At 40.8% G+C, this 72,089-nt stretch overlaps 3 protein-coding genes across 7 annotated transcripts in view; 2 read left to right on the plus strand and 1 right to left on the minus strand.

Annotated features, from left to right (window-relative positions):
* The first annotated feature begins 14,566 nt into the window (after window positions 1-14,566).
* kdm6bb (lysine (K)-specific demethylase 6B, b) lies at window positions 14,567-54,711 on the plus strand. Of its 4 annotated transcripts, none has more exons than XM_060909155.1 (21): window positions 14,567-14,694; window positions 27,765-27,841; window positions 27,926-28,049; window positions 28,130-28,204; window positions 28,318-28,498; window positions 28,763-28,933; window positions 29,175-29,315; window positions 29,439-29,765; window positions 30,010-32,507; window positions 35,021-35,147; window positions 35,255-35,360; window positions 38,172-38,377; window positions 39,731-39,822; window positions 39,962-40,030; window positions 40,118-40,266; window positions 42,897-43,011; window positions 43,124-43,311; window positions 45,071-45,212; window positions 47,289-47,415; window positions 51,094-51,264; window positions 52,631-54,711. In XM_060909155.1, exons 3-21 carry the CDS (start codon window positions 27,931-27,933, stop codon window positions 52,652-52,654), a joined length of 5,028 nt encoding a protein of 1,675 aa, XP_060765138.1. In that variant the 5' UTR covers window positions 14,567-14,694; window positions 27,765-27,841; window positions 27,926-27,930; the 3' UTR covers window positions 52,655-54,711. The 4 variants fall into 4 exon arrangements, with proteins under 4 accessions (XP_060765138.1, XP_060765139.1, XP_060765137.1 ...); XM_060909154.1 differs by lacking the exon at window positions 14,567-14,694 and adding an exon at window positions 20,844-21,033; XM_060909156.1 differs by lacking the exons at window positions 14,567-14,694; window positions 42,897-43,011; window positions 43,124-43,311; ... (2 more) ...; window positions 51,094-51,264; window positions 52,631-54,711 and adding an exon at window positions 20,841-21,033 and having other exon boundaries at window positions 39,930-40,030; window positions 40,118-40,238.
* Window positions 54,712-61,389: 6,678 nt separating this feature from the next.
* tmem88a (transmembrane protein 88 a) lies at window positions 61,390-66,936 on the plus strand. Of its 2 annotated transcripts, none has more exons than XM_060909548.1 (3): window positions 61,390-61,763; window positions 63,865-64,262; window positions 66,329-66,936. In XM_060909548.1, exons 2-3 carry the CDS (start codon window positions 63,912-63,914, stop codon window positions 66,608-66,610), a joined length of 633 nt encoding a protein of 210 aa, XP_060765531.1. In that variant the 5' UTR covers window positions 61,390-61,763; window positions 63,865-63,911; the 3' UTR covers window positions 66,611-66,936. The 2 variants fall into 2 exon arrangements, with proteins under 2 accessions (XP_060765531.1, XP_060765532.1); XM_060909549.1 differs by having other exon boundaries at window positions 63,911-64,262.
* Window positions 66,937-67,292: 356 nt separating this feature from the next.
* pcolcea (procollagen C-endopeptidase enhancer a) overlaps window positions 67,293-72,089 on the minus strand; it is a 12,203-nt gene continuing 7,406 nt past the window's right edge. The window contains exons 4-9 of the mRNA XM_060908331.1: window positions 71,992-72,089; window positions 71,634-71,770; window positions 70,897-71,177; window positions 70,537-70,611; window positions 70,273-70,443; window positions 67,293-68,071 (exon numbers count right to left, since the gene is read on the minus strand). The exon at window positions 71,992-72,089 is cut by the window's right edge and continues 27 nt beyond it. Coding sequence (XP_060764314.1) covers window positions 67,920-68,071; window positions 70,273-70,443; window positions 70,537-70,611; window positions 70,897-71,177; window positions 71,634-71,770; window positions 71,992-72,089 — 914 coding nt within the window. The 3' untranslated portion in view covers window positions 67,293-67,919. The remainder of the gene's footprint in view (window positions 68,072-70,272; window positions 70,444-70,536; window positions 70,612-70,896; window positions 71,178-71,633; window positions 71,771-71,991) is intronic.

Below are 72,089 nucleotides of genomic sequence, written 5' to 3' on the forward strand. Positions count from 1 at the left end.
ACCAAGGTTGAAAAAGATCTGTATGTAAAAAACAAACACAAAAAAATGATCAGTTAAAATATGGCTAAAATTTTCTAATACATTAAGTTACTTTTTATAGAATATTTATAGCTTTATATATATAAATTAGTGCTTCCTCCATTTTTGATCTTTAGTGATCTTCTGCAATGTGAAACTCCTCCCCTTCAGAAGTCAACCCCAAGCAAATAAAAACGTTATCACAACGTTGTTTGATTAACCGACAGCTTCCAAAAAGGTTCAGCTGTAACATTACAAAAATATAAAAGAACACAAACTCTTTTGCTTTCATATTGTCATCATATTTTGTACAGTTGTTCAGTGTATTTCAAAGCCTTTAATCAATACTTTTGATGCAAAATTGTTTGTGTGTCCAGCTTTATTTTATTATTTTATTATTATTTGTCACACTATATGAGCTCCCAATCAAAATTCTTAAATTCTAGAACAGACTGTGTGATAGCATGTGTTCTCCATGTCAGATTATCTGATGAAAGACCTGTGATTAAAGAAAATGACTTTCTTTTGTTCTGCTTATGTCATCAATCTGTGTGATATGGAAATCAGCTATCTACCTATAAGCTGATGTCAAACCTCCCGTTTGTATCCAAGATCCTAGAAAAGGTTGTAGCTCAGCAGTTAGGTTTATAATTACACAGGAATAATATTCAGGAGTAATATTCTAGTGTTCAGGATTTAGGCCTCATCATAGCACAGAGACAGCGCTGGTTAAAGTAATAAATGACCGACGTTTAGGGTTGTGTCTCCTCGCTTGTGTTGCTTGATCTCAGTGCAACTTTTGATACGATAGATCATATTCTTCTAGATCTCTAGATTGACTAGAAATGTTGTTGGAGTGAAAGGAATGGCTCCATCCTTGCTCAGGTCTTATTTGTTTGATTGCTTCCACTACTATGCCGATGATACACAGCTGCATGTTTCAACAAAACTAGATGACAGACATGGTGTAGTGGTTAGCGCTGTCGCCTCACAGCAAGAAGGTCCGGGTTTGAGCCCCGTGGCCGGCGAGGGCCTTTCTGTGTGGAGTTTGCATGTTCTCCCCGTGTCCGCGTGGGTTTCCTCCGGGTGCTCCGGTTTCCCCTACAGTCTAAAGACATGCAGGTTAGGTTAACTGGTGACTCTAAATTGACCGTAGGTGTGAGTGTGAATGGTTGTCTGTGTCTATGTGTCAGCCCTGTGATGACTTGGCGACTCTGTAGAAGGATAAAGCGGCTAGAGATAATGAGATGAGATGAGATGACAGACACCAGCTTAACAAAGTGGAGGGATATGCAACAGACATTAGACACTGGGTGCTGAGAAACTTCATCCTACTTAATTCTGACAAGGCAGAAGAACTTCTACTCGAACCAGAGGCAGCTAGACGTGAGCTTTCTGATTACATCGTAACTCTGGATGGCCTTTAAGTTTCATCATGTGCAGCTGTGCAGCATGGTTCCTCACTGCCAGTGAGCTGTCGTGTAGCCAGTTGGGGCATCGAAGAAATGAAGAAACACAAACTGTGGTCATACTTTATCTTTATTTTATTATTTTTTTTAAAACATCGTCTTAAATGAATTATTTCCTAAAGTTTTCAGAGATACTTCTCTGATGTGTCACACTCGATGCCAGAAGAGAATAGGGAATCTCTCAACTCCATGGCCAAAGCAATCTTACCTATGTGCATAAATATTCATGAGTTCGTTTGCACGTGCACGGTGCTCCAGCTAATAGGGTGAAGCTGAAATGCATAAGTGGTAGAGTTTAATAATAGCTGAGTTAATGTGTGAAGAGAAAATGTTGGTTTTATTCACACTGTTTGGGGAAAATGTTCACATTAACCTTGTATTTTCCAGCACCATATATAGGAAAAGTGGCCTCACAGCAGAGGGTATAAAATGGCATCGTTCTCCATCCAGGGCTCTAAAATGCTCAATTTATGGTTCCTATTTTCCCCATTTTTTTTATTGCTTCTAGGATTTACTCTCTACCTTTGTGTTGTGAATGTGTTCATGAATATGGATTTTCCCCCTTTTTTTTGCATTCTACTTATTTACAATACAGTTTGTTAGAGAACCTTACCTTCTTTTCCATCTTATTACTATTTTAGACTTTTTTAATATCGTGCTTGGCCAATGAAACAGAATGAGATTTACAGCATCCTAAAATGATCCTAAATATCCAAAAGTCCATTTTCCCCAAAAATAATAAAATCTGTGCATGCATGAGTTTTTTGCTGTGCTAGGGATTTTTTTGTGCAGTTTTGCAGCTACAGCATGATTTTTGATGATTTAGGTACAGATAGTATTACAAGTGTGTATGTGTGTGTGTGTATGTGCATGTGTGTGTGTGTGTGTGTCCATGCGTGCATGTGCATGTGCCTGTGTGCATCTGCTTCTCATTTGCTCTGAAGGTCAAGAGCGTGCCTGGATGCTGAAGAGGGTTTTTTTTCCCTTTCATTTCCTTGGGGCTTTCTCTCCATCTCTCTCTCTCTCTCTCTCTCTCTCTCTCTCTCCTTCACTGCCATGACAACAACATCTCTCTGTCATTCATCTCAAAACACACCTAATGAAAAATATCATTTGTCATCACCTAATTACCTTATCATGTAAATAAAATTCACATAAGCACACATCTGCATGTGGCTCCAGTGGAGAACATTTTTGTTCTAGGTTCATTTTTGGCATTTTAGAGAAACATCTCGATCCATGTTTGATTTATGAGATTTTGATAAGATTCATTTCAAACTACAGTTAATTACAATATGACTGCACTGAAAATAAACCATCACCCAGATAATCCTGTGCACCACTTTCCATCAGGAGATGAGGTAGAGGGGTGCCAATACTTTGTTTAGGGCAACAAAGTGACCTGTATGGATAAACTGGCAGCTTGATGTATATTAATATATAAAGTAAAATCTGACAAATTAGTCTAAAGTCTGATATAACCCCCCAAAAAATGTAGAACCCTTCAGATTTCTTTGGTTGTTCCTCTGGAGAAAAGATTGACAGTTCTATCCAGAACCTGACAAGAAAGTGGCTTCCTATCAAATTAGATTCCAAGTAGAAGCTATTTAGAAGCTAAGAACCATTAATTTGACAATTATTGGTGTTTATTTTCTTCTAGAATCTGTCAAGAACTTAAAATTTAGCTGTTGGTACTTGGTACACTTTTTAAAAAAGGTTCTTTCGGGTTCTTTGATTAACTTACAAACTTCAAATTACTGTTGATTGTTTTCTTCTGAATACCTGGAACATGTCAGAAGTTCAACATCTAGCTAAACTGTCGTTTTAGAAGACTTAATTATCCAATGAATCCTGAATGAACCATGAAAGAACTCTTTTTTTCTTAAAGTGGACCAAGTACCAAAAGCTCCTGGTACTTTAAACTCGTGACAAAGTATTAAGAAGAAACTCATAAGCAACAATTAGGAGGAATAACTTTCCAGGTAATGCATACACTCTGAGGGAAACAAAGGGTTCTTCAAGGATTCTTTCATGGTTCATTGGATAATTAAAGGTTCTTCGTCAGTTCTACTTGGACCAAGACAGTTTGTGTTATCTGAGATTCCAGCGCCCTCTAGTGGAGCGGCATGACTCTAATTTCATGAAGAAAATTGAACATATGGGCCTCCATCCTGAATCACATACACCCTAATACTCTGTTTACTTTACAGATGACTTTGTCAATAAATAAATAAATAAATAAATAAAAACAGATTTTAAAAAGGAGACTGTTTCTACACCTTGAGCAGGATATATAAATCTGCATGATTATGCAAATTAGACAGATCCTCCTGTCATCCCTAATATCGCTAATGCTAGCTAACTTTAGCTGGTTTTATTCTGTCTGATTTCCACTGTGGTGTAAGATTATTGTTAGCTACACTCTGTGACCCTGATAAAACCTGAGCTGAATTCCATAACAGACTCTCACGTGTGCTCTCCATGTATGATTATCCGATGAAGATCCTCTAACAATAGACCTGTGATTAAAGAAAATGACTTTCTTATGGGGCGGCACGGTGGTGTAGTGATTAGCGCTGTCGCCTCACAGCAAGAAGGTCCTGGGTTCGAGCCCCGGGGCCGGCGAGGGCCTTTCTGTGTGGAGTTTGCATGTTCTCCCCGTGTCCGCGTGGGTTTCCTCCGGGTGCTCCGGTTTCCCCCACAGTCCAAAGACATGCAGGTTAGGTTAACTGGTGACTCTAAATTGACCGTAGGTGTGAGTGTGAATGGTTGTCTGTGTCTATGTGTCAGCCCTGTGATGACCTGGCGACTTGTCCAGGGTGTACCCCGCCTTTCGCCCGTAGTCAGCTGGGATAGGCTCCAGATTGCCTGCGACCCTGTAGAAGGATAAAGCAGCTAGAGATAATGAGATGAGATGAGATGACTTTCTTATGTTATGCCTATGTCATCAATCAGCATGGTCTTGAAATGACCATGTGTAGAAAAAAGCCTCACATGAACACACACGTTCAGTTGAGCCTGAGGTAATAAGGAGATTTTTTCTGTCCATTAGCCTGTTTCATTTACACTTCTCTGTTCCTGCTGTAGCGTATTAGCAATTTTTGATGAGTGTCAGAGCAACGCTAACACTCTGAGATTCTGAGCAGACAAATCTGCTCAAAATCTCAAGCTCACATCAGGACCGAAGAACTCATCTGTGACAACAACATCAGGCTGAAAATTGTATATTGTGAAGTTAGCTACCTGGCTAAGCTCTGAGTTCAATTGTACTCTAAGCTCAAGCTGATATCAAGTCTCAGTTTGCATCAACATTTTCTCATTAAAACTTGTCAAAATATTACACTACCATAACAACCAATAATTTGCTAGAATTAGCAAAGTTAGCTAGCTTAGCATGCAAGTTATTTGGCTGAATGTTGGTAGCACGTTATCATCCTCTAATCATCAAAATTACAATTACAGCAACGTGAGACAATCATGGGTGTCTGTGAGCTCATGTATGTAGATGTGGGCGGATAGCGCTTTCGTCCAAGTGTGTTATATTTAAATAATATTGGCTGGCGTTGAGTGGTACATCAGATACATTCCATTCAGCTAGCATGATATTGAACGAGTCGAAGATGAGTAGCTGAATGGAATATATCTGATATACCACAAAAAAGGCCAGCCAATATTATTATTATTATTATTATTATTATTATTATTATTATTATACAGACACATTCCTTTCAGGTGTTCAACGCGTCTTTCTCTTTCAAAATTCTCTCAAAATCTTCCGTATTTAATGAAGCAAGCCTGGTAGCCATGTTTGTTTACAAATTGTCAGTCGCTCGTGAGTGCAGAAGCTTTACATCTCCAATGTGTGACGTCATGTCTTGACAACCATGCAATATCGTAAACGCTCATTCTCCATTGGGTAGAGTGATGTAATACACGTAGGATAAGCAATATGCTAACAATATTGCATGCTAGCAAAGAAAATGAATTAAACCTGAAGGGAATAGAACACGTTTTTGTTCCATCGAAAAAGTGTCCTGTATGTATAGCAGTACTGTGAGTTGGCCTAGTGGTTAACGTGTCTGCCTCTCGAACAGGAGATTGTGAGTTCTACTCATGGTCGGGTCATACCAAAGACCGTCATAAAAATGGTACCTTCTGGCAAGGCACGCTGCAATACAGATGCAGGAGTCAAACTGTTGCGGTTACCTGAGGAATAGCCCCCACTATAACCCTAGCTATGTAATAGGTGAGAGGCCGAGGGCTATGGAAACAGCCACATGGCGTGGTAAGACCTGTGATTTTTTTTTTTTTGTATAATAATACAGAATATACACAGCAAAATCCCTAGTGTTGAATTAACACCCAGAGTGTTGATTTAACACCCTACTGTGTTTATATGTGTCCAATTGGACACAAATGAACTCTGAAAGTGTTAATTCAACACTGGGGAATTTGCTGTGTACCCCCTGATGTTGCACAAGCAGCAGTTCGAAAAGATCCGATCGGCTGGTGTGACATGCCTCGGAGAAATCACGTGATTACATTTGCCCTCTCTGATTGGTAGCTGTCGTGTGATAGATCAAAATGAGATCGTTGTGCTACCAGATTACAGAATAGCTGAAAATATCTGCTTTTTTAAATTTTTTATTAACACATTTGACCAGGGGCGCCGCTAGAAATCTTGGGCCCTATGAGAGATTACAATTTAGGGCCCCCCGGTAACATTTTCAAGCTCAAGCAACTGAATTTGAAGTCTGTTTTTGGCTGGCACTTCTACTTTACTATGCATGTGATCAGCTACCTAGCAAGTTTAGGTGATACAATTATTTGGTATATGAACATTTTAAATGCAGAACTGTCAGAATTAGGCTGAATAGACTGTTGCCTTAAAATGAAAATTCCATGATATATATTATGGAAAATATATATATATATTTTTTCTTTTATTAGCAACTATTATTCGGCCACTCAGTAGCTTATGGAGTTCATTCAATCCAAATGTTTGTGTTGAGAGAAATTGCATGCATCACTGTATCAGTATGGACTTATAACATTCTGTATGCACATTATGGAGACTCCAGAGCCCTCCAGCAAACATCATCAATAATCAGGATTACAAAATGTATTCCTTTGTTTCCTCCATTTATTGACTTATTGTATGTGATCAAATGTATGCCTTGATGAATAACTACACTAGTTTTTTGATACAATTACATAGTGGATTTCTTGCAGTGCACTAAGTGTTTTTGGTTTCTTTTAGGCATCACACATTTATTAGAAAACACAGCAAATGTTCAAATATTCAAGTTAAATACTTAGCAACAGTAGCAATAAATCCACACATGAACAATAGCAATGATATCTATAACCACAGCTAATGTGCAAAATATTAAAGTTAAATACTTAACAATATCAACAAATCCACACATGAACAATGGCAAAACATCTAGACTTAATTATACAATAAATATACCTATGAAAAAAGGTGATTTTTTTTTCACACACAGTGTGATATCCGGACTTCATAATTTATCACACCTGCTCAGCAACTTCTAGAATGCACACCTCTGCTGCGCACATAGAAAAACTGCCAGCTGCTCTAAGCTGCGCTAATAGCGGCGCTGTGCATGCACGGAGCGACACATTTCACGTGTCCCGCTCCCAGAATCAGACTGTACCATTAGTAAAAAGGGTGGAGGGGTGAAATGACAATATCATAAATAATTCAAGAAAAATGTTATAGCAAATCATAACCATGTATAATTTGCATATTTTAACAGATGAAATGAAATATTTTATTTCAAAAACTTACACAAGGCAATACTATTAAAATAATATTAATATCCCTCACAGGGCCCCCTGCCAGTGCCAGGCCCTTAGAATCGTCCTAACTTCCCCCCCCCCAGCGGCGCCCCTGCATTTGACCGAAACATGCAAATCCATCAAATCAGAATTTGAACATTTAAACACCACACTTTTAATTCAACAACAATCTCAGCTCTTTTTCAACAACTTTTTAAAGGTCCCATGGCATGAAATTTTCACTTTCTGAGGTTTTTTAACGTTAAAATGAGTTCCTCTGACCTTCTTAAGTCACCCCAGTGGCTAGAAATGTCATAATGTGTAAACCAAACTATGCCCAACATTTGTCAACATTTGAGAATGGCGTGTCAAAATGGCGCGTTGATAGGCTCTTCCCTTTACTAAGTCAGCAAGGGAGATGATCCCCCCCCCCCCCCCCCCCCCCCGGATTCCCACCCACTGTATGGATTGCCCGCCCAGCTCAAAAGTTGCCACCATAGATACGTCACTTCAATTTTGTAGTGAGGAGACCACAGAGGACACAACAACATGGCACCACCTAAGCGAGCGAAACATGGAAATTGCGCTGTACATGGATGTGACAACACAGAAAGGAGTCTGTTTTTACTGCCGACGGGAGAGCCCCTGAAGACGCAGTGGCTTAATTTTATTTACTCCAATAATACGCCGTCGAGTCTACCTAAGACGGCGTATGTTTGTCGGAAGCATTTTCTTGATGAATGTTTCCACAACTTGGGACAGTACAGGGCAGGTTTTGCACATCAACTGTCACTGAAGCCTGGGTCCGTACCAAGCATCCCTGCCGCATCAGCCACAAACACCGAATAAGTAAGTGTATAACTGTTAAGTCATTTTGCCGTGCTTTAAAATCGGTGCATTAGCCTTGCAATGGCTACATTAGCTGTGCAGCTAACCGCTTCCTGCAGTTAGCCAGGTACTCTGCGCTACAAAACCAAAAAGCATGCAGCATGCTCTGTTAAACTGAGTTTAGTCTGGAAATTGACTGTAACTTATGAGCTTATGTTTGACTATTGCTCCGCAATGCATGTCTTCTGTTGGATAAGCGATATGTTGCTGTAGTTGCTGCTTCTATCCTCTTTGGTTATGGAGTGTGTGTTCAAGCCTAGGGTATTATACGTTCGTAAACTACCACTCCGAACACTCTCACTCATGCCCGCAGCTTGGTCAAGCCCCTCCCCCTCCCCCCATGGCCCGCCCCCACCCTCTACCCTTCCCCGCCTCCATGCTTCTCATTAGCAAAACGACGCACTGGGAAAAGCGCTGAAATGGGGCTTTCTCCCAGGAGGCTATATCTACGTGCCGAGGGTTCATTTCGAGAAAGGCTGCGGATATAACATCCGGAAACCTCCACGAGCCCGTTTAAAGCATCAACAAACCACCATGCCATGGGTCCTTTAAGGTTACTGTACTTATGTTTAACCACCAGAGGGCAGTGTGTTACTGCTGAACATTACACAGGAAGAATGATAATGATGGACAGCCACCTGAACCAGTTACCACTAACAGAGGGCGGAGTTTACGATGACCAATTGGACCCACTCGACCGCAGTCACGTGATTACACTCAGGTTTCCTGTGAGGTCCAGATGAATTAAACACACTCAGGGTGTGGTAGCAAATATAAGATTAATAAGGCCATTTCTTGACATTTTTACAAAGTTTCATTTATTTTATTTTAATAGAAGATTTTTTTTATTTTTACATAAATATCTGCCAAAAAAAAAAAAACACTGGAAAACTTTTGTCAAAGCATTTTTAACCATAGAAACAGAGAAATCTGAAGAAATTAAATGTTCTAAGAACTATTGAACACACACACACACACACACACACACACACACACACACACACACACACACAAATGCTATGAATATTGCAGACACATATCTTCTAATCTCTCAAACACACACACACACACACACACACACACACACACACACACACATAAACATACGATTTGTGTATATTCTAGACAAACACTATCTCATAAACACACAAATTGCATATGTTAGAGAAACACAATCTCATAAACACACTTTGTTTACTGCTGACACACACTCGGGTACACACTAATTGTGTAGCTGGCACACACAGTCATAAACACACAACTGCATAATTATATTACAGACACAATCTCATTCACATTTATTTTGTATACCATAGACACACTCAAACACACACTAACTGTGTAAATCGCAGTCTCACACACACAAATTGTGTATATTACAGAAACACACAATTTCATAGTGAATTTTTTTATCCCACTGACACACACTCAAACACACAACTATTTTGTAGTGTGTGTGTGTGTGTGTGTGGACTCCATGTTTGACTGACTCCAGTGTGTAGTCCTGTTACCATGGTGATCATGGAACCCCCAGCTTAGCATTCCAAGTGCTCTGATTGGCTGAAATCCTGTCATAGCCATCTCAGGGTTGTCCAATAGGTACAGAGCAGCACTGGTTCAGTTGCTATGGGCAGTGAGTGTGGAGCCTGGAATCTCTCTCTCACACTCACCCACACTGAGGTAGCCCACTGTCTGTGTGTGATTTTACGGCTGTGGTTCGAGACGGATGATGAAAGAGTGGAGGAGACGAGGCCATGTCTCTGAATGTGATAAATAAAAGGACGCTCTGAGATCCTGAAGTGTGTGTTTTTATCTGAAAAAACACACACACACACACACATATACAATGTAAAGTTAACAATGCACAGCTCTCATCTCTTAACGATGCATAAATGAAATTAAAGGAACTGTTCAGCATCAGTATGAAATCTCCACACTGTTCCCTTTAACCCAGATGTTGTAGATCAGACAGGACGTGTTTCGTGCCTGAGGTTTACTTGTTTAGTTTTGGGTTCATGTTATGACGCTAATGTAGTTAATAAGTAAGGAAGGTTTATAGCTACAAATTAAGCAGTGAGTTGAAGTGAGAAAGTGACTGAAGTCTGATTCAAATAAGAAAGCGATTCAACTGATGAATCTGCTTTGACTGAGAAAGGGATTCGAGTCTGACTGGACGAAAAAAGCGATTAGCCTGTGATTCGATTGAGAAAGGGATTCAACTGATTTGACTGAGAACACAACTCAAATCTGATCAAATTTGATTTGACAAAGAAAACGATTGAACTTATCAAGAAAGTAATTTGACTCTGATTTAAAAGAGAAAGTGATTCAGCTTTGATTTGTCTGAGACAGTGATTCAAATCTGATTGACTCTGATTTGACTGAGAGAGCAATTTAACTCTCATCAGTTCGTCTTTGACTGGGAAGCGATTCAACTGATTAGATGATTTATCTCTGACAGAATCTGCTTTCACTGAGAAAGCATTTTGATCAACTCTGAGCACAATTTTCGCTCTGAAACGATGTCTGCAGTGTTGTTTTTACGACTGTATTTTCCTTGGAAGTTAGAAGTCAGAGGTGGAAATGATGTCATACCTGGTTTGATCATGTTCCAGTACAATTATGGCCCTTTTCCACTACCCTTTTTCAGCTCACTTCAGCTCGCTTCAGCTCACTTCAGCCCGACACGACTCGCGTTTCGACGATCTCAAAACAGCATGACTCAGCTCGCTTCAGCCCTGCTTAGCACCCAAAACTCGCACGGTTTTGGAGTGGAGCTGAAGCGAGCCAAAGCGAGCTGAGTGAGGCTGGGGGCATGAGCAGACACTCCCCTGTGCACTGATTGGTGAGGAGGAGTGTCCTCACATGCCCACACACGCCCCGCGAGCACGCTGGGATCTGTAAACACCGTAAACCCAGAAGAAGAAGAATTACAAATTACGAGAATTTCTGAAGCCTTATGCGCCTCGCCTCATCTATACGCTCTTGCCAGTATCTGTTGGCGTTGTCGGTGACAACAAGCCACAGCACCAAGACCAGCAACACTAACGACTCCATGTCCTCCATGTTTATTGTTTACTATCCGGGTCGTGAGACTACCGCTTAAAAGATCACTGATGTCACTGTTTGCGCCGCTTAACGACATCACGTGACGTCCACCCACTTTCGCTAACTCCACCCAATGTGTCCACCCACTTCCAGCCAGCACGGTTCAGCGCGGTGGTAGTCGAAATGCAACTCCAATAGCCCCGCTCAGCTCGACTCAGCCCAACTCAGCACAGCACGGCTCAGCCACGTTTGTAGTGGAAAAGCGGCATAACGCAGAAAACCTAGCCAGGTTTACCGCAATACCAGTTGTTCGCGATTGTTAGCAGCACCAGTCGATAACAACCCATTACCTGTTATCGTGCGTATACAAACACTGTAGCAACGTCCATAGATAGAAGTTGGACAATACTCTGTGCACGACCAATTTAATGAGACACAAAGAAGATAGAAGTGCTAAGAAACAGTATTTTACTTGGATTTTGAGGTCAGGGTTGGCGAGGTGTTCTGACTTTCTGAGCTGACTTCAAGTGGCGTTCCAGTTTAAATCTCCAACTGGAAATTCCCAGTTCAAATGGAATGTACGATTAAAAGAAATTTGAACCACAGTGGTGCTTCTGGTGGCAGATGGTGGAACACGTAGTACTTTAAAGCAGAACAAAACCCTTGGTCCATACTTCATTCGCCGATCACCTGATCAAGGCAAGTGCCCTAATGCCCCCTACACTTTTTAATTAAAAATAAAACTTTATAACGACAGTTTATCCATTTTAAAAGTTGCGATATTGCGAAGAATAGACCTCCCTATGTGCAGCCATTTGTACTGAAACCGGACATCCGCTTGTGACGTAGCCAGCTCACTAATACACCGTTTACCTGAGTAACACATAGCCATGTACTCAGAAGTTTTCTTTCACCATGTGATTTTTACTGGCAACAAAATACGCAAATCAACAGACTTCACTTTTATGACATTTAAATTTCCCTCAGGGGCGGCACGGTGGTGTAGTGGTTAGCGCTGTCGCCTCACAGCAAGAAGGTCCTGGGTTCGAGCCCCGGGGCCGGCGAGGGCCTTTCTGTGCGGAGTTTGCATGTTCTCCCCGTGTCCGCGTGGGTTTCCTCCGGGTGCTCCGGTTTCCCCCGCAGTCCAAAGACATGCAGGTTAGGTTAACTGGTGACTCTAAATTGATCGTAGGTGTGAATGTGAGTGTGAATGGTTGTCTGTGTCTATGTGTCAGCCCTGTGATGACCTGGTGACTTGTCCAGGGTGTACCCCGCCTTTCGCCCATAGTCAGCTGGGATAGGCTCCAGCTTGCCTGCGACCCTGTAGAAGGATAAAGCGGCTAGAGATAATGAGATGAGATGAATTTCCCTCAGCTTGATAACGCATACGTAGTACTGACACAGATACTAGTAAACAATGGCCATCATCATCACACAAATGTGATTCTTGCTGGCTAAAAAGATCACTTTTCTCAGTGAATAATAGCAAACACAAGCATGTTACATAAAAATACAAGCAAAAATTACATTTCAAAAAAACACTGCGAGTCGCCGACGACGGAGTGTTTATAGGCAGAAAAATCACAAATTGCCTGCACAGCCACTGCGATGCCACCAGGCAACATCGCTCGGCGCACCGCACCAAATACAGAAACACTGCCGTACAGAGTGCTGGACAACCCTGATGTTAAAAAGACCAACAAGCTCATTGCAGTCCAGAGAGAGGGCGCACAGGCATCACCCATGGTGGACCAAGGCCTGAAGGGAACCAACACCCAAAACTGGGTCCGGAGCTACGCCACAACCGGTGGACAAAACATTCAAACAAAGAACATTCAAACAAAGAATCATACAATCACAAAAAGAAAAACAAAGGGGAAAGAAGACAAATAAAAAGCTCCAGTGAGAAACGGGAGCCAAAATATGCACAGTGTACTCTCAACCGGAAACGGAAGATTGACATATTGCATTACAGTTATGGAAGAATCTGAATTATCACCCACTTTCTTTTCATCGTCTTTCTTTTCTTCCCATTGCTATAATCTTTTCCCACGTGAAGCATTCTGTCATGAAGTGGTCCTCGTAAACCATCTTGTGCCTGCCGAAATGTAATTTGTCCACAGTGTGACCAGCGCCGATGAAATACAGCCATTTCACTGCTTGTAAAAGTACGTAATATTGGGGATGGCAAAAAAACGATTTCCCTTTGCAATATTCTGGCTTATTTTTACACCCAAATGCTTGACATTCTGGCATCTTTAGGGTTATTTCAACAATTTAGAAGCGATGTATCCACTCGATCTCAGCCTCGGTAAGTCATGTGGTGTTGCAAGCTACGGCACAATCTCGGATTATCTTGCGTACAAATACTGTGTCTACAGTATACGGGTACAAATATAAACAAGTGACACTCAAACATGTCTTGTATGGATATTATTTGTCAATTTATATTTTGGGTTTTGTTTGGTTTTAATACATGATTTTGGTTTCAATCGAATGTTTGGCATTTGCAGATGTTTGAAGACAAACTTTGTAAAAAAAAAAATGGAGAAAAAAACCTCTGCAGTGTTTCCTAACAGATGATTTGCATGTGTTATTTGAATGAACATTTAATTAAAAGTTACAGTTTTGAGTTCATTATCAGTGATAATCCCCATCACTGCTGTTCCGTTGTTCATGATGGGACAGATGAGTTGATTCCGTGCATCATCTGGCTCTTTTTATTGTTTGCTTGATGGATTTCTGTTTCTCAGAATAGGTTTTCGAGGCAGATTTTCTCGTGGCAGTCTTGCTTTCAAGGTGTTACTATGCTGCTGTATCAGCTGCGTCGCACTTGTACAGGTGTTACGTCGCTCACTTTATGAATTTCAGCCTGTTTCAGAGAGTGGCTTTGTTTAGCCTCCAAGCAAAAAACACATTTCCATTATGTATGCAGTGAAGCTTGGTGGAAAAGACCTAGCACTGGCGTGAATATCCTGAATATCATAGTTACAATTTACAAACACACCCTTCGGAGGATTATGGTACACACCAGCTTTCCAAAGAGACCCCTGTTTCTGTCAGCTAGAAAATGGAGTCAACTGTGGAGGGCTAAAAATAGCTTGCAGTGTGTTGGCCTTGTTCCAAAACACACACATGCACACACACACTCAAATGTACATACATACACACACTTGTGCACTGTAGCTGAAGTGCACTCCCACTCAGTCCTGATTGGCTGCGCTGCCCTGAGTGGCAGAGAACAGGAAACAGGGATTGGCTGCCTGGTTTTGACAGACAGGTGAGCCGTGTGCACATGCATGGGTCTGCTGTGAGCGTCTGAGCATTGGAGAGAGAAGAAGAGGAAAGAAGGAGGGAGGAAGAGGAGGAGGAGAGGAAGAGGAAGAGGAGACAGGTTCAGGGAGCAAAGAATCAGAGGAGGAGAAGAGGAAGGGACTGAGGGGTTTAAAAAAAAGGAGAGGACGAGGAGGTGGGGAACAGCTAATGTCTATTTCTGTGGCTCCGCAATACGAAGACATCTGCATGTGTGTGTGTGTGTGTGTGTGTGTGTGTGTGTGTGTGTGTTGCATTATGATGCAGCCGGCATCTATATTAATTGACAGCACTACAAAAGCATGCATGAAACACACACTTGCAGCTTTAAACTTGGTGCTACTAATCATTTCAACATTTAATATTTAATAATTGCATTATTTTCTTTTCATGTATTTTGCACGTGTGTGTGTCCCCTTGTCTTGTACAGGCTTTTGTTGTGTGTTACGGAGTGTGTAAATGTGTGCATTAAGCTGCTAACTACACTGACCTACATTCACTGGTTAATCACCATGCCAAGATACAAACCACTGACATGTCATTCTGTAATGCTAAAGCTCTTTACACACACACACACACACACACACACACACACACACACACACACACACACACACACACACACACACACTTTCACTGCAAAGCCGTCAGTCAGAATCCAAACCTCTGTCCCACGATGCATCACTGCAGGTTGAAATGTTTGGACATGTCCATGTCCCTTCAGGAGCGTAACTAATTATTCTCCATGATCCAGAATCTCATCCAATCACATGCTCTCTTGCGATTCTATAACATTAATCAGGCGTCTCTCCCTCGTGTGTGGATCAGAGATTAGTTGTTGCATTCTTGTCGGATTATTAAACACATTTTTTGTGCTCTAGTAGGTTTATTTTACATTCGTCCAAATGCAATACTGCTGCATTCCTTTATATTCCAAACTTGGGAAAATAATGCACAAAGGAAAGGTCTTCCAGTTTGGAATTCCTTCTTGGTAACTTGGGAATGATGGCTGAAAACAGTTGTGCGTCAGCAAGTTTTACTCTCTAAAAAGGGTTTGTTGTGTTCAGCTATGAGAAATTTGTTGTCGTATCGTTACGTTGTGGGACACTGTAACTGATTAGCAACTTACCATAATATAACAATGTATTGTTGTTGTCTCATGAGTTTGTTCAGATGTAACATTATCGTGTTGTTGGGATGTGACAAGTTTGTGTTGGAAAATTGTTAAAATGTAACTGGTGTTGTGCTGTTGATTAGATGTAACTTTGTTGTCTTGTGATGTTTGGGTGAAACGTTGTTGTGTTGTTATGTTGTAATGCTGTTAGTACGTTTAAATGTAACAATGGAGTAACATTGTTGTGTTTACATTGGTAAGATTTAACATTGTTGTGTTTTCATGATCTTTGGATGTAACACTGTTGTGGTGTTGTGTTTTAACTTTGTTAGGATGTGATGTGTAATGTGAAATTGTCAGAATTTAACATAACTGTATTTTAATGATGTCTGGATGTAACATTGTTGTGTTATTGCATTGTACCATTGTTAGGATGTAACATTATTGTGTTGTAACATTGTTTTATTGTCTTCAAGCTTTGCTAGGAAATTGTTGTGTGGTGGTGTGTTGTAACTTTGTTTGGATCTAACATTGTTGTGTTGTGTTATAACTGTTAGGATGTGATGTGTAATGTGAAATTGTCAGGATTTAACATTATTGTATTTTAATGATATCTGGATGTAACATTGCTGTGTTGTTGCATTGTAACTTTGCTAGGATGTAACATTGTTGTGCAGTGTTGTGTTTTGTTGTGTTGTAATTTTGCTAGGATGTAACATTGTTGTGCAGTGTTGTGTTTTGTTGTGTTGTAATTTTGCTAGGATGTAACATTGTTGTGTAGTATTGTAACTTTGTTAGGATCTAACACATTGTTTTAACTTTCTTAGGAGTGTAACATTGTTTTATTACTGTGATGTAACTTTGCTGGGATTAACATTGTTATGTGGTGGTGTAACTTCTCTCAAATGTAACATTGTTGTATTTTAACTTTGCGAGATTAAAACATTGTTGTATTGTTGTGTTTTAACTTTGCTAAGATATCACGTTGTTGTGTTGTTTGCTAGTATGCAACATTGTGTTGTTCTATTGTAACATTTTTAGGATGTAACATAGTTGTGTTTTATTGTTGTTAGGATGTGATGTGTAATGTGAAATTGTCAGGATTTAAAATTATTGTATTTTAATGATATCTGGATGTAACATTGCTGTGTTGTTGCATTGTAACTTTGCTGGGATGTAAGATTGTTGTGCGGTGTTGTGTTGTGTTTTGTTGTGTTGTAATTTTGCTAGGACGTAACATTGTTGTGTTGTGTTTTAACTTTGCTAGGATGAAACACTGTGTGTTATGTAACATTGTTTTAACTTTCTTAGGAGTGTAACATTGTTCTGTTACTGTGATGTAACTTTGCTGGGATTAACATTGTCGTGTGGTGGTGTAACTTCACTCAGATGTAGCATTGTTGTATTCTAACTTCGTGAGATTAAAACATTCTAGTGTTGTATTTTAACTTTGCTAGGATGTAACATCGTTGTGTGCTGTTGTGTTTTGTTGTGTTGTAACTTTGTTAGGCTCTAACATTTATTTTATTTTTATTTTATTAAGCTTCCACCTCAGATACAGTAAATAAACACATTAAAAAATGGTGGGGGTCACACAACAGAGCTAGGCTCCAATAACAGTGTGCCCTAATACAGTGTTGTATTGTTGTGTTTTAACTTTGCTAGGATATAATGTTGTTGTGTTGTGACATTGTTTTATTGTCTTCTCACTTTGCTAGGATGTAACATTGTTTTATTGTGTTGTAATTATGTTGCAATTTTGTTAGGCTGTAACATTGTTGTGTTGTTGTGTTTTAACTTTGCTGGGATGAAACACTGTGTGTTATGTAACATTGTTTTAACTTTCTTAGGAGTGTAACATTGTTCTGTTACTGTGATGTAACTTTGCTGGGATTAACATTGGTGTGTGGTGGTGTAACTTCACTCAAATGTAACATTGTTGTGTTTTAACTATGCGAGATTAAGTAACATTGTTGTGTTGTTGTGTTGCTTGCTAGTATGCAACATTGTGTTGTTCTATTGTAACATTTTTAGGATGTAACATAGTTGTGTTTTATTGTTGTTAGGATGTGATGTGCAATGTGAAATTGTCAGGATTTAACATTATCGTATTTTAATGATATCTGGATGTAACATTGCTGTGTTGTTGCATTGTAACTTTGCTGGGATGTAACATTGTTGTGCGGTGTTGTGTTTTGTTGTTTTGTAATTTTGCTCGGATGTAACATTGTTGTGTTGTTGTGTTTTAACTTTGCTAGGATGAAACACTGTGTGTTATGTAACATTTTTTAAACTTTCTTAGGAGTGTAACATTGTTCTGTTACTGTGATGTAACTTTGCTGGGATTAACAGTGTTGTGTGGTGGTGTAACTTCACTCAGATGTAACATTGTTGTGTTTTAACTTCGCGAGATTAAAACATTATTGTGTTGTGTTTTAACTTTGCTAGGATGTAACACTGTTGTGTTATTGTGTTGTTTGCTAGTACGCAACATTGTGCTGTTCTATTGTAACATTTTTAGGATGTAACATAGTTGTGTTTTACTGTTGTTAGGAACTAACGTTGTTGTGTTCTAGAGTTCAAAGAATGTTTTTGCTTATTCCATTTGAAGATAATTTCGGTGATCAATCAAGCTAGCGAAAGCTAACCGAGCAAGTGTACCTACTGTGTGACTTTATAATTGACAGGTTCCTACACAGAGGTTGATTCCTCCTTCCCTGCTGGAGTGGTGTTACAGGTGGAGTCGGAGGGCTGTGAATTAGGCGTGCTCATTAGAATATTTGGCCACACCCTTTAGGACAGTTCTATAGTCGAGTTCAGCTGCTGTTTGGTCTTTCATCAGAGTTCAGTCTTATTGAAACATTGCGAGGTGATATAACAACTGGACTCATGTTTTTAGTTCTGCTGTAGCAGAAGCTTTATGTCATGTAAAGTGAGCACAGGAGTTAAGTTTCACTTCAACACACACACACACACACACACACACACACACACACACACACACACACACACAGTGACATGCTGTGTTTGTCTTCATTATTCAAACACCCAGCCTCTTATAGTGTCTTGTGGTACAATATTTGAGGAAACTGCATTCAGACAAAAAAACAACAACAACAACAACAACAACCTCATAACGTCATGTAGGAGCCTGTGGCTTCCTGCATCTCACAGCGATGAGCAGAGCGGGTTTGATGAGTAACAGAACCCAAGTTGCTTTACTACACTCTGCTGGTGGGTAAAAGTTAACTCATTAAAACTTGGTCCATTAATAATGCACTCTACATCAGCAGAACTTCTCCCTCACACACCAAATGTATCACAGGTAGCTTGTTACAGTACGACTCACATGGCAAAACACAAAATGTACGTAAGATTACAGAAAAGGGTGAGACTTTACCAAGTGACAGGCGTCCCTGAGTCAACAAGAATCATACAGTAAAATTTAAAATTTCTTTTCATGTTTATGACTTTGTGTTCTGCCTTGCATAAAGTATGTGAGCTTTCACTTACTGAATTAACCTTCACTCACTAGGTTAGCATTGCGTACAGATTGGCTAAGCTAAGCTCGGAGCTCAGATATCAATGCGCTGCCGAAGCGCGCAGAAGGTGTTAGTACGCCTGTCATTATAGTGCGGACTTTCCATAGCATAGAAAATCGCTACGTTTCAATTTGTGTAACTGAACTTGTTTCATATCACTGGTCATATAAACCTATGTAAACAGGAAAAACGTGGAAGAGTTTGGTCGCATCTAACTACAGCCCCAAAAAATACCATTGGCCATACTGAGCCTAGCTACATTGCTAACAGGAGTGACAGTGCGTCTGACTGCGTCTGACTGACTGGGAGGTCGCGCAAAGCTCGGAGAGGTACGGAGCAGCTCGTCTCAATTCAGATAAGAGCATATTTCATTATGGAAGTACGGTGGACTGTTCCTTTAAAGTACTTCCTTCCTTTCTTGATCCTGAGGCTCCTCTCACTCACACTAGTTTTGATTTGCACACAGATTAGCAAGTTATGAAAACCCTTAGCTATGTTGTGCAATTAACAGAGAGCCAGAGAACAGAACATTAAGGCTAGGAATGATGTCACATAATCAAAAAGCTCATTATGTCGATGAGTTCAGAAGTTTATCCAAAACTGGATGTGTCTATACATGGGAGTGGCATTAATATTCTGAAGTTTGTGGCCAGAAAAGTGTACAAAGGATAGCCATGGATGGAGCTTCTGAGACTGTGATGGCCCGCCCACTTGTTGGAATGTACAATTTGTGCAAATGTTTGGAGAAGGGGCGGGTGTAAATGTTTAAAGTGGCAACTTCGTCGTGTGTATTAGTGAGCAATGATGGAGTTTTGTTTGAGAAATGTCATATGATGTTACTGAAGTGTATGTGGATAATTTCTGTTCAAACACACACACACACACACACACACAATCCATACTACAGTATGAATGTAGAATAAAGTAATTTGTGTCTCCATTTACCACTGGAAGAGGAATTCTTTTGTTTCACATGGCAATGTGATGGAGAGTGCATGTGTGCACAAGCGTGTGTGTGTGTGCTGACGGAGCGAACTTATAACTTCATCCATCACATGTACAGTGCTGCAGTGTCTCCTCCTGCTGCAGAGCTTCAGTGAGCAGAAGGGCTATAACACGTGTGTGTGTGTGTGTGTGTGTGTGTGTGTGAGTCAGGTGAAGTTGTCCTGCCAGATTGCTCAAGTGTGTGGTGAATGGAGTGTATTGCTGGTTTCCTAGGAAACGCATACTGTACACCAAAGGTGTGAAATAGAGAGAGAGAGAGGGGGGGGGGGACTGAAAATACATATGGAGATAGAATGAGAGAAACAGACTGAAAGACAAAGAAAAATATAAACAGACAGATGGAGAGATATGGAGATGGAAAGAAAGAACAGAGAAAAAGACTGACAGAAAGAGTGCAGAGAGGAAAGAGGGATAGACAGAGAGAAAGCACCGAGATGGACACATTTGGAGAAAGACAGAGACTGATAGAGAGACAAAAAGAAGAGAGAGAGAGAGAGAGAGAGAGAGAGGTGACAGAGAAGGAGGAGCCAAAAGATCTGCAAGCAGATTGGCTGGCAAAAAGGGGCGGAGATTCTTTTTTTCCCCTAAGCTTCTCTCTCTCTCTCTCTCTTTTTTTTTTGCTTTCTCTTTCCCAGCCATCCCCTTCCTTTCTTTGTCTGTCTGCGAGAGGGGGAGCAAACAGGGTGGAAGAGAGAGAGACAGAGAGAGAGACAGAGAGAGAGATTGAGGGGAGGGGGAGAAGGGGTGAATGTGCAGGAAGAAAGGAAAGAAAGAAAGAAAGAAAGAAAGAATGAGGGAACTGCAGTCATCTGTGTGACACCGTCTGTCTGTCAGAGTAAGTGCTGCCTGTGTGTGAGTGAGACAGTGTGTGTGTGTGAGTGAGACAGTGTGTGTGTGTGAGTGAGACAGCGTGTGTGTGTGTGTGTGTGTGTGTGTTGGCTGTTTAAAGGGACTGAACTCGGCTGCCATTAGCTGCAGGCGTCCGGAAGCGTGTGTGTGTGTGTGTGTGTGTGCATGCAGGTTCTCTTCTGTGTGTGTTCATCACATGCAATAATACAAAATTCAAAGCCATGTGTGTGTGTGTGTGTGTGTGCATGCAGGTTCTCTTCTATGTGTGTTCACATGCAACAATACAAAATGCAAAGCCGTGTGTGTGTGTGTGTGTGTGTGTAATATGATAGCACTGTTATAGTGAATGCAGGAAGTGAGCTTTAATGTCTGCTTATCATGATCCCAGTCCTCACAGTGTGTGTGTGTGAGGTGGAGAGAGAGAGAGAGAGAGCAGTTAAATAAATATATAATGTAGAGCAGTATTTTTTCCACAATATGTATTACAATATTTAGTTTTTCTCAGCTGCAAGCTGTAACACACACACACACACACACACAATAGCAGAAAAAAATCACCAAACAATAAACATATTTAAATGTTCATCAATAAATTTTACTATATTTTAAAGTTACTGTTAACATGGGAAGGTGAACACAATACACTGAAGTGGATAAAGTTGTGTGAACGTTGTTGCTAGGTAACTGGGTGACAGACGCTGAACAGAAGCTAGCTAATGGCTGGGGTATGAAAGTGCAGCTAACATGTCTTTTACAGATAGGGCAGTAAAGACATGGCGTCGGTGGAAATATAACAGAAATATCCGGAATGTCAACATTTATCTCAGATGTGTTGATAAATTACTAAGAAAAGTCTCAGAATGCCTGAAATTACACCGTAATAACACTTTGCGTTAAAACTCTAACTAGACTTCCATGGTTTCTGTCATTTTTATGTCAAACGTTGTTGAAAAAATTTGTCTTGTGAAGAAGAAGAAGAAGCAGAATGGGCAGCACGGTGGTTGCTTCACAGCAAGAAGGTCCGGGTTCGAGCCCAGTGGCTGATGGGGGCCTTTCTAAGTGGAGTTTGCATGTTCTCCTCATGTCTGCGTGGGTTTCCTCCGGGTGCTCCGTTTTCCCCCACAGTCCAAAGACATGCGGTTAGGTTAACATGGGGCAACCTTAGGCTGAAGTGCCCTTGAGCGAGGCACCTAACTCCCAACTGCTCCCTGGGCGCTGTTAGCATGGCTGCCCACTGCTCTGGGTGTGTGGGTGTGTGTGTGTTCATTGCTTCAGATGGGTTAAATGCAGAGAGGAATTTCACAAGTGTACACGTGATGAATGAAAGTTGTTCTTCAACATTGTTGAAAAACTTTGTCTTGTGAAGACAGAAATAGCATTTATCAAACACGATGAGCAGAGGATCACATTTCTGCAGTCCCTCTTGCTAAACAATTTAGCCAGGGTTTAATACTGATACACTCAGAACAACCAAGTTAGATTAAAACCGATCAAATATCGCTAACACTGAAGAAATCTCTCACATTTAACTGTGAGAGCGATATATCTATTCTCTCATCCTGTAAAACACACACACACTGACCTTTTACCCATTTATTGTATTTAACCACACACTTTACTCAGTGTTCCTGAACACTCCCCCATCCACAGATGCAGTCTTATTTGAAAGAACCTTCCTTTTTTTTCATGGAAAAATCTGTGGAAAATGTTTACATTTGTTTTTCATCTTTTAATACGACAGGGATTTGAAATTTGAATTGATAAGGCTGATTTATACAGTCCTCCCACCAGCTAACGACTCATTGTGCGTCTCTTCGGTGCTGTGTATCACGTGATTGGTTGGCTCGGGGGCGTGTCTACTGTGTAACGGTTTGATGAGATTTGATGTTGTGACGTTTCTTTGGCAAGTTTAATCAAATTCAGAATAATATTGTTTTAAATCAGAATAACACTGTCCAGAGTACATCTGAAGTGTCAACAATAGTGCAGAATTTCCCTCGTCACATCCAAACTTTTCCATCTTCTGGAGACGATCTCATGCTCTGAAATAATAGTTTGTTAAAACAGCTTGTGACAAAAAAAGGATGAAAAACAGATTCACGTTGTTGGTTTCTTAAACTTTAACACAAATTTCTCCTCTGTGATAAACCTCTTGTGCTGAACAATGAGTATAAATGAACATAAGCAAGTTCTCATTACTGTATAATGGATTTATTAGTAAAAAACATCTACAATCATAAAATGATATTCTGTTCATATACAACCCCGATTCCAAAAAAGGTGGGACAAAGTACAAATTGTAAATAAAAACGGAATGCAATGATGTGGAAGTTTCAAAATTCCATATTTTATTCAGAATAGAACATAGATGACATATCAAATGTTTAAACTGAGAAAATGTATCATTTAAAGAGAAAAATGAGGTGATTTTAAATTTCATGACAGCAACACATCTCAAAAAAGTTGGGACAAGGCCATGTTTACCACTGTGAGACATCCCCTTTTCTCTTTACAACAGTCTGTAAACGTCTGGGGACTGAGGAGACAAGTTGCTCAAGTTTAGGGATAGGAATGTTAACCCATTCTTGTCTAATGTAGGATTCTAGTTGCTCAAATGTCTTAGGTCTTTTTTGTCGTATCTTCCGTTTTATGATGCGCCAAATGTTTTCTATGGGTGAAAGATGTGGACTGCAGGCTGGCCAGTTCAGTACCCGGACCCTTCTTCTACGCAGCCATGATGCTGTAATTGATGCAGTATGTGGTTTGGCATTGTCATGTTGGAAAATGCAAGGTCTTCCCTGAAAGAGACGTCGTCTGAATGGGAGCATATGTTGCTCTAGAACCTGGATATACCTTTCAGCATTGATGGTGTCTTTCCAGATGTGTAAGCTGCCCATGCCACACGCACTAATGCAACCCCATACCATCAGAGATGCAGGCTTCTGAACTGAGCGCTGATAACAACTTGGGTCGTCCTTCTCCTCTTTAGTCTGAATAACACGGCGTCCCTGATTTCCATAAAGAACTTCAAATTTTGATTCGTCTGACCACAGGACAGTTTTCCACTTTGCCACAGTCCATTTTAAATGAGCCTTGGCCCAGAGAAGACGTCTGCGCTTCTGGATCATGTTTAGATACGGCTTCTTCTTTGAACTATAGAGTTTTAGCTGGCAACGGCGGATGGTACGGTGAATTGTGTTCACAGATAATGTTCTCTGGAAATATTCCTGAGCCCATTTTGTGATTTCCAATACAGAAGCATGCCTGTATGTGATGCAGTGCCATCTAAGGGCCCGAAGATCACGGGCACCCAGTATGGTTTTCCGGCCTTGACCCTTACGCACAGAGATTCTTCCAGATTCTCTGAATCTTTTGATGATATTATGCACTGTAGATGATGATATGTTCAAACTCTTTGCAATTTTACACTGTCGAACTCCTTTCTGATATTGCTCCACTATTTGTCGGCGCAGAATTAGGGGGATTGGTGATCCTCTTCCCATCTTTACTTCTGAGAGCTGCTGCCACTCCAAGATGCTCTTTTTATACCCAGTCATGTTAATGACCTATTGCCAATTGACCTAATGAGTTGCAATTTGGTCCTCCAGCTGTTCCTTTTTTGTACCTTTAACTTTTCCAGCCTCTTATTGCCCCTGTCCCAACTTTTTTGAGATGTGTTGCTGTCATGAAATTTCAAATAAGCCAATATTTGGCATGACATTTCAAAATGTCTCACTTTCGACATTTGATATGTTGTCTATGTTCTATTGTGAATACAATATCAGTGTTTGAGATTTGTAAATTATAGCATTCCGTTTTTATTTACAATTTGTACTTTGTCCCAACTTTTTTGGAATCGGGGTTGTAAATATATTCTATAAAGTGCGAGGTTTCATAATGGCTGTAGTTTATTATACTGTCCACTTTAATCCTGCAGGATCACACAGTTTACTTTCTCTTCCTTTGAACAGACTCCCAGCTTCGATGTTTTTCTGATTGTAAGCTACTTTATCTGAAGGCGTTGAAAATTCTAGTTCGCTTGATTGTCTGAGTCGACTCGCAACTTGTGAAGATTATTTGACTCGAGGTCTGATATACAGTTTACTTGGCAATTAACTACTGTATATGGAACATGCATACTGTATATACATGTTCCGTCCTTGACTCCTTTCAGTGAACTGATGTAGACGCCAGGTGTCAAAAAACATCCGGAGTCGCGCAATCTGAAGTCAGTGGATTGATTGGGATGTAAACTTAGCCCCACTCTAAAACTGGCTTGGAACGCTCTGGAAAGTTTTCCACAGTTTATATATTGTTTTACCAAGTCTTTCTCCATCTGTAAATGTAAAACCAGGCAGGATATGCTGATTTCGCTCAGCAATTTGACTAAAGACAAAGTGCTTTGCTTGTGGCTTTTGTGTCACACCCTCACACACATAACAAACCATCCTACACCATATGAAGCATTAGCATTATATGGGGTGGTTCCTGGATACACACTTATCCCAGCCTGAGATTAAAGTTGGAACAGAAACTTTGGTGCAGTACCTGATTTGTGTGTGAATGCTGCGATGTTTCTAGGATGTATTCCTCTTGGTTTATTTAACCACATTCAATTGTTTGTACTCGAACCAGTAGAACAGGAATCCCCGCATGTGCATGCGTGATATTGTGTTTTGTTGCGTTCTGGTGATGAACTCCCGAGTCAGACCAAATCCTCCGTAACTCGATCCCCCTGCCCTTGACCACTGCTCTCTTACTCCTAATCCTTCTCCATCCCCCTCTCGTCCTTTCTTGCTTTCTTTCCTTCCGGCTCTTGGATTCCCTGTGTAGTTTTCTCTCTGCTCCGCCCCCTCCCTCTTCTCATGTGCTATCGGTTTCAGGAGATTGAGCTGGGCTGCAGATTGTTCTCTTTGTCTCGGTTTAGTCTGAGCACTTGTAGTCGTCTCGCTGTTTCACAAAGTGCAAAGTGAGACAGACATGGATTCAGATACCTCAAACTAAGTTTGTATTGATGAACGGTAAGAGCATTTGTGCTCATTACTCGAGTTACCCTGATATTTGTATCGTCTTGGACTTAGGAAGTGAAGGAGCTCTGCTTCGTTGAGCAGTGTGTGAATGATATTTGGCTTTGGATCATTTGCTGGTGTAAGCCAATAACCAGTGCCTCAGAGTGTTTATATCAGTGCAGGCTTGTGTGAATGTATGATCATATATGCAGCAGAAATAGTTACCTTTCCACAGGAAGTTAACACCACTTCCGTCTCACCTCGTTCTTATGCCTACTATACAGCATTATGCACCTGTAGCCCCCATCCCCTACGCCACCCCCCCCACACAATCTTTCAAAAACAAATACGTGACTGCTTTTCACCTTGTTGAAATGCGCTTTCAAACTTCAGGCCATGCCCCCTACCTGAGTCTGATGCTTGTGAGTAAGAAAGTGATTTGACTGTTTGTCACTCTGTGATGACCTTTAGTAAGTGTGATACAGACTCGGAAACCACATCAGCAGAACAATTGCACAATTAGTGCATCATTATAAGCTGGAAGCTCGAAGTTTCCATTGCTTGTTACTTGGTACATTATTCTCAAAACTCTAAAGAAGCTAAAGAAGCAAACTTTACATATGAACATGGCTCAGCTGATCAACTACGTTTGGGGTTTTATTCATGAAATAGCAGGATGTTAGTCATGAAGAGGGAGCATGAAATCTGTTGGTGATGAGGTGACCATTTTTTGGCTTAACTTATGGTTATTTTGCACGATCTGTATACCTTAAAACTTTGCAAAGGACACCACGTTGTACGATGCTCATATATTCCTCTGACTATATTCTTGAACTCAAAGCACATGTTAAGAGTAATTACATCTAGCACCGTAAATGGTGCTTCAGATTGTCCTTCTTGGGGAACCCTTAAAAGTTCTAAGGCTAACTCTGCAACAGACGATTTCCTTTCAAATACACTTCCTTTAGGAAACTGAGAACCTGAAATTATCCATATAATTCTCCAGAAACCTTTTAAGGGTATATAATCAGAAAGCCAGAATGTGTTAGAGATTTAGTGCGTGTGTGTGTGAACATACAAGATGGAACCTTATTGGTTGGCTGTTGATGTTATGGGGAATGCATGAGTTTGTCACTTACTGTTTGAGCAGATCTCTTCACAGCATTAAATAGGAAACTAGGGACACACACACACACACACACACACACACACACACACACACACACACAAACAAACACACACATGCCGTGGCCTCATTCCTCTCATTCTCCTCCTGCTGCTCTGTCTCTCCTCCACACTCTGATAATGTCTCTGACACAGCAGTGACATTCATGCGCTTATCAACCCGTTGCACACACCCTTCAGAAGAACTTGTGTGTGTGTGTGTGTGTGTGTGTCTGTCTGTTTTTTGTCATGGTTCAACTCATGATGAGAAGGGTTTGGTGGTGCGGTTTTGTGTGATGCATTTGGTAAAGAAATGGGGGCAGTGTAAAGAGAGACAGAGAGAGAGAGGACGAGTCAAAGAGGTTTTCCAAAATAAACACAGCTGTGTGGGTATAACTAACTTGACTATACACACCCACGACTGGGCAGTGCAACTCACGCCAAATGATGCATGTGCGTGAGCGTGTGCTTGCTCTATTTTGGTTGCAGTTCCACTTCTAAACAATGGCTTACTGTTAACGATTTTCCTCTTGCTCTGTTTCAGGACTGGAAGTGAAGTCAGGTGCTGTTGTTGTGGTGTCACACTTCTGCACTGGAGGGATTCCTGCTCACATTAGTGTGGTGAGTTTTTATTCACAGATTGCATGCTCAGTTCCCTGTTCTGAATGTGCCATCTGCAACAACATCCTCTGTGTTTTGCCATAGGCTGGATGTATTACACACAGCACCAGTATTCTGGCCGGTACTCATGGGACTCCTTTCCCTCTGGCGCTTCTAGCAGGGCTTCGTGGGCTCCCAGCTCCAGCCGCCACTTGCCCCCTCCATCCAGGTATGCTTTCGAGTTACCAAAATTCTGTCATTCATACACCACTGTATGAACTCATGTCCCCTCTTTCCTTCTGTCTAAAGGGGCAGTGGTGGAGGGTACCAGTCAACCCTGAGTCATGCGTCAGGAAGAAACTATCACAAAGCTTATAACAATAGGTCAGTCAGAGTCTAAACAATACCATTCAGCAACTTTCATGATGTACGTACTTTAGCAGCCAATCTGACCCTTTTATTTGCTGTGTTGTTTCCAATTTTCTGCTTGCTGCCAGACCTCCGGAGTTCAGCAGACACAGAGTTCATGATCACCCCAGAGAGAGAGGGCCAAATGGTAGAGATCGGGTCACATCATGGTCTTGGGGTTCAAATCAGCACCAGAACCCTGACCGGGCCGCTCTGAATGGATACAGCTCAGGATGTGGAGGACGTGTCCCCAATAATCAGCCCCCAAGGGTGAGCAAGGGTGAAAGAGAGAGAAATGTATGAGCCTGTATCAACCACAAAAAGATCGGAGGCTAAAAAAAATTAGGAAGGTCTGTGATTCGTTCATTAATTTTCAGTAACTGCTTTATCCTGGTCAGGGTCTGGAGCCTATCCCAAGAATATGCCCTGGAGGGAATGGGTTTCTGGAATTGCCTAGTATTGTGAAAACAATGCCAGTATTATCTATTACTAAACAGAACACACTTCAGTGTTATTATATATTTCATTACATAGTATGGAGGCCCTCACCAGCAGCACCGGATTCCAACTGCAGACAGATGGAGTCAAGTGGCCTCATCCAGATCCTTTCAAAGTCCCTCATTAAAACGTCCGGCCCCCCGAAACCCCTCATCAACAAGAGATGACTGTCCGAGCAAGAGGAGCAAAAGAGTCAATTCACACCAGGTCAGTGACCTTTTTCTTTAACCTTATCTTTATGTATCTCTGTGAAAGTCTTGGGTCATTACTGTATGTTTCGTATAATTTCACCCCTCATCCACATGGTTGCCTAAGTTACCATGACTCGCGACTATTGAAGAAAAGTATTTTAGCACCATCTGCTGGTCAGTTTAAGAACAGCTTGGTTACCTCAACGGATTGAGGTATTCCTACTGTAAATAGTTTGTTCTTCTTTATTCCTCTGCAGGCTCTTCCCTCCAAAATTAAGCACCCTATGCCTATGAATCGCCCTCCCTTGTCTTATCTCCCTCGCACCTGTAGCCCTCCATACCACAGTGATGCCCAGTGGAGTCAGCCAAATAAGAGACAGTCTGCTTCAGGCTTTCAGGTCAATCCCTAAACGTCCAAATTTATTCCTCATTTCCTACCTTGTTTTGGTTTCCTTTAAACCAAGCCTGTTATTATCTCAAGAGAAACTCTAAATATTTACAGTCTGTTCCTGTTTCAACAGGAGTCTACTCAGTCCAACAGCAGTGATCACCTCCACAGGATCCATCCGGTGCTCTCATCTACCCTCGGTGGCCCTGGCCAAGATTTCCATAGCTCAAAGTCCCTGAAATTGGGCCACCTCCACTCTTACGGCCACCAAACCCATGATCACCCGGGACCCAATGGAACCAAAGGGGACTGGGAGCATTCTGTTCCACCCTCACCAGCAAACCTCACCAGAGTGCCTTATAGTCCCCAGCACCAGCCTCCAGCGGGCCCACACAGGCACCCAGGACCTCATGCCAGCCATGGTTCACCTACGCCATCCTGGAAGGACAAGCAGAGCAGTGTGAGTGCTGTCATGCCTCATGAGCCATTTAAACCACCTTAAGGCCTTCTATCTTTGGATATTTGTCCATGCATAGGGAAGAAGTACGAGCAATCATATTTGCTCCAGGATGGACTTTCAAATCCGTCAAGCCCTTAGTGAGTAACTAAGGGCTTAGGGTGTTGTAAGATCAGCACTTATCTAGTGAGCTTTGAGTGATATGACTGTTTATCCTAAAATGTGGTGTGCTTCTGTTTCTGCACAGGAAACCAGGCGCTCTGGTCTAGGGCCTGAAGAGCGGCAGCAACTGCAGGGACTGAAAGAAGGAGGGCGGCATCACAGCACCCCAAAACACACCCAGCTCCATTGCAGCCCTGAAGGCAGAAGTGTTCGCCATGGCATCACCTGCGGGAGAGCAAGCCTGTCCCCAAGCCCTGAATCTGGATCCAGCTCTCAGAGGCTACAGGGGAAGAAAATCAGGGTTTCTAAACACAGAGTTCCATCAACTTTCTCTAAGTCCAGCTACTCTAACTATGGTGGCCAGGAGAGCCCAATTCGTCGGCTGGACACAGACATGTTAAAGCATGTTGAAACCAAGAAGAGACACAGAGACAGAGAGAGAAGGCAAGAGAGGAAAGGAGTGCACAGGGCAGATGAACGAAAAGCAAGGATACTAAGAAAACTGGAGGCAAAGAAAAGGAAAAAAGAGAGGCAAGAGAAAAGGAGCCATCGGGAGAGGAAAGGTAGCCATAGAAAAGGAGAGACAGGGGGACAGTCTGAGAGAAAAACAAAAGATGAGAGGAAAAGAGCAAGGAAAGCAGAGAGAAATGGCATCAAGAAAGCGGAGAAGGCTCATTTTAGAAGAGAAATGCATCCCCAAACTCCTCCTTGTGATTCACCGAGTAAAAGTCCAGACTCAGCCATTTTTGAGTCTCCGCCACTGGCAGCTTTTTCAGACACATCACTGTGTATTCACAAATACACAAAACATGAAGAAGAGGAGGAGTCCAACTGTGACTCTGACTCTTCACACACCTCAGGGTTCATTTCGCCCTCCACTCCCCCTCTAGCAAATCAGAACCATCCACTTCAATGTCAATCAAAGGACATTGCCAATAACATCACCTCAGTAAGTGAAAACAGTCTGCCATCCTCTGAGCCTACAGGTCCAAACACCAGCAGCTTTGGGACTCAAGACAAGAACCTTGACCAGGAGGACCTTATCTCTGAACCCCCTGCTAGCAGTGATCATGAGTTGCCAACGCTGGATCGCTCCAGTGGTTTTGAGGAAAAAGTTCCTCAGCTTGAGGAGAAGAACCAGCATGCTCCAGATCTGCTCCCTGCCCACAGCAATTCTATGGAGGACCATCTGCGACTGGATCCCTCAGCTAGCCCCCCAGTACTGAGCTGGCAGGGCTCCCCTGTTTCAGATCTCAGCGAGGAAGAGGAGGATGATGCAGGGGCCAACATAGCTGGAGTGATCAGGAGACCAGTCCTCCAGCCAAGCCCCACTCATTCATCTCCAACCCAAGACCCAGAGGAAATCTGGAAAGAACCAGGTCATTCCTTGGGTCTTGATTATCGCCACAATGATCTGGCCAAACTGTATGGCATTTCTGAGCCTTCAAAAGTTGTGGAGGAAGAAGAAGACAAAGAACCCATGGCAGAGCAGCAGGACAGTAGCACAACAACCTCTCAGGGACCGCATCTGCATGACACTGACGGTACCTTGGCCTCAGGCAGCCATAAGTACACCTACAGAGGTGGCCCTTTTGGTCGGCCACCTCCCAACATAACGGCTGGGGTCAAATACTCTTCCTCACTGTCACTGGGACCAGAGATACACCCTCTAGAGCAGCACAACTCAACCTCCACATCCCCAAGAGCTGTGTCTCCAGTGACCATGCCCTTGACCAGCATTTCTCCTTCCAAATCTACCTCAGATCTTTCAAAGCCTGACAACAACATACAGGCAAAAGAAGAGAAAAAAGAGGACAGAATTGTTCAGAAGGAGGGTGATGACATGATTGAAGCTGTAGGATCATTAAAAGAACCAATTTGTACCTCTTTGGTGAAGGAGAATGAGGTCAAGGTATTGCCCTCCACCTTGTCACCTGCTACCTTGCAGGCTAAACTGGCACACAGCTGTGAGGTGCTGCTGAACCAGAGCTCCAGTACCCTCCTTTCATCAGAAGTGAACAATGGAAAGGAAAAATCGAAAACCAAGTTGGAGAAGAAGAAGCAAGGGCAAGGCAGGGACAGGAAGAAAGAGCAGCAGAAAAGACAGAAAGCAAAGACTGGCAGCAGTGGTATCACAGAAGAGCCAAGTGTCAGAGAGGGCAGACAGCATAAAAAACAGAAAAGGAACACCAAAAATGAGAAACAGCATTGCTCGTCTAGTGGTGAACCTGCCAAAGAGCTTACCAAGGTCTGCAAAAAACTAGAGGTGGCAGAAAAGAAACCAATGGAGACAAAGAAGGAGCAAAGAAAAGGAGATAAGAAGATAGCCAAAGCTAAACAGGAGAACAAGGATGGAGATGCAGGAATGACAAAAACAACCTTCTCCAGCGGAAGCGTCTCCAGTACATCTCCATCTGTTCGGGTTCTGTCCTCTGTGCCACTGAAAGAGCTAAAGATTCAGCTGGTGAAGCTCAAGATCAGCGGGAGGCAGACGTTCACTGCCTCAGAGTTCTCACAGAAGAGGATCCCACTGAAAGAGATTAGCATCAAAAACAGTGCAGCAGAGATCATTAGAGCCTGCAAGTGAGTGTCTGTACTTATTTGAGCTAGCATCTTCAGTTGCCATAGCATCTTTAGGTGGAAAAATACAGTGGTGCTTGAAAGTTTGTGAACCCTGTAGAATTTTCTCTATTTCTGCATAAATATGACCTAAAACAGCATCAGATTTTCACACAAGTCCTAAAAGTAGATAAAGAGAACCCAGTTAAACAAATGAGACAAAATATTATACTTGGTCATTTATTTATTGAGGAAAATGATCCAATATTACATATCTGTGAGTGGCAAAAGTATGTGAACCTCTAGGATTAGCAGTTCATTTGAAGGTGAAATTAGAGTCAGGTGTTTCAATCAATGGGATGACAATCAGGTGTGAGTGGGCACCCTGTTTTATTTAAAGAACAGGGATCTATCAAAGTCTGATCTTCACAACACATGTTTGTGGAAGTGTATCATGGCACAAACAAAGGAGATTTCTGAGGACCTCAGAAAAAGCGCTGTTGATGTTCATCAGGCTGGAAAAGGTTACAAAACCATCTCTAAAGAGTTTGGACTCCACCAATCCACAGTCAGACAGATTGTGTACAAATGGAAGAAATTCAAGACCATTGTTACCCTCCACAGGAGTGGTCGACCAACAAAGGTCACTCCAAGAGCAAGGCGTGTAATAGTCGGTGAGGTCACAAAGGACCCCAGGGTAACTTCTAAGCAACTGAAGGCCTCTCTCACATTGGCTCATGTTAATGTTCATGAGTCCACCATGAGGAGAACACTGAACAACAATGGTGTGCATGGCAGGGTTGCAAAGAGAAAGCCACTGCTCTCCAAAAAGAACATTGGTGCTTGTCTGCAGTTTGCTAAAGATCACGTGGACAAGCCAGAAGGCTATTGGAAAAATGTTTTGTGGACGGATGAGACCAAAATAGAACTTTTGGGTTTAAATGAGAAGCATTATGTTTGGAGAAAGGAAAACACTGCATTCCAGCATAAGAACCTTATCCCATCTGTGAAACATGGTGGTGGTAGTATCATGGTTTGGGCCTGTTTTGCTGCATCTGGGCCAGGATGGCTTGCCATCATTGATGGAACAATGAATTCTGAATTATACCAGTGAATTCTAAAGGAAAATGTCAGGACATCTGTCCATGAACTGAATCTCAAGAGAAGGTGGGTCATGCAGCAAGACAACGACCCTAAGCACACAAGTCGTTCTACCAAAGAATGGTTAAAGAAGAATAAAGTTAATATTTTGGAATGGCCAAGTAAAAGTCCTGACCTTAATCCAATGGAAATGTTGTGGAAGGACCTGAAGCGAGCAGTTCATGTGAGGAAACCCACCAACATCCCAGAGTTGAAGCTGTTCTGTACGGAGGAATGGGCTCAAATTCCTCCAAGCCGGTGTGCAGGACTGATCAACAGTTACCGCAAACGTTTAGTTGCAGTTATTGCTGCACAAGGGGGTCACACCAGATACTGAAAGCAAAGGTTCACATACTTTTGCCACTCACAGATATGTAATATTGGACCATTAATAAATGAGCAAGTATAATATTTTTGTCTCATTTGTTTAACTGGGTTCTCTTTATCTACTTTTAGGACTTGTGTGAAAATCTGATGATGTTTTAGATCATATTTATGCAGAAATATAGAAAATTCTGAAGGGTTCACAAACTTTCAAGCACCACTGTACCTTGACATGGATCTTTAGATGAATACCAATACCAAGTGTATATCATTTGGAATATTATTTTAGAAAAGGATAGAATATTTACGTACCTTTAGATATTTAGCTGGGATAACATTCTGATGTAATAAAAATGTTAGAATATCAGTTTTAGCTGACGAGCATTTTTAAAAGGGAAGAGCAGTGCTAACTACTCTTACTCTTACTACTACTCTAACTACTCTAGAGTAGCACTTTGAGCTGGAATCGGCATGTCACTTTAATTAAGACATTAGCTTGAATAGCTTCATACATAAGATGGATTAGCATCTTTAACTGAAATAGTTTGTGTGGGTGTAATAACACTGTTAGCTCGACAGGACCTTTCGCTGGAATAGCATCTTTACCTTAGCAGAATATCACTGTGCTAACACCTTTATTTGGAATAGCATTTGTATTTGTAATAGCATGTTTATCTGGAATGTCACACATTTTAGCTGATTAGTATCTTGAGCTGTAAAAGCACCCTTTAGCTGGACTAGCATCATTTTCTGAGCAGAAGCACATCTTTTGCTGGATTAGCATATGGAGTTAGCATTTAGGTTCTCTGCATTTGCTTTCCACATTATTCTTGCTCTCTTCTTTTTTATCTCCTATTTCTCAGTTCAGATTAAGAAGGCTTTATTGGCTGCAAGAACTAACATTTTTCTCCTAAGAGTATTGTAACATGCACAGTACGTGTAATAACGGCGCTAAAAACAACAACAACAACAACAACGTGGGCAGAGTTCAGAAGGACAAAGTCAAGAAAGAACAACAAAACAATAATTCTGTGATACTTCTTTGTCTGTATGCCTGTGTGTGTGTGTATCAGAGATGCAAAGGTGAACAGTCGTTTCCGTGAGTCCTATCTGCTCCCCTCTTTGTCTGTGAAGCCTGTGCTGAATGTCGAGTCTCAGATTCCCCGAGAGAAGCTCAACCCACCCACGCCCAGCATCTACGTAATCTAGAGATTCATTTTGTTGTTTTATCTTTTCATGTTAGAAGCCTTTTATGCGTTTATTATGGGATGTACAAACTCGTTGATTGAGCCTGTGTGTGTTTGTAGCTCGAAAGTAAGAGGGATGCGTTTTCTCCGGTGCTGCTCCAGTTCTGCACGGATCCAAAAAACCCAGTTACTGTTATCCGAGGTCTGGCAGGATCACTCCGACTCAGTAAGGACACACACACACACACACAGAGGCAGGCAGCAATCATCAACCAATACTTGATCAGTCACAACATTGTTGTGTGACATACAGTACTGTGCAAAAGTCTTAGCTCCCCAATTTTTTTTCATCCAAGCTTTGCTATTGATTTCTATTTGATGACATCTACATTATTGAGTCAGTACAAAAACATTTCAGAGTTCCAAACGTTCATTTTTCAGCACAAAATTAAAAGTTACAGAAAAAAAAGCTTGTATCTGAGCAGCATGTTAGATAAGACCCCACTTTTCAGATTAAAAAAGAAACCATAATGAAGGCTGCTGGGTTTTGGTGCAAAATGAAGAAGTGAGTGTGACAGTCAAAGTGTCCAGAAGAACTGCGGCTGGTTCTGTAAGATCCTCAGGAAAACCTACAGATCATTTCCGCATAAAACTGCCCTCACTGGAACTGAGACTACTTTTTTTTTTAAAGCAAAGGGAATTTCATCTCACACAGAATATTGACTTTGCTTCATTTTTTATGGCTTACTGATTACTGTTTATAGTATTTTTTTAACGGTGAAACACTTCATTTCATTTCATTATTTTTAAGCCATTTTTACTGTACAGCATTTCTTTACATGTGCCTAAGACTTTTGCACACTACTGTATATCCTGGAGCTTTTTTATAACATGGCTAATTCATAGCGGCATCTCCTTAATCCTGATGCTTTAAACTTACAACCCCGATTCCAAAAAAGTTGGGACAAAGTGCAAATTGTAAATAAAAACGGAATGCAATAATTTACAAATCTCAAAAACTGATATTGTATTCACAATAGAACATAGGCAACATATCAAATGTCGAAAGTGAGACATTTTGAAATTTCATGCCAAATATTGGCTCATTTGAAATTTCATGACAGCAACACATCTCAAAAAAGTTGGGACAGGGGCAATAAGAGGCTGGAAAAGTTAAAGGTACAAAAACGGAACAGCTGGAGGACCAAATTGCAACTCATTAGGTCAATTGGCAATAGGTCATTAACATGACTGGGTATAAAAAGAGCATCTTGGAGTGGCAGCGGCTCTCAGAAGTAAAGATGGGAAGAGGATCACCAATCCCCCTAATTCTGCGCCGACAAATAGTGGAGCAATATCAGAAAGGAGTTCAACAGTGTAAAATTGCAAAGAGTTTGAACATATCATCATCTACAGTGCATAATATCAAAAGATTCAGAGAATCTGGAAGAATCTCTGTGCGTAAGGGTCAAGGCCGGAAAACCATACTGGGTGCCCGTGATCTTCGGGCCCTTAGATGGCACTGCATCACATACAGGCATGCTTCTGTATTGGAAATCACAAAATGGGCTCAGGAATATTTCCAGAGAACATTATCTGTGAACACAATTCACCGTGCCATCCGCCGTTGCCAGCTAAAACTCTATAGTTCAAAGAAGAAGCCGTATCTAAACACGATCCAGAAGCGCAGACGTCTTCTCTGGGCCAAGGCTCATTTAAAATGGACTGTGGCAAAGTGGAAAACTCTTCTGTGGTCAGACGAATCAAAATTTGAAGTTCTTTATGGAAATCAGGGACGCCGTGGCATTCGGACTAAAGAGGAGAAGGACGACCCGAGTTGTTATCAGCGCTCAGTTCAGAAGCCTGCATCTCTGATGGTATGGGGTTGCATTAGTGCGTGTGGCATGGGCAGCTTACACATCTGGAAAGACACCATCAATGCTGAAAGGTATATCCAGGTTCTAGAGCAACATATGCTCCCATCCAGACGACGTCTCTTTCAGGGAAGACCTTGCATTTTCCAACATGACAATGCCAAACCACATACTGCATCAATTACAGCATCATGGCTGCGTAGAAGAAGGGTCCGGGTACTGAACTGGCCAGCCTGCAGTCCAGATCTTTCACCCATAGAAAACATTTGGCGCATCATAAAACGGAAGATACGACAAAAAAGACCTAAGACAGTAGAGCAACTAGAATCCTACATTAGACAAGAATGGGTTAACATTCCTATCCCTAAACTTGAGCAACTTGTCTCCTCAGTCCCCAGACGTTTACAGACTGTTGTAAAGAGAAAAGGGGATGTCTCACAGTGGGAAATATGGCCTTGTCTCAACTTTTTTGAGATGTGTTGTTGTCATGAAATTTAAAATCACCTAATTTTTCTCTTTAAATGATACATTTTCTCAGTTTAAACATTTGATATGTCATCTATGTTCTATTCTGAATAAAATATGGAATTTTGAAACTTCCACATCATTGCATTCCGTTTTTATTTACAATTTGTACTTTGTCCCAACTTTTTTGGAATCGGGGTTGTAAAAAAAAAGGTGTTTTATTTATTCATCATTTGCTCTATTTGCTTCCTCCAACAATAAATACCATCATCACATTACATCACTACAAACCTTTAGTATCAAATACTGTTTTTATTTACATAATATAATAAATAACAACATTAGCTAAGCTAACAAAATACCTCTACACAGCGCTAGCATTAACTCGCCTGCTAAAAGCTTAGGTATTGTTTATGCAGTAGCAGATATTTGCTATTAGCAAGTCATGTTTGCTAACAAGTTTGCTAAGGTTGCTCACTAAACCTAGGCTAAGTATTTATGTAATTAAAATGTAGTAGTCAATTTAACTAACATGCCAGCTAACATTAAGCAAAATGGCAATGTTATATTGACATAAACTGATCAAACTGGAGGTCTGCTATTTTTGAGCTGGTTTCAGTGGGAGAGAGTTGTGATACTGTTTAATGTCAGATCTCTCTCACAATCTCTCTCTCTCTCTCTCTCTCTCTTTCCATCAGACCTGGGTTTGTTCTCCACGAAGTCTCTGGTGGAGGCGAACGCCGATCACGCTGTGGAAGTGAGGACTCAGGTGCAGCAGCCCGCTGATGAGAACTGGAACGCGACCGGATCAGCTCAGACGTGGCCATGTGAGAGCAGCCGATCTCACACCACCATCTCCAAGTACGCTCAGTACCAGGCCTCCAGCTTCCAAGAAAGCCTACAGGTATCCACACACACAGTGCAGTGGGCAGCCACACTACAGCGCCTGGGGAGCAGTCAGGGGTTCGGTACCTTGCTCAAGGGCACTTCAGCCCAAGGCTGCCCCACGTTAACCTAACTGCATGTCTTTGGACCGTGGGGGAAACCGGAGCACCCGGAGGAAACCCACGCAGACACAGGGAGAACATGCAAACTCCACACAGAAAGGCCCTCGCCGGCCACGGGGCTCGAACCCGGACCTTCTTGCTGTGAGGCGACAGCACTAACCACTACACCACCATGCCGCCCATGTGTTCATGGACAGACAAACAAAAAGAAAATCAACACAAGATGTAAAACACAAAATGTTGGAAACCAGTTATTTCGATAATTATTTAGTGATTTATTTACTGTCTGCTTTGTGTTCTCTATGCTCAGTTTGTTTTTGTTTTTTTTAATGTGTGTCACATCCATTTGTGCTCAATCAAGCTTTGTTTCACTGATTATTGTTGTATATTTTAGTTAAGTTTTATAAAGAATGTTTTCGGCCCCTACACCCAACCAGGCAACTTTTTTCTTTTTGGTTTGGTTAATTAAGTGCAGTATGAAACCAGCCCAAGTCATAAACACACCAAAGTTATCAAACTTATTCTGGTTTGTAACAACCAGATGTGAAAACGTCCTGAAAAACAGCTTTTGTAAAATATTTGGTCAGAGGAGAAACTCCGTCTCTTGGGTGACTCCTTCACTGCGAATAAAGAAAATAAAAACCGTGCAGTGCTGCACAACATTCAGCCAGGAAAATAAGAGGGAAAATAAAAATTCATGAAAAAAACATTTTCTTCCTATTGTTAATAAGGGTAGGTGGCACGATGGTGTCGTGGTTAGCACTGTCACCTCACAGCGAGAAGGTTCTGGGTTCGAGCCCAGTTGCTGACGAGGTCCTTTGTTTGCATGTTCTCCCCGTGTCCGTGTGGGTTTCCTCCGGGTGCTCCGGTTTCCCCCACAGTCCAAAGACATGCAGGTTAGGTTAACTGGTGACTCTAAATTGAGCGTAGGTGTGAATGTGAGTGTGAATGGTTGTCTGTGTCTATGTGTCAGCCCTGCGATGACCTGGTGACTTGTCCAGGGTGAACCCCGCCTCTCGCCCATAGTCAGCTGGGATAGGCTCCAGTCCGCCCGCAACCCTGCACAGGATAAGCGGCTACAGATGATGGATGGACGTTAATAAGGGTGCCAATAATTTTGTAGTTCACGACAGGTTGAGTTTAACTTTACAGATCGTTACAAGCATACAAACATGAAGATCAAACCCGAAATTGAACTGGAAACCCTTGTTGCCTAGTCAGACTGTTTTTGTGTTTTAAATATCTCACAGGAAGAGAAGGACAGCGAGGATGAAGATGAAGGAGACAGAAAGACAGAATCGACGTCAGAGACTCCATCCAGCAGCATTTTCTGCACACAGAGGTGTGAAGATACATCATTCACTCATCTGTTTATCTCTAAGTGTCCTCTTCTTCACAGTGTTTATGTGTGTGTGTATGTGTGTGTGTGTGTGTGTGTCTTTGCATGAGGTGTGTAAGCTGTTTGCTTCCCTCTCATTCAGCTCAGAGCAGAAGTCCATTGGCAAAATCATCAAGTTTGGTACCAACATCGATCTTTCTGACCCGAAGAGGTAAAACATGCACACACAGACACAGGGGAATTAAACCTGAGTGTGTGTGTTGATTATTTGTGTGTGTGTGTGTGTGTGTGTGTACAGGTGGAAGCTGCAGCTGCAGGAGTTGTTGAAGTTGCCTGTGTTCATGCGCGTCTCCTCCACGGAGAACATGCTGAGCCATGTCGGACACACCATCCTCGGCATGAATACCGTCCAACTGTATATGAAGGTTCCGGGCAGCCGCACACCAGGTACACACAGAAATGCTTTTTTTTAAAAAGTAAATGAACAAAACTGTTAAATTTTTTTAACAAAAAAAAAAGGCTTTTAAGATAATGGATCCATTACCCATAAATTATTATTATTATTATTATTATTATTATTATTAATTTATTTCAAAGCATTTCAGAGTCTCAATGCTCTAACAATAAAAATGGTAATTACAGTGGTGCTTGAAAGTTTGTGAACCCTTTAGAATTTTCTATATATCTGCATAAATATGACCTGAAACATCATCAGATTTTCACACAAGTCCTAAAAGTAGATAAAGAGAACCCAGTTAAACAAATGAAACAAAAATAATATACTTGGTCATTTATTTATTGAGGAAAATGATCCAATATTACATATCTGTGAGTGGCAAAAGTATGTGAACCTTTGCTTTCAGTATCTGGTGTGACCCCCTTGTGCAGCAGTAACTGCAACTAAACGTTTGCGGTAACTGTTGATCAGTCCTGCACACCGGCTTGGAGGAATTTTAGCCCGTTCCTCCGTACAGAACAGCTTCAACTCTGGGATGTTGGTAGGTTTCCTCACATGAACTGCTCGCTTCAGGTCCTTCCACAACATTTCGATTAGATTAAGGTCAGGACTTTTACTTGGCCATCCCAAAACATTAACTTTATTCTTCTTTAACCATCCTTTGGTAGAATAACTTGTGTGTTTAGGGTCGTTGTCTTGCTGCATGACCCACCTTCTCTTGAGATTCAGTTCATGGACAGATGTCCTGACATTTTCCTTTAGAATTCACTGGTATAATTCAGAATTCATTGTTCCATCAATGATGGAAAGCCGTCCTGGCCCAGATGCAGCAAAACAGGCCCAAACCATGATACTACCACCACCATGTTTCACAGATGGGATAAGGTTCTTATGCTGGAATGCAGTGTTTTCCTTTCTCCAAACATAACGCTTCTCATTTAAGCCAAAAAGTCCTATTTTGGTCTCATCCATCCACAAAACATTTTTCCAATAGCCTTCTGGCTTGTCCATGTGATCTTTAGCAAACTGCAGATGAGCAGCAATGTTCTTTTTGGAGAGCAGTGGCTTTCTCCTTGCAGCCCTGCCATGCACACCATTGTTGTTCAGTGTTCTCCTGATGGTGGACTCATGAACATTGGCTAATGTTAATGTGAGAGAGGCCTTCAGTTGCTTAGAAGTTACCCTGGGGTCCTTTGTGACCTCGCCGACTATTACACGCTTTGCTCTTGGAGTGATCTTTGTTGGTCGACCACTCCTGGGGAGGATAGCAATCATCTTGAATTTCCTCCATTTGTACACAATCTGTCTGACTGTGGATTGGTGGAGTCCAAACTGTTTATAGATGGTTATGTAACCTTTTCCAGCCTGATGAGCATCAACAACGCTTTTTCTGAGGTCCTCAGAAATCTCCTTTGTTCGTGCCATGATACACTTCCACAAACGTGTTTTGTGAAGATTAGACTTTGATAGATCCCTGTTCTTTAAATAAAACAGGGTGCCCACTCACACCTGATTGTCATCCCATTGATTGAAAACACCTGACTTTAATTTCACCTTCAAATTAACTGCTAATCCTAGAGGTTCACATACTTTTGCCACTCACAGATATGTAATATTGGATCATTTTCCTCAATAAATAAATGACCAAGTATAATATTTTTGTCTCATTTGTTCAACTGGGTTCTCTTTATCTACTTTTAGGACTTGTGTGAAAATCTGATGATGTTTTAGGTCATATTTATGCAGAAATATAGAAAATTCTAAAGGGTTCACAAACTTTCAAGCACCACTGTATATGAACAAATCATAAATTATAACAGTAAAAGCATCTGTATGTTTGTGTTTACATGTATTAAAAAATTATGAAGACAAATTAATCAAAATGAGGATTGGTATTCAAATTGTAAGAAAGTTATACTTATCAAATAAATAAATACAAAAGTTATAACATTCATAATTAATAATATTGTTCAAAAAGTAATGTTTTTAGACCAGTCTTGAAGGTTTCACATGAGTCAGCTTTATTATATTAATAAAATAAACAAAAACACTCAAAAGAGGGAAATTACAATTAATAATAAACGTAAAAAATGCTTTTTTTTAAAATTGATGACATGAAAAAATAAAACTCAGGAAGTAATAATTGAGACACAAAAACACATCAACAAAAATATAACTCAGAGCGAGGGGAAATACACCAAGAACCGTAAAGAATTCAACAATGATGCTACAAATGAAAAAAATAAACAGTTAAGATTAAGAAAATGCTAAAGAACTAAAAATGTAATTAAAATTAAAAAGCAATAATTCTGATGCAAATAAAAAACACAAAAAGAGGAAGAAATGCACAGAGAACCATAAATAAAATGTTAAATTAAATTAATTAATAATAATTCAGTAGAATTAATACAAAAATTAAATCCAATATATCGTCATAATAATTCATACATACAGTAATATTTAAAACAAAAACAAAAAAGTACAAAAAAAAAGAATTTAAAAAAATTACACATACACATAATAAATTAGTCCACACACACTACACACACTACACACATTATACACATGTTCATGTAAAAATGATACGTGTTGTGTTGATTTTTCGTTTTTATCTCCTCAGGACACCAGGAGAACAACAACTTCTGCTCGGTGAACATTAACATCGGCCCCGGAGACTGTGAGTGGTTTGCTGTCCATGAACACTACTGGGAGGCCATCAGCCACTTCTGTGAGAAGTGAGTCACGTCTCACATCCTTGCACTCATCCCTTTATCCTAATCTAATTTAGTGTGTCGCTACTGGAGCACTTCCCCATGTCCCCTTGTTTGTCCTTTTCCTGTCCGTTAGGAACGGAGTGGACTATCTGACGGGTTCGTGGTGGCCGGTTCTGGATGATCTGTATTGCTCCAACATCCCTGTGTACCGTTTTATCCAGCGTCCCGGAGATTTAGTGTGGATTAACGCAGGAACCGTGCACTGGGTTCAGGCCGTCGGCTGGTGCAACAACATTGCCTGGAACGTGGGACCGCTGAACTGTGAGTGCTGAAAAATACAGAAAAACTTAATGATTTCCACCAATAGACTTTGACCTTTATATTCTGTTCAGGTTCGCTCCTTTAGATCCTAAAAAATCAAAATGCATATCTACTGTCTGTCCAATAACACACCCTACACACTATACACTAAAGAGCTGAACTAAACATGAGACTTTCTAATCTTTCTATAAAAAATTGCAACATTTGGACAAAAATATGAGACACAGAATCTGAGATAACAGGTTCTGAGCTAAATATGAGATACTAAACTAAATACCAGATATTCTGTACAAAATGTGAGTTACGAAACTAAATGCAATATATTCTGTCCTAAATATGAGATACTAAACTAAATACAAGATATTGTGTACTAAACATTAGATACTTAATTAAATATAGGATATTCTGTACTAAATATGAGATACTAAACTAAATACAAGGCATCCTGTGCTCAAAATGAAGTACCAAACTAAACATGAGACATTCTGTGCTAAATATGAGACACTAAACTAAACACAAGATATTCTGTATTAAATATGAGATACTAATCTAAATAAAAGGCATTCTGTATGAAATACAAGATACTAAATACAAGACATTCTATGCTAAATATGAGATGTAATTAACTATGAGACATCCTCTGTTCAATATGAGGTGCTAAACTAAACACAAGACATTCTCTGCTAAATATGAGATACTAAACTAGTTACAAGGCATTCTGTGCTGACTATGAAGCGCTAATCTAATATGATACAGCCTGTGCTAAATATGAGATACTAACTAAAAACAAGATATTCTGTCCTAAATATGAGATACCGGTACTAAATTAAATGTGAGACATTAGGTTACAAACATAACATAAATATGAGATCATAACTAATTATGAAATAAATATGAGATAGTCTGAGATATATGAAATATTCCAAGAGTGTGGGAGCGGTCATACCTGAAATTATAATCAGAGTGTTTTTATAAATTTCCACAATACACTGTGATTGGTTTGTGTCCAAATGATGTAGCATAGCTAGTACAAAATACCACTTTGGATGGTGCATATCGGACATGGTGAGGTGAAGGCGCAAAAGACTGGTCATGCAAGTGTGTGACAGTTCGTGTTAGTGGGTGGAGCACAGAAGGACGGCAGGACAGAACTGAGTTCACAAAACTCTTTTATTTCCACTTTCCAGTGCAAATCTTTCTCTCTCAGCCACACATGCACGCACACACATTCCAGTCGCCTGGTTCGGGAGAGAGCTCCCTCTGCTCTCGCTCTCTCTCCTTAAATAGGGCGCAGTCACTGGGAAGACACAAACACATTAATTAACGACAGGTGTAGTGATTCTGCCACTTAACTTCCCTGACTCCGCCCTCCTGTCACAGACCGATGCTTGACCACGCCCCCGCTGCCACAAAGTGTTTTAAATGATAAGAACACTGTTGCTAGGCAACAGAGAAATACGTCTGCCAAGCTACAGTTAGACATAGCAATGAAGTCTTTAATATGGTTAGTGTAAAGACATTAGTGGAAATGAGAGAGAATTATGAGGAATGTTAGAATTTCCCTCCGATGTGCAGATAAATTACGAGGAAAAGAAGTTAAATTTCACTGTTATGACATTTAACATTGATCCCTAATCGTTGAAGGTGTTTCAAAACTTCAAAAATCAAAAATCTTTGAGGTCACAAATCGCATAAGGGGGCTGTTTGTGTGTAAGCTTTTTGTAATTTTGTGTGTGTGTGTGTGTGTGTGTGTTTCCAGCCTATCAGTATCAGTTGGCTTTGGAGCGTTTTGAATGGAATGAGATCAAAAAGGTCAAATCGATTGTTCCCATGATTCACGTCTCCTGGAACGTCGCCCGCACCATCAAGATCACTGACCCAAACACTTACAAAATGATCAGGTGACTTCACTTTACAGGGGTGGATGTTCTGAGATAATATGAGATAATAAAATAAATTTGAGGCTTTCTGAAAATGAGATTCTATGTTTTGGGCTCAACATGAAATCATCTCAACAGAACCTGCAAATAATTTTGAATACATTTCAAATCTGACAAAGTGAATATGAGATCGCATATTTACTTTTTTATTATTATTATTATTATTATTATTATTATTATGAAACATCAGACTTCCTGTGCTGAATGAGATGTTCTGACAAAAATATGAGACATTCTGAAACAACTGAGATTCTGAGCTTAATGTGAACCTTTTTTTGAAACAAGACTTAAACTAGAAAAGCACTTGGAGAGCGCAGACCTCCGCCAAGAATCCTTTAAAAAAATCCAGGATCCAGAAGGTGATCCGGATCACCGCCAGAATTTAATGGATTGTTACTTGTGCCCAGTCACACCACTGGAAAAAATTTCAGAGCAATCCGTTCATTACTTTTTCCATAATGTTGCTAACAGACAAACCAATAAACAAACAAACCAACGCTACCGAAAACATAACCTCCTTTGTGGAGGTAATAATAACTAGAATGCATTTCCGGAGAAAATGCGAAAGTGTGCTTGCTCAGGTGCGCCACCATGGCAACCCGGCAAGAGAGGTGACCGCACACCCACACGACAAGTTTTGTGTCAACACGCGAAAGTTTGGCCAAGACACAAGGCGGATTCTCATACGGAGATAACAGGCTGGCAAGGTTCTTTACAGGGACATCCCAGAGCATCACTAACATGAAAATTTAGATGTAATTCTAAATCCGTAAAGAGATATGACCCAAAACACGTTTTTGCTCATTGTGGCGCCCCCTAGTGGCCAAATGACACCAAATTTGATGAGGGTACATGAACTGGTGCCGAAAGTCATCTCAACAAATATGGTCTTGATATGTCAAAGCGTTTCTGAGATATGAGCCAAAATACATTTTTGCTAATTGTGACACGCCCTAGTAGCCAAATGACACCATATTTGATGAGGGTAGTTTGGATGGTGTCCAAAGTCATGTCACTAAATATGGTCTTGATACGTCAAAGCGTTTCCGTGATATGAGCTCACTTCCTGTTTGGTGGCTTCGCCATCGATTTTGATTGGCTGCCACGGGCGAACGCTTCGACATATGAGAGCGAAACGAATATCATTCATTAGGCATGGACTGGAGATCATGTGTGCCAAGTTTCGTGATGATCGGACAAAACATCCGGCCAGGGTCACTCTACCTTCACTTTGGACAAAATTCAAAATGGCGGAAAATCTAATTAGGTGGAGAATGACGTCATAGGGTGCGTTGGAATTGTCTAGTTCCAAGGATTCCAACGGCACCACTTATGAAAATCGGACATACGGATCAAAAGTTACGTGCATGAACGCATGCAAGACTGTGATCACTTGGTGGTGCTACAGCGTGAGACGTACCAATATGAAACTTGATGAAATCAATCAGGGTCCACTCCTCTATCAGTGTACCAAGTTTCATGACTTTACACCTTACGGTTTGGCCTACGGAATGAAAAATCTGGTTTTTTGCGTCGCGCGCCCATTCATTTCAATGGGGAAAAAATTAATCCTTTAAAAAAATCCGGGATCCAGAAGGTGATCCGGATCACCGCCAAAATTTAATGGATTGTTACTTGTGCCCAGTCACACCTCTGGAAAAAATTTCAGAGCAATCCGTTCATTACTTTTTCTGTAATGTTGCTAACAGACAAACTAACAAACAAACAAACAAACAAACAAACAAACCAACGCTACCGAAAACATAGCCTCCTTGGCGGAGGTAAATATGGGACTCTCTTAGGTAAAAATGAGAAACTACACCTGAGGTAAATATTTAGAGAGGGAAATATGAGATATTCTAACAAAAGCGAGACCTTCTGAGATGACGTGAGATACCAAACTAATTATAATGTTCTGAGTAAATTGGATATACAAATTAGACATTTTGAGCAAAGTATGAGATTTTGAATGAAATGTGTGACATGTTTAATGGAAGGAAGATATTCTGAAGCACTTGTGGTCCGTGTCTGGTGTAGACATTGTCTCCTGCAGTCCATGAAACATATCCAGATTCTGAGAGAGCAGCTTGTAGCAGAAGGGAAGAAAATCTGCTACCAGAGTCGTGTGAAGGACGAGCCGGCTTATTATTGCAACGAGTGTGACGTGAGTTACGCACGAAAATAAAAACAATACCATGAGGACCAAATTATTATGTCCTCCTGGCAGGTGTTTATATATATATATATATATATATATATATATATATATATATATATATATATATATATGAGTGATTCCACACTTATGGGTACTGAAATGGGGACATGAACTTATTTTTAAAAATTCACCTAAAACCATTTCTTTTTTTACCATCAGGTCACAAAACATGTAATCTTTAATGAATGATATGTTAAAAGATAACTTTAATTTTCTGAGATGTAATAAAAACATATTTATATGCCAAAGTCAGAACGTAACAGAAGTGTTGTGGACATATATATTCTCAATTTTAACAATGTAGAATTATTTTATAACTGTATTTTATTATGTATAGATAAAGTAATGATATATTAGAATATAACAGTGAGGGGTTTTTTTAATGTAGCAATCTACATCAGTTTTTTTTAATAATGTTTGACACCAATAGAATGACATTGTCTGATACAAAAATGTAAAAAGACTGGTTGGCTTTTTGAAACATAGGAAGGTGATGTTTTAGCAAATATAATTAATAAACGTGTAGTAGAATAAACATACACATTCTTTCAATAAGATTAACATGGTATAGAGCTAGATTGTAATTAATTTGTAACAGACGCGAGATGGACAATCGTAACAGAAGTAATGCAACAGTCTGTTTACATGTCAAATCGTGAAAACCGAGATTAACTATTTTTGAGGTATATCTTATCGTACTTAACCTACATGTTACTTAAAATAAGTGATTAGAAATAGACTGAAACTAAGCAGGTGCCGAGGAGTTGACTATACTTTGAATTGATAGACACGTTACGTCCAGACTTGGTTAATGTAACGGAGCGTGATGGTAAACATATCGTTGACGGGAAACATACCTCTTGTTAGCTTCGGCCATCTTGCTTGTGTACACATGATTTGATGACGTCAAATAAAAGACCGCACAAAAATATATACTCTCTAAACAGCAATATCTTAAATAGCCGGGCAATTTTTTTTTTATCGGTAATTGAACAGAACGTAATGTTTGACGGATTTACGAACACTCGCACTGAAAGCGATTACAATTGATAAAAAAATAACGCAGACGTTCTCTGTTCATTATATAAGAAAACTACCGTATTTTCCGGACTATACGTCGCTCCCGAGTTTAAGTTGCATCAGCCAAAAAATGCATTATGAAGACGAAAAAAACATATATACGTCGCACCGGACTATAAGTCGCACTTTTTTGAAGGGTTATTCTATCCATAGAATCTGTGATTCTATCTGATAAGCGGCACGTGGTTACTGCGCAACTGCACTGTTTATTTAATAAACGAACAGCTGAGCAGTGATAACGCGCCCTTTGCCCTGTAAGTAGCCTAGTCTGATTATTTTAAATATCTACTACTATCTTTAATACTATCACTATCGTTATTACTAATAGCCTATATTATTATTATAACTAATATTAGTAGCCTATTACTGATGCAGTAATCAGTTTGCTTTTAGAATATTTTTACCGGTAGGGCTTATTATCGCCCCATGGCTCTTTCATCTGTGTTATTAAAGCTGTAGTCATCATCGAGGAGTGTCATTCTTCATTTTTGTCGAATTTTATTTCATCAAATCAGAGGTCAAGTAGGCTATAGGTATATCATCTCCAAAGACAGGTACGGTAATAAAAACAACCGTCTAGTGAAAAAAAAACAACAACAACCGCTTTTAAATCCCCTACTTAAATCCTTAAAATGAGTCATTTAACTCATGTCTTGTGTGATCTGATCTCCAATGGTGAAATAAACCGGTTGTGATGAGTACAGTCTGTTATTTTAGAAGATAAATGTAATATATAATTTAATATATAGACTAATAAAAATTAATATTTTATAATATAATATCACGACATATTACTGTCTGTAACTGTTTGTCACTAAAGCGTTTTCTAAGATCATAATGTCTGATATTATTATTATTATTATTATTATTATTATTTTACACACACAATAAGCGCATGTGCGTAAAGTTATAGTAAACCATCCCCTATTTTACACACACAATAAGCGCATGTGCGTAAAGTTATAGTAAACCATCCCCCGCCTTTTTTTTTTTTTTTTGAGTCGCCGGACCCACCCACCTCCTGCGTTCTGGGACCTCCCACTTCACAAATTAAGCACTGCCTAAAATCACTACATAACTTATTTAAATAACTATAGGCCTATCATTAATAATAAAACACAGGTCAATCAAGTTTATCAAGCTGATGATTTCACTCCAAATCAGCAAATCCATTGAATTCCTCATCCTCGGTGTCGCTTCTGAACAACTCTGCCAACTCCAGCGGCAGATGAAGCGCCGTTTCCTCTTCTTCTGAGTGGCTGTCGTCAGACTCAGCATCAGCTCCAGTTATCCCGCGGTGAAAAAAACAAACAAACATATATACGTCGCACCGGAGTATAAGTCGCATGGCCAGCCGAACCATGAAAAAAAGTGCGACTTATAGTCCGAAAAATACGGTAATAGTGTTTTCTACCATTTTTCAAAAATATCCATTATCCAAACTTTGTATAGTAAAATTAATTATCTACCCATTTCGTGTGTATTTTTGACGGGACGGAAACGTCTGTTCAACGTATTTTCAAATGTTTCTAAATCGATATATATACACTTAAATATATATAACAATATATAAAATTCAACGGTACGTCCCCTTATTGAATTTATAAATGCAAAACTCAATGATAGTAGGCATTAGAGCCATGTGAGAGCCATGTAAAATAATGTATCTGAGAATGTCCCCAACAGCTCTTGCGAATCTGACAATTTTTTCAAAATGATTATTTAATAACTTTTGATTTAATATGGATTGAGCATTAATTTTATCTTATCTCTCAAAGTTACAATTAATAACTAGCAATAAATCATTCATCACTACTGTGAGTAAAATTTAATTGTTAACACGTTGTATATACCCATGTCTGCATATCGTCATATTACCCATAAGCGTGGAATCACTCATATATTTACTCTATCCACATGCACTGGATATGAGCAATCATGCGCACTGATTGGCTACTCTACTACTAGGATATCAGCTCATATATGTGAGTAGAGAAAATCAAAATGGCGGAGAGTGTTGTTGAACCAACTGAGGACGAAATAAAAACTCTACTTGAAAACAAAACCCCCAGAAATACAGAAAACAAACAACAAAATATGGAATAAAAGTATTTAATGTTAAGAATGTGTCTTTTTTTATTTTTCAAGAATTATTATCACATTTTTCACAAATCGCTCCTGTTATTACGCTGGTTTGTTTACATTCGAAGCAGAAATGATTTTGTCGGATGTTTTGTATAAAGTTTTTATTTATTGAATTTGCAAAAATAAATAAATAAAAATGCTCTGTTTCTCAAAATCCAGTGAATGTGGATCGAATAAAACAGTTATTCCACTCAATCTCACCATACATGGCTTATAGACAACTCTGTGCTACGCACCTCGTCGGCTCTCAGCTCATGTATGACTCGATTTTGTGGAATGACTGTTAAATATACAGTAAGGATACACATATGGTTTCATTTTGGTCTATAATTATAATCCATGTAGACATGGGATGAATGTGCATCTATGATCTGTGTGTGTGTGTGCGTGCGTGCGCAGGTGGAGGTGTTTAATCTGCTGTTCGTCACCAGCGAGAGCAGCAGCAGGAAGACGTACGTGGTGCACTGCGAGGACTGCGCTCGTCGGAGGAGCTCCACCCTCAGTGGAGTTGTCGTGCTCGAACAGTACAGAGTGGAGGAGCTGATGAACACCTACGATAACTTCACCTTGGTCAGACACACACACACACACACACAACTAGACAAATTGGCATGTGCTTGGTAATTTACAACTGATCTGTGTTTGTTATTGGCTCACACGGCCGTAGGCCGATGAGCTATTGCCATCACGCAGCGTCCGTCATCCGTCCGTCTGTCCGTCCGTCCACAATTCACAAAAATTGCTACTCATCACTGAGTTTTCAATGGATTTTGATTCTGATTGTTTTGTTTGGAAGATCAAATTGTTCTAATTGTTCTCATGAAGAGCAACTCGGCTAATTATAAACGAGTCTGGTTTCTCATGGTATGGCCGTGTGAGCTACTGCGTCACTGACGCTCTGATATTTGATACGCATGCAAGTACGAAGAAAACCAGCAAAACTTAATAATAATAAAAATAATAAGTTAAATTTATATCGCACCTTTCTCAGTACCCAAGGTCGCTTTACAATTACAAGGAAAGGGAAGGGAAAAAAAAAAGTCCACCAAATAAAGGTCAGGATGTCATTCCAATGTTGTAGCAGCCACAATCCCACCAAAAGGTGCACGAAAACAAGTCCCACACCACCTGCAGAGCCGCCGTGACGCTGCCGGGCAACACCGCCCAAAACACCGCGCTGCGGATCCACAAAGCGAGCACAGAAGCACCGCCACGCAGAGCGCTGGTATGTCCCAAACTGCCTGCACAGCCACCGCGACGCCACCAAGCAACATCACTCAGAACACCGCGTCAAGCACAAAAGCACCGCCACACAGAACGCTGGACAACCCTGATGTTAAAATGAGCAACGAGCTCCATGCAGTCCATCGCGAGGAGCACAGGCGTCACCCACGGCAAACCAAGGCCTGGAGAGAACTGACACCCAAAACTGGGTCCGGAGCTACACCACAAAACACTCAAACAAAAACAGACATCAAACTACACAAAAACAAAAGGGAAAATAGCATTAAATAAAAAGCGCCAGTGAGAAGCAGCAGCCAGAATACGCACGGTGTACTCTCAACCGGAAACCGACACAAAACTTGTGTCAGTCTGGTGGACGTTTATGCACAACTTCACGAAAAGACTGTAAAAAGTAAGCAACATTTACAGCGCTTTTTTAGACACATATTCAGAGCTATCAAAATGTTTCCTGATGCTCTGATAAATGAGTCAGGGTCTAAGAACACTACGAGCTAAAAAAATTAAGTGAATTAGTGCAGTAACAAAAACAGGCCAAAAACAAAAGGCGCTGAGGCAGAGCCCTGAGGTGCATGTTTATATCAGTACAAATATAAAAATATAAACGATCACAAAGACAAAATGTCTGATCTTCTATTACAGACGGCAGCCCAGAAACCTGAAACGTGATTTTTTTTCTCTTCCTCTGTCTCAGGCTCCTGTGCCGTGTTCGAAATGAACCCGAGGTGTTTGATGTCACACAGCCATGACCAAATCTCCTGCACGTTCGCCAGCACCAGTGCCAACGTTCAGTTCTCTCATTTATTTTTTAGCATTATTTTTTATTGTTGTTATTATTTTTTAAAAATCAAAAACCACTACTGCAGACTCTCCAATCCACAAGCTGTTTACGCGACACTGTTTACAGAACCACATCAGCAGGTGCTTCACTGACTCGCTCGTCTTCCCCCTTCACCAGCTACTGGAGTCACGACGCTGTTATGACGCTGTTATGATGCTGTTATAAGCGCTCTGAGGTCAGACCGGCCAGAGATGTGGCACACACACACCAGTACACACTGGACCCAGGCGCGTAATACGAACTGTGTTTTGTTTTGTTTTTTTAAATGAAGCTTGCTCACTCACACGCATACACACACACACAAATGCACACAGAGCAAACAAACTGCTGTGATCGTTCACAATCGCTGAAACGTGAACTCATTCAGGTACTATTGTAGTTTACATTTATGCAAATGTCTCAGTTTATTTATTCGGCGTCTCTGGTGCTTTTATACGACAATATAACAGCAGGGGAAGGAGCTACACACTTATACAGTATACACACACACAGGCATTACGAGGGGTTGCTACAATGATATTGTTGTGAATGCATTTACTACAACGCTAAATTTTCTAAATGCTGTTTGCATACTGATCTGGGTGCTATTATTTTTACTTTTTTTTAATTTTTTTTTATTTTTAAAGGTTTTCAAAAAGAGATGGAAAAAACACACCATTTTGGCCTTGTGACAGATTTAAAAAGAAAAAAACAAAAAAATGAAGAAGAAGAAGAAAGCAGTAATGCAATATTAATCATTTTTTAAAAACAATATTGCATTTTTCTCAGAGCATTAACGATTTTCACAAATGTAAAAAAAAAACAAAAAAACAACAACAGCAACAATAATAATACGGGTTCAAATCTTATTTGCATTTATCCAGAAAACCTTGTAAGTGTTTAGTGATTTTTTTTTTTAGTGTTATTTTTTTTAAATAATAATAATGATGAAGATTGCTGTTGGGTTTTTTTTCTGTTTCTTTATTTTTGTTTGTTCTGCAATATTTTTTTTTTGAAGAATTTGATTTGCATTCTTTTTTTTTAATCGTGATTTTATTTATTCGACTGCTTCGGGTGTATTTATTAAAGCATACATGGTGCTCCTCTTCGTGAGGGAAGTCCAGATTTTGTAAATGAGTTTTCAATAATTAACCCTTTCAGACCCATTTAATGAACATTTGTTAAAAAAAAACCAAAAAAGCATTAAATTAATACATATCATAAAAGTATAAAAAATTAAATAGCAAGTCGGAATTATTTTATGATTGGTGATATACGAAGATGAATAGTTCTCTAATCAGTGGAGTTTATGAGTCGGTGCGTTTGAATGAGTCGTAATGACGGCGCTGTGGGTCTGAAGGGGTTAATTGTACTGATTTCTGAGGCGGTGTTGAAGCTGAGAAGGAGGACGTTTAATTCGTGATGGTGCTTGATCCCCCTTGGCTCAGCCGTCCCTTGGCGTGTATATGATCTAGAGAATTACACATGAATATTAACGATATTAATCTCACAGCTTGGTGCTTAGAACAAAGTCTGTACAACCTGAATGTCTTTGTACTGTATCAGATTAAAGAGTTTGTTTTTACCTTTTTTTTCCATTCCATGAAATGAAATAACGAGATGTCGTGCTACCTGTTGATGACGACGATCATAATCGCTTTTCTTAACGATCTTTTTAATGATGATATTTCTCTCTCTCAGATTTCGACAAGACTGTGGTTGGGTGCTTTCTGTCCACTCGTCTCTTGAGTGTTGATGATTTTTTTTTTCACTCTTTATGATTTCGGATTTTATTGTAAAAGGTAAAAAAAAAAAAGAAAGAAGAAAAACTGAGCCAGACCTGTCTTAAACACCTGTGTGATTTTGTGTGTCATAATTGATATAATAATAATGATAATAATAATGATAATAGCTATGACTGAAAAAAAAGAAATAAAAACATTTTCATAAATTCAGCAAGTTATTTTTGAGGTTTATTACAGCAAGCTTTATTACAGACATTTCCTTTTCCTCGTTGATGTGTGTTAAAATAAGGATGACAGCTCGGCACCTTCTGCAAGCGGATATCCTGGATCCAAGGACGGGAAATCAGTTCTGCGTGACTCAGGATATCCCCTTAAACTCTATTTCCCCTCCTGCTGCTCCTGTCACTCCTGATGCATGATTCCCACCAAATATTAATCCTCTTTATCTCACTCCAGTCCCCATAAATCTCCTCTCTCGAGAGTTTGATTCCCACCAAAATCTAGTGGAAAGCCTTCCCAGAAGAGTGGAGATTATTATAACAGTAAACGGGGAATAAATCCAGGGTGGGATGTGATGTGAAGTTCAACAATTACATATGAGTGGGATTGTCTGGGGTGCACTAACTTTTGCCCATATACCGTAGCCTATTAAAATATAAGTTTTGACATTCAGGGTTGAAGATTACACACCTGCAATTTTTTTTAAGAGGAAATGATCAGCATTTGTTGGAGCATGTGAACGCTGTGACTTATACAGGAAGTCGAAGCTGAATTCCAACATCATAAAGTCACTTTGTTTCCGGCGTAGCAAAAATAATCGCACTGAAATGACGCATTACGCTTAAATACTTGCACACCTGCAATACGCCTGACCTCGGGTAACCTTCCAAAAAAAGTTGTTACTGCGAGGATGTACTCAGTAAAGTAAAAAGCTTGTAAAAATTTCACATAGTGAAAAACAATGTTTAAAAATTACGCCATTTACCTAAAATTAGCTACTCAGCGAGATAAAGTGAAGTCTCGCACTGACAATTATGAATATTAGCTCATCGAAAGAAGTTCAGTCTCGCTAATGGTTTGAAAACTAAATCCCAGGCTCGCATTTATACACACTAATCAGTCACTGCTGATAAGCTACTGGAGAATATTCATCGACAATGTTGATAATTGCCTTTAATAAGCCAATAATATAGCAAAGCCGTTATTACACTCACCAGCCACTTTATTAGGAACACCCCGACATCCGCCTGCTGTCTTAAGCAGTTCTTTAATCAGCCGATCCCTCGACAGCAGCACAATGCATCAAATCATGCAGATACAGATCAAGAGCTTCAGTTAACATTCACAATGTTCAAACATCAGAATGGGAAAAATTGTGATCTCACAGTGAAGCGTGACTTACTTTCACTGTGGCATGGGTGTTGATTTGAGCCAGATGGACTGCTGATCTCCTGGGGTTTTCACACACAACGGTCTCTGGAGTTTACACAGAATGGTGCCAAAAACAAAAAACACTGAGTGACCGAGTGGGCGACAGTTCTGTGGGTGGAAACAAACACCTTGTTGATAAGAGAGATCAGAGGAAAATGGCCAGGAGTGGGTTTCCCAAAAGCCTCTTAACGCTAAGAGCATCTTAACTAAGAGAAAGTGTTGCTCACTCTACCATTTAATGATTATCTTTGTGCTACGATGCTTTTGGGAAACCCACCCCAGATTGGTTCGAGAATTTTTGCCAAGAAGGATATAGTAACTCATATAATCACTCTTCGCAACTGTGGTGAGCAGAAAAGCATGCAACAGCAGAAGAACACATTGGGTTCCACTCCTGCAGCCATGAACAGGAATCTTAGAATCAAGAACAAGTTTCTGTTAAAGTAGCCGGTGAGTTTATATCAATAACGATACACGTTCAAGTACGCTGAAGCTGAAACAGTGTATACAGGTTTTCACTGTGTTAAGCTTCCTGTCACTTCCATGTCAGACGTTTTCTCAGAGACGTTAAACAGACATGAAGCTCTCTGCCTTCCAACAGTGAGAAAGTGAGCTAAGATGAATTTCACGCAAAAGAGAAGCTTGACCTTTACACACCAAACTGCACATGAACAACCTGTGTGAGAGCTTTCTCACCGTTCACACTTTGGTTCCTTTATTGGAACATTATAGAGTGACACTTGTTCATATTTGATGGCGTTTGTTGACTTTTGACAGTGTTCAAGTGGCTCATGTTGGTATGATTGTGGATCTCATCTCATTATCTCTAGCCGCTTTATCCTTCTACAGGGTCGCAGGCAAGCTGGAGCCTATCCCAGCTGACTACAGGCGAAAGGCGGGGTACACCCTGGACAAATCGCCAGGTCATCACAGGGCTGACACATAGACACAGACAACCATTCACACTCACACTCACACCTACGCTCAATTTAGAGTCACCAGTTAACCTAACCTGCATGTCTTTGGACTGTGGGGGAAACCGGAGCACCCGGAGGAAACCCACGCGGACACGGGGAGAACATGCAAACTCCGCACAGAAAGGCCCTCGCCGGCCCCGGGGCTCGAACCCAGGACCTTCTTGCTGTGAGGCGACAGCACTAACCACTACACCACCGTGCCGCCCATGATTGTGGATGTTTGATTGAAATTCATAGAATCAGGTCGTGTATAGTTACGTTTGATGGAGAATTTTGGTGTTTGCTGGTGGTTTCTGGTGTGTATTGGTCAGTGTTGGGGTTTGATTGAAACTGTATCTTTTAAAAAAGTTTTTTATATAATAGATGTTCAATGGGGTGGCACGGTGGTGTAGTGGTTAGCGCTGTCGCCTCACAGCAAGAAGGTCCGGTTCGAGCCCCGTGGCCGGCGAGGGCCTTTCTGTGCGGAGTTTGCATGTTCTCCCCGTGTCCGTGTGGGTTTCCTCCGGGTGCTCCGGTTTCCCCCACAGTCCAAAGACATGCAGGTTAGGTTAACTGGTGACTCTAAATTGACCGTAGGTGTGCGTGTGAATGGTTGTCTGTGTCTATGTGTCAGCCCTGTGATGACCTGGCGACTTGTCCAGGGTGTACCCCGCCTTTCACCTGTAGTCAGCTGGGATAGGCTCCAGCTTGTCTGCGACCCTGAAAATCAGGATAAAGTGGCTAGAGATAATGAGATGAGGTGAGACGTTTGATGGGGCAGCACGGTGGCGTAGTGGTTAGCGCTGTCGCCTCACAGCAAGAAGGTCCGGGTTCAAGCCCCGTGGCCGGCGAGGGCCTTTCTGTGCGGAGTTTGCATGTTCTCCCCATGTCCGCGTGGGTTTCCTCCGGGTGCTCCGGTTTCCCCCACAGTCCAAAGACATGCAGGTTAGGTTAACTGGCGACTTGTCCAGGGTGTACCCCGCCTTTCGCCCGTAGTCAGCTGGGATAGGCTCCAGCTTGCCTGCGACCCTGTAGAACAGGATAAAGCGGCTAGAGATAATGAGATGAGATGTTCGATGGAGAATGTTGGTGTTAATAAACAGGAGTGAATGTTGGAAAATGTAGGTGTTTTGTGTATTTTTGTTGTGTATTGTTGAATGTCTGTGAAGATTCTCAGTCATCCAGGTCATAGTAACTGTGGGTGGTAAAAGAGAGCAACTGGACTTGCTTGAAGATTCTTGAAGACGTTTCACCTCTCATCCGAAAGGCTTCTTCAGTTCTGTCTGACTAGTAGGGAGTATCAGGTATTTATCCTCTCATGGATGAAAAGCTCATCTAAGGCGTCGTTGAGTCATCCTGTTGGTGTGGGTCACTGGGGGCTGGATGTGAACGGCCTCGAGAGTCATTAGGGTGATCAATGGATTGCCCGTTAAGGTGATCAATGGAAAGCTGATTCTCTCTGTCCTCTTGTGAGTCACTGAAAACAGCTGGGTTTTGGTGTGCATTCAGTTGTCTGGGAAGTGTGCCAAGGACTGCATTGTAGGTGGCTGATAAATGATGTCTTAGACCCCCACCTCTGTTCAGTGATGTCCGTTCCAGGTTGACAAAAATGGCTTCTTTAACTCCTCACTCATACCAACGATCCTCTCTGGCTAAAATGCGTACGTTGCAATCCTGAAATGAGTGTCCTTTGTTGTTAAGATGAAGGTAGACAGCAGAGTCCTGGCCTGAGGAACTGGCCCTCCTGTGTTGAGCCATACACCTGTGAAGCGGTTGTTTCATTTCCCCAATATACGAGTCCGTGCATTCCTCACTGCACTGAATTGCATACACTACGTTGTCCTGTTTGTGTCTGGCTATTCTGTCCTGAGGGTGGACCAGTTTCTACTTCAGGGTGTTACTGGGTCTGAAATGTACTGGAATGTTGTGTTTGTAGAAGATCTTCCTGAGTTTCTCAGATAGACCAGATGTGTAGGGAATGACAATGTTCTTGCGTTTGTTCCTGTTCTCCTCCTTGTCCATTATGTTCCTTTTTCTGCTCTTGAAGAAAGACCAGTTGGGATACCTGTAGTTCTGAAGTGCTTTCTTGATGTGATTCTGCTCCTTCTCTTTTCCCTCTACTGTTGTAGGGATGTTCTGAGCCCTTTGTATTGTTGAATGTAGTTTGATAGAAAATGGTGGTGTTTAATGGCCTCATGTTTGTTGAGGAATAGTGTTTTTTATTGTTGGTTTTAATGATGTTTTGGTATGTATTATTCGGTGCTGGATTTTGATCAAAGTTATTGGTATCTTATAAAGAATGTAGAAATGTAATGGACAATGTTGGTGTTTAATGGTGTTTGATGTGAAATGTTAATGAACGTGACTCTAAATTGACCGTAGGTGTGAATGTGAGTGTGAATGGTTGTCTGTATCTCTGTGTCAGCCCTGTGATGACCTGGCGACTTGTCCAGGGTGTACCCCGCCTTTCGCCCGTAGTCAGCTGGGATAGGCTCCAGCTTGCCTGCGACCCTGTAGAACAGGATAAAGCGGCTACAGATAATGAGATGGGATGAGATGTTTTTGTTGGTGAACAGTGTACTTTATGGAAAATATTGGTGTTTACTGAAGAATTTTAGTTGCTGTGTGATCAGCTGTTGGTATTGGTGAAGTGTGAAGTATGGACAATGTTCATGAACAGTGGTGATTGTTGGAATGTGATGGTTTTTGTCCAGAATAGAAAATGTTGCTGTGTAATTGTAAATGGTGTTTGCCTCATAATGTGAGTGTTGATGGAGAATGTTGATGTTTGATTTGAATTTTGGATTTGGTGTTTTATGGTGGGTATTGGTGGGAAAAGTGAAGATTTTATGGTGGGTATTGGTGTCTGATAGTGAATATTGGTGTTGGATGGTGAATATTGGTATTTGATGTTGGGTATTGCTGTTGGATGTGGGTCCTGGTTTTTGATGGTGGGTATTGGTGTTGGATGTGGCTCCTGGTGTTGGACGTGGGTACTGGTGTTGGATGGAGGGTATTGGTGTTGGATGGAGGGTATTGGTGTTGGATGTGGGTATTGGTGTTGGATGTGGGTACTGGTGTTGGATGGAGGGTATTGGTGTTTGATGGTGAATATTGGTGTTGGACGTGGGTATTGGTGTTGGATGGTGGGTATTGGTGCTGGATGTGGGTATTTGTGCTGGATGTGGGTATTGGTGTTGGATGGTGAATATTGGTGCTGGATGTGGGTATTGGTGTTGAATGTGGGTACTGGTGTTAGATGGTGGGTATTGGTGTTTGATGGTGGGTATTGGTGTTGGATGGTGGGCACTGGTGTTGGATGGAGGGTATTGGTATTTGATGGTGGGTATTGGTGCTGGATGGTGGGTATTGGTGTTAGATGTGGGTACTGGTGTTGGATGGTGGGTATTGGTGTTGGATGGAGGCTTTTGGTGTTGGATGGTGGGTACTGGTGTTGGATAGAGGGTATTGGTGTTTGATGGTGGGTATTGGTGTTGGATGTGGGTATTGGTGCTGGATGTGGGTATTGGTGTTGGATGGAGGGTATTGGTGTTGGATGAAGGTTATTGGTGTTGGATGGTGGGTATCGGTGTTAGATGGAGGATATTGGTGTTGAATGGTGGGTATTGGTGTTAGATGAAGGGTATTGGTGTTGGATGGTGGGTACTGGTGTTGGATGTGGGTATTGGTGTTGGATGGAGGGTATTGGTGTTGGATGAATGGTATTGGTGTTGGATGGTGGGTATCGGTGTTAGATGGAGGATATTGGTGTTGGATGGTGGGTATCGGTGTTAGATGAAGGGCATTGGTGTTGGATGGTGGGTATTGGTGCTGGGTGTGGGTATTGGTGCTGGATGTGGGTATTGGTGTTGGATGGAGGGTATTGGTGTTGGATGAAGGGTATTGGTGTTGGATGGTGGGTATCGGTGTTAGATGGAGGATATTGGTGTTGGATGGAGGATATTGGTGTTGGATTTGTGCTTAAAAGCCTTAGTAGAATTGCTTTTCGCACTGGAGCTTCTTTACATTCTTCTTTCCTGGAAACTCTTCTCTTTGAAAATGCTCAAATTATACTCTACTGGGAATGTTTTAAAATGTATTCCCTATTAACTCATTGATGGATTTGACCATTTGGGTTCATGTTTCTCTTGCTCTCTCCTCCTACACTAGACAGAGATAGTTTATCTTCCCCACTACTCCCTAACACTAAATTTTGCAGGGAGGAATGTGACGGCTGCAGTGGTAGAGTGGTACTCTTATGTAATTGGCAGACGTGGCATGGAGTTTTGCTTTTTTTCATGAAGACAGTGGCACTGAATAGAACTTAAGGTTTTACAGTGTTTGAGTAAATCAGGAAAATCATGTGGACAGCATCATCTGTAACCAAGGTTTGCTTTTCTTCTCAGGTTTGAAAACTGTCTCTAACTTTTTGTCCTAGTCCACCTCCCCTCTTCACTTTACTGCTGAATCAGTTGTACCTCAGTGTCCAAACAGCCTATTTACCCCAAGCAGGAGTGAACTCAAGCCTAAGAGAGGGAAAGGAGGATACTTTGGTCAGAGGAAGGAAAGAGTGAGACAGGAAAAGAGATAGAGAGAGAGAGAGAGAGAGAGGAGGGCAGAGTTTTCCATCAGAGATCCCTGTTTTTGACACTGACATTGCTTGAGCACCAACAGCTAATGACATATTCTAAGAAGAATTGAAATTTAAAAAAAATCAGGACCACAAAAAGAACGAAGGACTTTCTCAACAATTTCAAGGACAGAACTGAAGGAATCTGCTTGCCAAGAGGAGGATTAAAACCAACCACCTGGGAAAATATTGAGCAGATTTTGTGGAGGATACAAAGACCCAGAGTTCTTTAAGTTCATCCTAAAGTAAGTACAATATGAAAGGGTTTTGATATTATATCCATGTGTTAAAGGTTTACTGTGCTTTTACTGCCAAACTTTTAGTGTTCAAACTTCATCAAAGCCTCATCTGGATTATGATTTCTTCCTTCATTGCTCTGGATAATAAAAATAAACGGAGGTATTTGTTAAGGGTTTACCTTTGCCAAATTTTAACCAAAAGACTCATTTAAAAGATTGAAAAATTAGAATTGAGAAATGTTTGTGATCCAATTTTTAATGGAAATAGTCCATCACTCAAGCAAGAGCATTTCTGTGGGATTTTAAATCAGTGAAAAGGTCTGATCGCAAATCCTGAGGCAATCTGTTGGGTTAATTTAGGATTTACGAGGTGTTGAAGCTTCTCTTCTGCCATGGGTTGGATTATCATAAATACAAAACATTGTATTCTTCAATACAATATAACTTCAAAGCAATATAACTTCAAGTTTGATTTAGGTTTTTAGGTTGTTTGTCAAATTTAGCATCAAAATAATGTCCTTGTTGTTGTTATTGTTGCTGTTATCATCACAGTGATGTCATACGATGATTTATATTTACATTAAATCATAAATGCAGGTAGTGGAAATCCGCTCTCTTCACCTCTCTTTCACTCAACACGAACACTTAACTAAGACATTGGCACTAAAACTGGCACAGTGATGTCATATTGTTTGTGCAGGACTCATATAGATGGACTCGCGCCCAAAACTGGTGCCCGTAAAAAAGCGCCTTTTTCCTAGAACGACGGATCTTACTGTTCTCTAGACCAGACGATAAATCTGTGCCAAAGGTGACTAAACCACAGCATTTCCCTGTCTGAAAGGGTTCCAAGTACAATCCGTTTTTTGAAAACTAAGAACTCTTAATTATCAACTGAATCCACAAAGAAGAAGCGGTTTTCGAAGATTGCATATATTAACTGAGTAATTGCCAAATTATTACTTATTAATATTTTCTTCTAAAAAATGTAGATAATCTGTTTTGGTCCAAGTAGAACCATTTTAGGAGAACCCGTATTTATTCAGTGAGCTTGAATAAATAAGGATTCTTGGATTCCCAAAACAGATCGATTTGGAACGCACTGTTGTAGGTTGCTCTGCGGAAGGACAACCAAAGAACTCTTAAATGTTGTCTCAGACATTTTAGAGGACTAATCACTGCTACATTCGCACCCTGTCGGAGGCTTGAGGTCGGCCTATCAGGGTCAGGAGGTTTTCCGGATTTATTTGTCCCAGCGTGAGCAGGAAGCCGTGTGTTTGAGTAGATGTCCTGCTCGTGGAGATATTCGAAGTGGGTTCCACACACATGCTTTCCTCTGGGCTCGGTTCCTGCCTCATTGTTTTGTGTTTTTATTTTTTTTCTCAGTTCCTGTTTCCTCTTGTTCACAGTCACTCAGTTATCTCTGTTTACCTTCCACACTCCATGCCACGGAGTTCTAAGAAGAAAAAGCCCAAGGTTGACTTTTTGCACGAGGGTATTTTAAGGCAAAGAATGATTTTTCTATTGCTGGTGTCTGAGTGATTTTTATACGCATCATAGACAGGATTCAGATAGTACGTCGCATGGCAAGGAAAAGACTCGCACCTGCTTTTAGGCTTTTACTTTTATGTAAATTCAAGGTCATTTGCAGAGACACAGAGGCTAGAAAAGGAAACTCCTCTGACCCAATCCCAACCATACAGAGCCACGTCCACCCTCCTGCCTAAAATTCATATTTAATTTGAGCAATTTTTTTTTATTACAACCTTATTCTATCATTTTATCAAACAGTTTTTGTACAAATGTTTCTAAAACAATCTATGTTTTACCGTAAGTGTGCGATGATGCTATGCTGAAGGTGATAGATAGCTATTATTTGTTAGCCATGTTAGCCTCATAGCTCTAGCACTTGACTAAGGATGCAAACTCCAGACATTGAACACGTCTGAGGACAATGTGGACATTTTTGATTTAGGTTTTTAACCAAGCTGCTCCTTTTTGGTCATGTGAATTCTGTGCAAAATAGTGAAAGTGATATATGATACATCATGTCAAGGATGAAGCTGATACAAAAAAAAAATTGCTAAATATGTTCTTGAATCTCCAGAACTCCATAGCTACACTCTTCTGAGCTCGGTCTCTCTGTGATTCAGGATGAGTTTGTCTCGTAACGGGACACTGGAGAGGACGGCGTCTCAGCAGTTCGGCTCTGACGCAGATGACTCTGAGTCGGCTCGTCTGCATCACACAAACTCCATGTCATCGCCGGTTGTTGACCCCGTGACCCCAGCGGCAGTGGTTCCTCCTCCATACTCATCCTCCAACGCTTCTGCTGAGCCACTTGAGCTCAGGGCCTCGCTGGACTGCTGGGCGTGTTCGGTTCTCGTCACGGTGCAGAACCTCATCGTTGCCGCTGTGAATGCAACGCTCGCCGCCATTGTTTTCGGAATCATCCTTACTCCGGCACTCACCATGGTCGTGTTTGGCTTCCTCTGTCATTCTAAGGTAAGATAATCGTGATGGGAATTTGGAGTATTTTAAATGAGTCAGATCATTTGACTCAGTTGACTTGTGAGAGTTGACTCCCAGATAATTCATTGACTTTTTGTCCACAGGAAAATATTTCAATATTTATACAAGCCATTGCTCTTCCTCATGTAAAAGTTGTTCTATGAAAGCGTGCTCTACTTTTTACTGTTAATTTGCAGTGCATTTTAGAAAATCTTAACCTAATAAATCAGCAAGATACAATGAAAGTGAATTGACTTTGAAAGTCATAATTAAAGGGCTGATGACACGTTTTTGACATCTTTGGCGATGTTTTATAACATAAAAAGTAATTCCCGATGATCCATATATTAATTCACGAAGGCGCCTATTTTACAAGTTATGATAAAAAACGCGGCTATTTGGGCAAATTTGACGGGGCTGCAGCACCCAGGAGACGAAAGAGGAGGAGGAGCTATATGACATCAGCGAAAGAACCTTCCTCCTAACTTACCAGTTTGTTGTTGATGCGACAGGTGTTCAGTTTATCATTATTAGTATTATTATTATACATTTTATATATATATATTTATGCCTTCGCGTTGTGTTGCCGGCTTTTGCTCCAAAACCCACAAGGATGGGGTAAGTTTATTCAAGTTTCCCAGAGATCCCGAGCTGCATGCGCAGTGGGTGAAGCAAGTCAGGCGCACTCATGACAAGTAGGAGCCCTCACCAACATCCGTCCTGTGCTCTGAACACTTTGATTTGGATTGTTTTGACACCCTTCCCAGCTTAAAAGAATCTCTTGGGTGTTCAGTTCATCACAAACGTGTGTTACTACCATCAGCAGTGCCTACAGTATTCTGGAGGGGGTCTACTAGTAGCTATGCCGGATCCAGCAGTCGCCTGGGACAAGGCGACTCCTCCAAAGACAGTCCTCCTGTCAGAACATGTGTTGAGAAACGACATAAGATAAAGGTACGTAGAGCTATAGAGTGCTCCGACATGATGCTAAAAATAGTAACCATGCGGTCTGCGCGGCCATCTTGGAAGTGACTCGCTCCAGAGCGCTCATAGAGTACACATCATAGAGTACACATTCATGATAATCATAAATGTAATCATAAAGTCGGCGTGATATCAGTCATGCATTTGCTTGTGAAAGCTTGCGGCTTTCATGTAACTGCCGCCTAGCAACGAGAGGCAAAGGGTAAAGAGGGTAGGCTATCATAGATTCTATTCGGAAGAGATCAACACATGATTGCTTAAAAATTAGGTATTTTAACGATTTGCATCTGTTTTGTGATTATCGTGACACTTGTGTGTTATATAGAACTGTATGTCTTATCAGCACATCGAGGATCTTCCACCGGAGGCTTTAGCAAGTACTCGTAGCAACACTACACTTTACCCTTTGCCATGCGTTGTTAGGGAACGGTAGCAAGTACCCCGATGACTGACTTCAAGAATATGTAGAAAAAATTTTGAAATTATACTTTCCAAAAGTCATTTGAGCTTAGTGTATTGCATTTCCATTTATATTGTAGGTTCTTACTGATGTTTTTGCGGAGTATGACGCAGCTGCTGAATCAGAAGCTGCAGAGTTTGTATGTACTAGTTGTGAACATTCACATTATTATCAATCTCATTTATTTAAAATCAGATAAAATCATGCCATCATGATCACTGCTTAAAGTACCAGTATTTGGTTGTTCTTTTGTTCAGAGGAAGAGCTAGCACTAGAGAGTTCACCGGCGTTTTCATGCGCCATTTCCATTGAGTAGAACAGCCAGTGAACCCCAGCGTGTTCTTCCACTGACGTCACAGCATGGCCGCGAGCCACGGACCCAGTTTTCTTGCGCTGTGCAATTAAAAGTTGGATATTCGCGTAACAACAGCTTCTTTTCACGTAATTATAACAGAAATCTAACATGTTTGCCATGTTGTATAGTTTATTTAAGAAATTGCATAGAGTCATGTTCGTGTCATCAGCCCTTTAATGTGAGCTGTGCTTTGTTAAGAAGTTTCATTTCCATTCATCCTGATGAATATAAGATTGACTTTCCTCCCACCGTCTCTTCCAGGTCCAGCCCCATGGTACCTCAGTTTACTGCTTGGACCTGCTCAACGACGCGTCCTGTGTGGCTCTGCTGGTCGTGGGGTTCTTGTTGTTGGTTCCTCTGCTGGTGTTGGCCCTGGCGGCGTACTGCAGATTGGCACGTCACCTTCAGCTCGGCCTCTGCTTCATCCCTTACAGCCGTGCTGTCTATAAAAACCTTCCTGTGTCTCAGCATCCAGGGCTGCGGGGCTGCTGTGGCCAGCAGGGGGCATCAGAAGGAGACGCCAAAGCCAGCGTGTGGGTGTGAGGACGTACAGGGAGCTCTGGAGGGCCTTGTGCTGAAACTGTGATGAAGAGTTAATAATCCAGTCATCTACATTTTTTTTTTATCCATTTGTAAAGTAATTAGGCACATTTTAAATCAAGACAGATGAATCCACTAATCTTTGAACTTTTTAAAACAAAATTGCATGGTTTTTTTCTTGATTTTATTTTTGCATTTTAATTCAGAGGACCGAACATTGCATGGAATGGCATTGCATGATTTTGATATGTTTACTGTACTTTCATGCCCTATGTTTATTTTTTTCAAACAGTGATCAATTTTAATAAACTTAAAGTCAGAAATTCTCACCAAGTCCGAAGGTGTTGATTAATTTTCTATTAGAGCAGCTCTGATTATAGTGCAGCTGCAAAGCACAGGTTAATTGGTTCTAACAATAACACCTCAGGTATAGGGATGTGTAAAGCAGATGCTCCACATAAACGAATAAAAAAATGGAGAATGATTGATATATTGAGGGGTGTAGTGGAAGGAGTCTCCAGTGTCAGTGCTTTGTAACACTCAGAGGTAAGTTTTCTGACATCTTCAGGACAGAGGAGATTACAGTTTACGGTTTCGCTGTAACATGACAAGCTATGGGTTGTTGTTTTTTTTTTTTTTTGTCTTACTAACTTCAAGATGGAGAAAAAAGAAAAACACTGAGATGTGATGTGATAAACCTTTATTTGATGACATCATAAATTACGAATACACTGTATGACATCTTCAAGTATATAACGTCAATAAGGTGGCATGTTCCTCTATATGTTGCCGTGAAATCGTTTTGGTTTAGTGTGTGCAGCTGCTCCAAATTGGAAGTAAGATCGCAGACCCTTCCTGTCTTACAGTACTGTTTTTAATGTGCTCTTGTCCACTTCTCCTAGTCACTAAGAAGTGTTTATGAAAAGTTTGCATGCTGTCGGCTTGCTTACACGTTAGCTAACTAGCTAGTGCACTAATTCGCTAACATTTACATTAAACACAATTTGAAAATAGCAAACCAAATGTTATATTTTTTTTAAATACGAGTTCTTGCTCCTTATAATTGTATGTGAAGGCCTTAAAGGGGTGAAAAACACAATAATACAAAACTAAACTTTGCCAAAACACACAGGCTGAGAGATAAAATCCTGTGCTATTGAACACAGAATAATGGCGACTAACACACTGACACTACTTTTATGCCTGATTGTTGCTTTTTTATGGAATCTTTTCTACCAATTCGTTCATGTTTGATTGTCACATGTTTGTTTGTGGGTTTGGCTTTTTTTTGGCCTGTTCTGTTTTCTTGCTGTTATATGTTTCGCCTCGGAGATTCGCACGGCCGATTGTTGAGGCCGGTGAGGATTTTGTGATGTGACGGTTTGTACAGGGCCGTGAAACTTCCTGCAGGGAGAATGCCATGCCCGTCTTCATCCACCTGACCCATCAGAATGTAGTTTTGGCCTGAAACAGACAAAAAGGTGACATGAAAAACAACAAAAGGACTGAAGATAATAAATTTCATCATGAGTTCGTTTGTTTTTGTCTTCTCTCATCAGGGTGGGAGTCAAGTTTGGAGCAACACTGTATATCATTTTTACTTTCACCCTCTTTATTTTTTTAACTTTTGCGAAGTCTATCATGTCATTGCTCATTTTTATTACATTGCCACATCAATTGCCATGTTTATTATGTGTTGTCAGTCATTTCTTACTTGTATTGTTTGTTGTGTGTACACTTTAGTGTTTTTGATATCTTTATTGTTTTGTTCTGGCCTTTTATGTCATTTTTACAATGTTAAAGCTCGACGGCCTTTCGATTTCATAAAATCGGTGAAATTTAGTTCTCTCTGAAATGTGGTCGTTGTGATGTATGTTTTTATTTCTGTAATATCTCACAAAATATCAGGCCATTCTGTGGCTGGGAAGTTATTTAATTTGAGGGGATCAAAGCAAATAATGTGCATGAAATCGCTCGCTTAGCACAGTCAGGCAGACAGAGGAAGTCCATGTGCGCATGTGCAGGTTTACCTTCTTCTTCTTCTTCTTTTGGGTTTTACAGCAGCTGGCATCCACAGTGTTGCATTACTGCCATCTACAGGTTGACCTTTGAGCGTGCACTGACAGTTCTATCATTCTGTCGCTAAACGAACAGCTGATCACACCGAGGTGCTCGCTGACCGCCCATATTTATTAGTTTGGTCCTGCATTTCCTTTCCTTCGTATGTAACATAACATCTTTTCTTCTTGCTTTCTGTTACTGTAGTCAGTCTTTCACGTTTCATTCGCACACTCATGTCCTCCATTTTTATTTTCTGTTTCAAATTTGTATCCCACAATGCCTTCTGTGAACGGAGAAAGCCCACCACGTCATGTATGAATTAGTATCTTGTATTGGATCATGGTGAAGCAGGAAAAAATAGCGGAGGACTTAGGGCCGCATGGCCCTAAATTCATTAATTGTTCTATTTTTTAAAAACTAATAAAATTGGAAGTCTGTGATTTGAATCCAGTAGCTTTCAGTCACTAAACAAAAATAATTGGGTGTCGGGGAAAATTCTTTTTATGACCTACACTTGAAAAATCTGAAAGGCAGTCTACCTTTAAAGGAACAGTCCACCGTATTTCCATAATGAAATATGCTCTTATCTGAATTGAGACGAGCTGCTCCGTACCTATCCGAGCTTTGCGTGACCTCCCAGTCAGTCAGACGCAGTCAGACGCGCTGTCACTCCTGTTAGCAATGTAGCTAGGCTCAGTATGGCCAATGGTAATTTTTGGGGCTGTAGTTAGATGCGACCAAACTCTTCCGCGTTTTTCCTGTTTACATAGGTTTATATGACCAGTGATATGAAACAAGTTCAGTTACACAAATTGAAACGTAGCGATTTTCTATGCTATGGAAAGTGCGCACTATAATGACAGGCGTACTAACACCTTCTGCACGCTTCGGCAGTGCATTGATACGGAGCTCAGATATCAATGCGCTGCCGAAGCGCGCAGAAGGTGTTAGTACGCCTGTCATTATAGTGCGCACTTTCCATAGCATAGAAAATCGCTACGTTTCAATTTGTGTAACTGAACTTGTTTCATATCACTGGTCATATAAACCTATGTAAACAGGAAAAACGCGGAAGAGTTTGGTCGCATCTAACTACAGCCCCAAAAATTACCATTGGCCATACTGAGCCTAGCTACATTGCTAACAGGAGTGACAGCGCGTCTGACTGCGTCTGACTGACTGGGAGGTCGCGCAAAGCTCGGATAGGTACGGAGCAGCTCGTCTCAATTCAGATAAGAGCATATTTCATTATGGAAGTACGGTGGACTGTTCCTTTAATTGTTTGTTTTGTTGTTTTTATTGTCGTCATAGGTCATTTCTAGTCTTTTTTGTCAAGTATATCATTGGTAATTTGTGTTATTTTTTGCAGCATTTATTGTTTATCTCGTAAACAATACGATTTTAAAACTTTTGCTGAATTTATTGTTTGTCTTGGGTAAATTCTGGCTTAATTTTGCCATGTTTATTGTTGCCATAGGTATTTATTTTTAATTACGCTTTCCTCATTTATTGCATTTACATTTCATTTTTGTTAATTCTGCCTTAAATGTCATTAGCTGAAAGTATGTCAGATTCAGTTTCTTTGACTATTTGGCGTAGGTTACCTCTGCGTATTACTGGACATGTCCTGCAGTTGAGCACCATTTTAACAGTCATCGTCTTTCCAACTTGACTGATGGTCAGTCCTCCATCTTTATAAGCCTTAATGATGGAGACGGTGGCCACCAGGCGGCCCTGAGAAGCCAAAGAGGACGCCGTTATGGTCCCCGTGATCACTACAGAGAGAGAAAACATGACCGGTATTTAGTTCACACACACACACACACACGTCTCTGACCAGGATCCATGACAGTGAACAACATACTCACCAAACTGACTGCTGCAGAAACTCATCTTTATGCTGCCAGCTCGCTTACACTTTTGAGGGCACAGAGGGTTTCGTCCTGAAAATTTTCATAATGAGAAGAAGAATAATGTTTTGATAAAATATCATTTTATATCAAGAAGAAATGGTTAAACGATGTATATGACAATTACCATTTCATAAAACTCATTAACATCACTACAGACTGTACATTTGTTATATTCAATGAAACATTGCTTCCATGGAATGGAACATTTTACTACACTCTACTGTGACGTGCGTTGCCTGCATTTGCAAACTGAACCCTGATTGGCTCTTTTATTTTATGATGCAATACCATTTACTCCGCTCTCATTGGGCTGACCTGATTCTGGTCTGCGATTCGGAGGTTTGGCCGGATGGTTGGGATTGACTGGTTGGCGTTTGTGTGCAGCTGTGGTAGTAGTCGTAGTTGTCGTGGTGACGGGTTTGGGGGACGGGGACGGGGCGAGTTGTGGGACTGTGGGTAATGAGTGCACATGGGATCCTGGCTGGATAGTATGTCCACTTGGGACACTGAAATACGTGGCAAGGAAGCCGTCAGAGGTGACACTCTGGTCAGACACGAACTGGACCAGGAGAACATTACTGTTGGTCACGAAGGGCCTGGAGATGATGGGAAAGCAGAAAGAAAAAGAGAATATGATAAGCTAGTACAATTATTATATTTTAATTCTCTGTGCATTCATTTGTTCAAATTCGATCTTTCTCAGATATAAGTCGAATCAGCCACGGGCAATGCACCACCACGCCACCAGAGGGCACCCTGCCCTGAGTTTTACTTCTTTGTTTTGTCATTTTTACTTCCTGTTTCCTGACTCTATAAACCACATGGACACTCATACACTTTGTGAAGCTTTCCAGTTGTCAAGACCCCAAGGAAAAGTATGTTATGAATGTAATGGTGTATTTTTTTTAACGTTATTATTATTGTAACTGTTTTTCGAGATTTATAATGAGACCTGTTTTTTGTAATCCCTAACTATACAAAGAACCCTTTGAAAAACCCTTCTTCTCGACGTGCAGAAGTCACGCTAATGAAGATAATCAAGCCATACTCACTCGGGTGCCTTGTCACCACAGTATTTTCCGATGCGTCTGGAGTCGTCCCTATCTCCCCCGTTATAAAACACCACATAATCGAAGCGGCAATACACGTCACGCTCCACATCGAACTTATTGAACTTCACTTCAATAACCTGAAAACATCGGCATCAGTCATCGCAAAAGCTTGTTGTGTTAATAAAACTTATAAGCTCAGAAATGAACACAGCTGTTAATCATATTTTTCAAACAGAATGACATTTTGTGTACGACAGTTAGACTGTAATGTCCAGGAGCTGTGCAGTAGATCTAAAATTTTGATTCTTGAGTCTCAAAGAGTCGACTCATTCATGAACAACATGCCACTCGTCCTGACCTTATCTGGATCCACAGTGATGAGCCATGAGCAACTGATGCCTGGTGGGTAATTTTTCTCGGGCCAGTTGGGCGTTTTGATGCTGCCTTGTGGTTTTG

Source organism: Neoarius graeffei, chromosome 25 (genome assembly GCF_027579695.1).
Source record: "Neoarius graeffei isolate fNeoGra1 chromosome 25, fNeoGra1.pri, whole genome shotgun sequence".
Classification (NCBI taxonomy): domain Eukaryota; kingdom Metazoa; phylum Chordata; class Actinopteri; order Siluriformes; family Ariidae; genus Neoarius; species Neoarius graeffei.

Coding starts and splice junctions, on each gene's coding strand:
- kdm6bb (XM_060909155.1), top strand. CDS start 27,931: ATGTATTACACACAGCACCAGTATTCTGGCCGGTACTCATGGGACTCC. Junction 40,031..40,117: donor GATCTTTCTGACCCGAAGAG/GTAAAACATGCA, acceptor GTGTGTGTACAG/GTGGAAGCTGCAGCTGCAGG. Junction 51,265..52,630: donor CCTACGATAACTTCACCTTG/GTCAGACACACA, acceptor CCTCTGTCTCAG/GCTCCTGTGCCGTGTTCGAA.
- tmem88a (XM_060909548.1), top strand. CDS start 63,912: ATGAGTTTGTCTCGTAACGGGACACTGGAGAGGACGGCGTCTCAGCAG. Junction 64,263..66,328: donor GCTTCCTCTGTCATTCTAAG/GTAAGATAATCG, acceptor CGTCTCTTCCAG/GTCCAGCCCCATGGTACCTC.